Here is a 70,942-nt window from a genome sequence, read left to right as displayed (position 1 = left end):
GTGATCTCTTACAAGTGATAGCATGCATTTCTTTTCAAATGGTCTGTACTTAAGACTCCTAGCTCACTCTTTCCGGTTACATGTAATTATTGAAATTTGGCTGCTCCCGGGTTTCTCTGTGTCTTTTTGTTTTGGTTGTTGCAGGATTTGAATTTAATATTCCTGGGGGAGAGAGATCGATTCAGAGTCCTCTCCTAGCTCCTTCTCCTTTCCTTCCCCCCCTCCCAGTTTGGTTTCTTACAGTTCAATTTCAGTTAGTCCAAAATTGGGGCAATCATAGAGAGTGCGGAAGTTACTCATTTTTTAAATGTGTGTGTTTTTGGTTTTGCTTTTTTTCCAATCAGCCTGTTCCTCATGGGACTCCCTTTCTAGTCAGTATTCAGCCCATCTCACTTGTGGGCCTAGATGGGTTTCTTTCCTCCCTCGACTTACCTCAGCTACTCTTCTGCTGCCCCTTAGGCTGGCCGGAAGAACGTTCCCTTTCTGTTAGAAAGGATCAAAATGGAAATCTTTTATCTCTAGTGTAAAATGTTTTTTATTTTGTTTGTTTCTTTTGTTGTTTTGTTTTTTAAATCTTCCTCACACTCCTCTCTTTTTTTCTCCCTCCCTCACCCTCTCTCCCCCATCTCTGTTTTTTAAATAAACCTTCTGTGTTTAAGACCTTGGCCTGAAGACCTGTCCCATTCATACCATATACCAGCTGGGACTGTCCCTAGTCTGAGCTCTGATCAGAGGAGAGATTGGAACATTGATCTTTCTCTGGGGAAAGAGGCCTTATATTGTTTGTTTTCAATGGCTGACACTCTTTCCAGCTCTCCCCTTCCTCTCCATTCCTCCACTCCACTTCCGCAGACTAGGATGGTTGGCACTGATCCAAAACCTCAGAGGGAAAAGGAAATGTTTGCCCCTTTGGCTCTGGGGCCCTCCTGGCCGTAGCTGAGATCATTATTGCTCCTTTTGCGTTTTTTTCCCAGGAGTGGGGTTAGATTAGAGGTTGATTCTAATTCTATAGCAGCTAAATTCCATTCTTCCCATCCCAACCATCCTGCCCTTACCCCTAAGCCCCCCCCCCCCTTTTCCTACTGACCAAATCTCTTTACCTTGTTTGGAAGAAAAGTATTTTGTTTTAAAATCTATTTTCTAACTTAGAAGCAATTTAATATGTAAATCTGCACTTTTGTGTGAGCCTACAAATGTGTATGTGTTGGGGTTTTTCACTCTCTGGTATTTCTTAATAAAGAAATCTTTCTTTTGGGGGGAAGCCAATTAATGAAGGAGACTTGAATGGTTTTAGAAATACAGGGCTGTCTATTTCTTTGTGCTTCTGCCTCATTTCTTTACTTGTGTCTAGTATGAGTAATTGGGCCCCTCCCTCATCTTTGGAAAACACCCCCCCTTCCTTTGAGATTTGAGAGGGCCTTCAACTTAGTGCGCCAGAGAGAGAGACCTGTCCTGTTTCTGGTACCCCTCTGGGACCACTTAGATTGGTTTAAGTGGTAACCTAGCAACTTAGCCTCCTCCTTGCTCCCTGTAGTCTGGCCCTGTTAGTCCTTCCAATTTAGTTCATTTTATATTCCTGAGGCTGGAGCCAAGCTAGAGAAAAACACTAAGAGATCACAGTTAATAGGGTTTTTTTTCCCTAAAAATAATTTTTTTTCTTATGGCGCAACTAAAGAATCATGTTCCCAGTAATACAAAAGGCATTTGTATTACTGTTGAGAATACATTCTAGGAATCTCTTACTGCTCTCAAAGGCTCAAACTCTGAATATCATTAGTTTTAAAGGTTGCAGCCTACCACACAAGAAAGAGTAATGGTGAATTATATGTTTTGGGTAAATATAAAAGGGGAATAAGTATGTACATACATCTCAAGAACTTTCCGATATCCCGTTGAACATGAATGCAGGTGGGAAAATGGTATAATTGTCATTCTTAATGATTTCATAAGTGAATACAAAATGATTTTGTAATGTGAATATACACTAAGTTTCCAGGAATGCTGCCAGTATGTAGATTGTGGGAAGGTGGTGTTTTACTTTGTTTGGAAACTTGCTGGGAGCTATTCTTGTCACTCTCTAGAGTGCCATTCATGGGTATTGAAGTTGCCAACACAACCTACCTTTGTGAGTGTTTATATTGCATTCAACAGGGATTCTACAGATAGCAGGATATACCTTGTTCCTTATTATATGTCTTGGACTATTCATTCCCAAGTACTTATATTAAAATGTGTTATCTTATAAATTATTTTCTTTAAATTTTTCTCTTTAGAGTATAGCTAGTGCAGTAGTCTCTTTATTTCCTTGAGTTGCGTATTCAGATTCAACTAACCCCAGATTTAAGGTGTTCTTAGAAACTTCCTCTGTGCCTGGCACTGGTGGCACACGCCTTTACTCCCAGCACTCAGGAGGGAAAGGCAGGAAAATCTTTGTGAGTTTGAGGCCTGCCTGGTCTACACAGTGAGTTCCAGGCCAACCAGGGCTACACAGTGAGTGAGACACTGTCTCAAAGCAAAACAAAAGCAACCTGCATCTGTACTAAGCATGTACAGACTTTTATGTGTCAAGATTCCACAACTGGGTAGAACAACAGTGCACATACGATTTACATTGTATTAGTTATTATAAGTAATCTACAAATAGCCTTAAGTATACAAGGGCAGTGGTGCCTAAGGTCCTATGTAAGTACTATAAAGTTTTATGTGAGTACCTATGGATTGTGGTATCCCTAACAGTTAGGGTGGCATGGCCGATAATACATGGATACAGAGGAACAACGGTACACAGTATTGATGGGTTTGGAGCTTTAACTTGATTATGTTAAACTTTGCTGTTCATTCCAGGGTGGGAAAAGGTGCCATGCAGCATATTGCATATAGCGAGAGAACACTGGGGTTGGGAGCCAGTGGACCAGATGCTGTCAGGTTCCTTTCTAACTCAAATATTTAGGAAGCTTAGAGAGAAAAAAGGGCTTTTCTCCTCTCCTGCCCTTAATGTGCTTAAAAAAATGTTCCTAGTCACTGCTGAAAATAAGAGAACTTTAAACATTTCCAATAAACATCACCAAGATACTATAATCACTATTGATACCTTGGTATATTCTTTTCTAGGCTCCCCACCTCTGTAAATGATTCAACTAGAAGTGTACTTCTATTTATGATTGTTATTAATTTTTTTACAGAGCTTGGAATTAAACTTAGGGCCTCACACATGCAAAGCCAAGCTCTCTATCACTGAGCTATATTCCAAGTCCTAAATAACACTGTAAAGTCGGATTTTTAAACTTTCTTAATATAATATACTGGTGTAATGGTTTTCTTTCTCTTTTTATTAATAATTTTATTCCTTTATGTTTCAAATGATATCCCCCTTCCTGGTTACTCCTCCACAAAACCCCCATCCCATAAAGCTGGATTTTTTAAATTGCCATTTTCTATATCATTAGGAATTCTTAGAAAATACTTCTTTATGACTTTACGATATGTCTAAGAAAACCTCCAGAGTCACAAGTTTTGGAATTTCCAGTTTTTTATTATAAATAATGGTGCGATCAGTTTCTTTATATATGGACATATCTGATCACACCTTTATATGTTTCCAGAAGCAGAGCTATTGCATCACAAGCTCTTGGCCAAATTGCACAGAAAGACTGTCAACAAACCAAAAAGCTCGCTTCAAGCCATGCCACTCAAACATTGCATGCAGTAGTTTGATAGTCTAACTCTGAGTGTCTTGCATTTTATATTTGATTGGTTACTAGTGAAAGTAGGCAGTTTTGCACTTTTTATCTGTATTTATTGACATTTGTATTTCTTCTGTGAATTATTTGTCCAAATCCTTGGTCCGGTTTCTTGTGGTACCAAGTCACTTTCTGATAATTCAATCAGTTAGAGCTTAGGGCTTTCTCACATGGGTCTGGAAATGAGAGAGCCCTACATTTAGATGTGGCTTTACAATTCCAGAAGATGAGATAGAGTTACCTCCTTGGCTTTTAAATACTTATTTTTGTTGTTTTCATTATGTATATATGTGTAAGTTTACGTTTGTGATTGTGCCATGTGTGTGCAGTGCCCACAGGGGCCAGAATAGGGTGTCAGATCTATTTGATTTGGAGTTATAAAGAGTATGGGAACTGAACTTAGGTCCCGTACAAAAGCAGTCTGTGTTTTCAATTGCGGATCTATCTCCCTAGCCCCCACTGTTTGCTTTTTTGAAGCCCATCTTCCCACTGTCTTTTCTATGAGCTACTACCCATCTATTTGTCTATTGGTGGTTATTTGTCTATTCCCACATAGAGTTTGGTATTCAAATAAGATACATGGGGATTGCTTGACATGAAGTACAGGCTCTGTTGACTGACAGAGCTGGAAGGAGTGTACTGGTAACAGGGCCATGCTGCTTGCTTATGCTCTCATATTCATGAGCTTTCTCCAAATTAAATACAAAGACTTACGCAAAGTCACACGAAGAGTTACCAATAGAGCCAAGACCAAGATGAAGATGCACTGGTTTCAAAATCTAGCCGGTTTTCTAGTATAACCCACTCCCTTTGCATTAAATGGGTATGAATAGAAGGAATGTGGTACTGTAAATGGCGTTTGAATGAAATAAATCTTTGATTTGTTTCACATTCAGTAAATACTTTCTGAGTATTGAGCATGTGCTAGGGCAATGGTTCTTAACTGGTGGGTCGAGACCCATTTGGGAGTCAAATTGCTCATTCACAGGGATCACATATCAGATATCCTGAATGACAGAAAATTAATTTATCATTACCATAAGAGTAGCAAAATTACATTTATAAAGGAGCAATGATTTTATGGTTGCAAGGCACTATAACATTAAGAATTGTATTAAAAGGCAGTATTGGGAAGGTCGAGAACCTCTGTGCTAGGGTTAACTTAAGAGAAACGGCATTGTTAGCCCATTCTCTCTTAAGCATGTTGACACACAGCAGTGGCTTTTAGGATTATTTGCCATTTGGAATTTACAAGATTGACACCATCTCCATTTTAGGGACCTTGCTATTTATAGTCAGGTTGATGGGGGGGTAGTTACTGAGGTTTTGTTTCAAACTTAAATCTCTTAGATCTTTCTCCAGACCCCTGCACTTAGGTTGAACTGGTGGTGGGGTTTCTTTAGTATTGAAAGTCAGGAAGTTGCCTTGCCAGTTCCCACAATCAAATTGTCTGTGCCTTTGTGAGGGCCATTGCCTTAAGCTCGTTTTGGCTTTCTGATGCTGTCCCTAGCAGGTCCCAGAGGCAATGGTATACAAATACTATATTGGTCACTGTGAAGTTATAGGAAAAGGTGAAGCCAACATATCAAGTACTATAGAATTGCATGTATTTAAGTACTTCCTGGAGGAGGAGTCTTGGCTGAGTCCAGAGGGGAGGCAGTTCCTTCCCAGTTGATTGTGTTGCTGGCTGAATAATACTGTAATGAGGTTACTGTTGTGTGTGTGAGAAGTGAAGGTAGGTAGGTTCTATTGTGTGAGAGAGAGCTGGGAGAATCACTTTTTTTCCCAGCTTGGAAACCCCATACTTCATCCTGAATTTCCTGAATTAGGAGGGGGTGGAAGGTGTTGGGCCCTGTTGGGACTATGGTGGTCGGTGTGCCTTTTTCTTCCCTTGTGGGAAAAAAAAAAAAAAAAAAAAAAAAAAAAAACTCCTGTTGTCTTATATTTCAATAGCCTTGGGCCCTGTGGTCCAAATGCAGTCCCCACTCCTCTGAAAAGTCGGAGAGTGAGTAAGAAGCTGGGAGGTTACCAGCAGGGTTTGCTGCTTTTGCCATATGTTGACCCACACTGCCATAGGGGTTGGGGGCATGTGGGAGAGGGAATGGTGAGGGTCTGTGGGGAGCTGGTCAGAACTTGGAGTTTGTGAGAAGCGAGGCAGTCTAGTTTACATATGCCAATGCCAGGAGCTGCTTCCTCTGATGGGATGAAGGAAAATGTGCCCATCACTTTGACCTGGACAATAGCTGATTTGAACCCTTTCATCTTTAACCAGGCCCCTGGCTTCTCTCTAGGAGCACATGGGAGTCTGATGCCCAGGGCTGATCATCTATAAATAATTGGCAAGAGCTCAGGGCTGCTCCAGACTCCTTACAGGGACCATATCTCCATCAACAGCTTTCCTGGAGATCAGAGTTGACATGCTCAATGAACACTTGAAACCCGACATTTCTTGGGTATTTGAGGATCAGCTGGATTCCGGGCTATGGCAGGTGAGATGTGTTGACGTGGCCTCTGGGCCTATGCTTGGGCTTTGGAAATTAAGAAAGGTCAAATAACTGTAACTGATTAACACAGTATGCCCAAAATTAGTATGTGTGACTGTGTTTCACTCTCTAAATGTCATATGAGACCACCTTTATCCATAGCCCACTATCCCCATTTTATAGGAAAGCAGTGTGTTTGCAGTTTCCCTGATGTCATGGAACTAGTGAGTGGTGGTACCAGAGCTTGAACACTTGTTCCCTGGGGTTCTGAAAGGTGTGCCTTGAAAGAAAGAAGGAAAGAAAGATGAAATGGAGGTGGCAAGGTGGTGCAAAGTAGGGACATTCAGATGCATTATTCACTGTTAAGTGCATGCACTAGTATCACAAGGCTAATACTATTATCCCCACAAACCGTTTTTGTTTTCTAAGACAGGGTCTCACTACTACGTAGCTCTGACTGCACTGGAACTTGATTTGTAGCCCAGGCTGGCCTCACAATCTTTGTCTCTTGTGTGCTGGGATTAAAGGTGTCTGTTCTCAATCCAGGCCTTATTTCTATCCCCACTTTTTTGATGTAATGTGGAAATTAAGACTTAAGGAAGTTATGTGACTTGTTTAAAGTAACCCAGCTAGTAGAGGCATCTAAAGCTTGAACTTAGATTGACCTCCCGGTTTCCTCTGGCTCTGGTTGGGCTCCTAGGCAAAGATCTTCCTTCCCTCTTCCCACGCTTTTAAGGGAGATACTGGTTACAGTCTCCTAGGCCTCCAACATCCAGCCTGGGATGAGAGTATACAGTCTCCAGCTTGAGTTATGGACCACCAAAGGGTCATATCAGCCTTTTGGACCCCAGACTTCAGTTTGCTGAGCTCAGAGTAAGGGTACTACTGTATTAAATATGATGTATTAAATACACCATCTCCCAACAGTTCAGGCAGTTGGACAAGAGAGTTTGGCAACCCTGCCTGCAGAAGGACATTTGGCCTGTCATGTAGCCTTGCTGGACACTATTGTTCTTATCAGTCATGGTTTGGCCTATTGTCTGCATTCCCTCGATGCCCATTTCTTGTTCTTCCTGTGTTCACTGGGGCCATCCAGTATTTCTGAGATCTCCTCCTCCTCGGGGCAAGGACCCGTTTCAAAACCTCATTTTCTCATGCGCTTCTTTCCCAATGTTTCCCTTTCTTCATCTTAGCACTCATAAGAACCATTACCCAGAGTCATATTGTAAAAATCACACATTTTAATTTTATGGTGTTAAGGATAGTGCCCAATCCCTTGTGTGTACTAGCTGAGACAAGCTCTACTGCTGAGCTATAGTCCAGCTAGCGTTAGGGGTTTCCTCTGAGTGGAGCCTCTGGGGCAAATGATATTCTAAAAGCACTCTGGGCATTCGTTACTCATAGTCCTCATCTCCCCACTAACTATTTCTCTACTTGAAGCCAGAAGTTTAGGAACTACTGATTTGGGTAAATCTTACATGTATATGTAAATGATGTGTGTGTGTGTGTGTGTGTGTGTGTGTTTGAGACAGGTTCTTGTTCTACAGCACACCTTGGCCTGGGATTTGCTATGTAGTCTAGAATGACCTGCAATGACCTGGAAACTCAAGATCCTCCTGCTTAGCCTTCCAAGAGTTGTGCATCATCACGTCCAGAAATGTAACTTTTATTTTCGTCAGAATGTGACATACTACCCATCTTCTGCATACAGAAAGTTATTAAATACTTTCAAAGAGAACACATATGTGGAAAGTGAAGCTTTCCCTGGCTCAGTCCAGACTATGATCTTCACCCTTAGGGCTGACATTTCCAGTTTGTATTCTGCATGGTTTTCTTTTCCTAGACAAACATATAGTACTTGTCTTTCTTCTTGTTATAGCCAACTTTTAAAAGGAAGCTGAACATATAATTTAAAATGTTAAGATACAGAAAAATCAAAGATTTTTTGGGTCATTGTTTACTACAACATGGCGCCCCTAGATGCTACATAGTGTTTCATGAACACATGGTAGCATAATTGGCCATTTGTGTTGTTTCTGATTTCTTACAGACTTAATTATTGTGAATATCTTTATCAATATATCTTGTGTGGCTTATTTGGATGATAAATGATGGAAGAGAAAAGGCTGTGTCAAAGGGTAAGATTTCTTCTGAAGTGCTCACAGCTATTGCAAAGCTTGTTGGATATGGAGAAACAGAAAGTAGGGTCTAAGGACATGGGGTTGGCTGGTGAAAGGAGAAATGGCTCAGCAGTTAAAAGCACTTGTTCTTGCAGAGGACCTGGATTCAGGTGTCAGCACCAACATGATGGCTCACAAACATCTGTAATTTCTGTTCCAGATGATGCAGCACCCTCTCTGACCTCTCTGGGCACCGTGCACATACATGATTCATATTTTTATAATCACATATGAAGATAAAGCACTAATACATAGAAAATTAATGTAATTTTTGAGAGAATATGGGCTTGGATATCATGTAGACATTTTGCTCTGTGACTTTCTAGTCATCCTCTCTAACCTCACAGCTTGTTCCTTCCTTTGTAAATTGGATGATGATGATGACCATGGTGATGACTGCTATCTCAATATGTAAGTGCTCAGTAATGGTAGCAATGACACAGTAGTTCTCTGGACACTTATTTCTTGGGTGAAGCTAAGGCTCATAGCTTTCTGAGACCCAGAGTCCCTAGGAGCAGTATGCTTGAACAGTCTGGAATCAGAGTGGCCCCATTTACTCTGGTAGCATATATCACTCGCATTGGCCTTTCCTAGTTCGGGAAATATATAAAGGAAGCCCAGGTTTTCTATCACCATGCACTTCCAAGGAAACTGTAACACTTCAGTGTGTCCAGGGTGAGGCTCAGGAGGAAGGCTTCAGAAGACAAGTCCTGTATATCCTAGCTGTTCCAGTTTTGTTCCCCATAAACCCCTGTCCCCAGTGCAGACCCTTCTTGATGAGGATGAAGGATTTTAAAGGGCTCCTGTTTTAAGTGATTATGGGAAGAGGGAAATAATTCTTCCCCTGCCAGCTTTCAGACTCCAACAAGACCTGTGGCTATGGTCATATGAGCCCTGTTTTCAGTAAGGGTGTGTGGAAGGATGCATGGAGCCAGCTGTAGCTTTAGATGGAGAGTTCGGTTATCAGAGTTAAGGATACTTGCATCCTCAGGGAGGGAAAAGATGCCCCTGAAAGGACAATGAATGGGTATTTTGCTGAGATCAGCTTTGAATTGGGAGCTATCCCTGCCCCAACCCTCTCTCCCATAGGAAAGAAAACAGGCCACAGTAATTAAGTTCTATTTAAGTTTATTGCTACTAATTTGTCTCTCTGATTATCCTTATTTACATTCAACTCAATTTGCCCAAAGTAGAAGTTATGAAAGTTCCTGGTAGTAGATCAGAAGTGTGCTCACTTACTAAACAGGTAGTCCTACCTGTGATGGGTACAGCTGACCCTGCTTCAGGAAAGACTCCTCTTGCTATTGAGGTCAAGGGTACCCCAGTAATAGTTGTGATAATCTCCCGATCCTTTGGAGTTAGGACACTAAAACCTTTAGTGGGGCAATGTTGGGTAGAGTGGAGTGTCCAGTGTCAAGCAAAAGGCTCCCTTTGCTTCTGAAGATCCACCTAAATGACCAAGCCTGGGCCCATACCCGAATTTGGCTTGCAGGAGGCAATTGTATCATTGGAAGCCAGTTGTAATCTTCTTCAATCAGCCTCTGGGAAATCTCATTTAAAGGGGCCAAGAACCAAGTGGAGACACTTATCATATAAGCTATGGGCATTGTTTTAAGTTGGGAAAAGGTGGCACTCAGTTTGGGTCACATGGGAAGGCATGAGATGGCCAAGAAGGAAGAGCTATTGGAAACTTTAGGCCCTTCTCGCCTCTTCAAGAAGCCTACTCACTGATGTCCTGAATGGGAGGCAGCTGGAGAGCAAATATTTAAAGATATACAGTATCACCTGATGGGATCCTCAATAACTGCCCATTTGAACCCAGCCAGGCTGAAGGCAAAAGAAGCACTGGCATAGTTCAAGTCTCATGACTTAGTGGTCAGACCTCTAAAATGTTGAGTAGGATAGTGGTGACTGGGTGGGAAGCTTCTTTCAAACCTGATTTAAGGAATTCCAAACATGTATGTCCAACTGAACTCCTTTGAAAGAGCAAGCTTCCCCCAGGGCTTAAAGAGTGGTTTGAGACTGGCTTGGCATCCTTCTTAGAAGCAGTGTGACAGTGGTGTGAGGGTAAGAAGGTTTTGGGGGCCGTGATCACATGGCATGGCTAGGTCCTTTGGTGCCCCACTCGTATGGCCATAGTGGGAGAATGGGAGATGCCAGAAGGGGCCATATTGTCAGTCTCTGGTGAGGGAGAGGGTCCAAAGGGCAGCATATGCCTTTGGGCAGTCTTATCCACACTATCTGAGCCTGTAGCATCTTGGCAGGGCCCTCAGCCATAAGCCTCCATGGAAAAGCAGGGCCAGATTCTTCACCAGTCCTCTGGTCCTATGTCATTATGGGAGGCCACACCCATCCCTGCAGTCTCTGCAACTAGGGCTCAGCCTTGGCCTAAGCCATCTTCACTTCAAGGTGCCCCGGCCAGGGAGAGACCCTGCAGCTGCTCCTCTGTGCCTGCCAGCTCTGCCTCATCACGCCCACTCTCTGAGCCCTCAAAGCAGCCAGAGTCACGTGGGATGTCCACCTTGGGTTCTGACACTGTGTGCACCACAGGCTCCTGGCTGCTCTCAGCGCCCTCTTCAGCCTCTTCACTGCCGGCTGCTGGGAATAAAGATAAGATGAAGACACTGGGTCTTAAACGGGATGGAGGTGAAGCTAGGGGTGGGATAGCAGGGTGTTTTCTTGTGGCTGGGTTATGGGCTGGGAATCCTAGGCAAGTCTCTTGTAGGCAGTCAGCTTTTCTGACAGCTTCCACCACCTCTGCTTCTCTTCTCTCAATTTTGAGCATACAAGTTGGATAGAAGCTGTTCCCAGGCCCAAGAGCTCAAATATCTCCTCCAGCACTGAGCTGGTACCTAGCATCCTGGACTCTGGAGCTATTACGCAGCTTCATGCAAATGCCTTTCCTTCTCTTGCCTTAATCTCTCCTCTGATCCAAAAGGGAGTTAGACCTGGCTATCCCTATGACTGACAACCCCCCCGCCGCCCCCAGTTCTCCTGGAAACACCAATCCAAGTGTGGAAAAGCGCTGCAAAGGGAGCTCTGGGTCAGAGCGTGGTCAGAGTACAAACCTATGTCCACACCCCCCAAAGCCACTCACTATCATAGTCCAGTAGCAGCTCTGCAGCTGTGAGCAGCTTGGCCCTGTGCTGTGGGTCCATGATGTTCAGCTCATTGAGGTGTGTTTCCCGAAGCTCTTTGAAGTCTTCCAGGGTCTGGTAGCCGTTGAGCAACAGGGTGGATGTGTGTTCCTGGGGATAGAGGCAGGCCATCAGCAGTCTCCTTTCCAAGCCACCCCCTGCCGGAGCCTTTCCTCTGCACATAGCAGCTGTCCCCTGGTCCCCATCACAGTGGCAAGGTTGCCTCCTTTGCTCCCAGACATGAATGCAAGCCCAACTCAAACCTCCAGGCCAATGCGCTCCAACAGTTCATGCAGAGTCTTGGGCTTGGGTCTCTTGCTTTTGCTCTGTCGGCGACTGGGGCGGACAGGCCCCACAGCCTCCTCAGGTAGCACGTCCACGTAGATGAATTTGAAAGAGCCCAACCTGCCATTGAGCAGGCCCAGCCAAGTACCCACAGGTGGCTTTTCAATGATGTGGATCACATCTCCTTTCTGGGGGTATGGGTAAGGGGTCAGGGAGAGAAGAAAGCAGGCAAGGAAGAGGTCACTAAGCTTCTGCTGATACTTTCATACTTTGGCTTTGTTTTGCTTTTCTTTCTTTATGGCTGAAGCCTGCCAGGCTCTCTGGCAGCACCCAGATGCCAACTTTACCTGCAGTTTCAATGAATCGTGGTCATAAGGGCTGGGAGTGAAGTCAGTGTGGACTCGAGCACGCCCACAGAAAGGCCCCGTGTACTGGGGAGCAGGTGGCTCCTCCGTAAAGCTTCCGGAGCCCGGGCCAGGGCTACAGAGTTCACTGCCTGCAGGAGATGGACGGAGAGAGGAAGCACGTCTTTGTCTTAAGGCAGCTGGGCTAGGCAGTCCCTAGCAGGGCCACTCCAGGGAGCTCCCAAGGAAACACACTGGGGACACAAGCTGGATTCTAGCAGAAGTGATTTGGATCCATGGCTTGTAGCTACTCTGGTGAATCGGAACTTTTTACCTCTAGGGCTTTAGATAATGAAGAGCTGAAGAGTTGACTCAGAGACTAAAGAATTGGCAAAACCAGGAAGCCTTGGGAGCCCAGCAAGGGCAATGCCCTACTGAACAGGTGAGGACCACGTGACCTCCCCAAGGCCTCTCACTTAGATGTGGGACTGGCTCTACTACACTCCGGGTCTGCTACACTATACTGCTCCTTCCACACAGGATTCTTTTACTTTCTCTAGTTTATAAGACTCAACGTTTAGTAGCAAGGCCTGGTGAAGTTGCAGGCATACTCGCTCTCCCTGAGAAGGGCAGGATGGTGGGCATTTTAAGTGGATTTCAGTGGGAGGCAGAGAGATATGTCTGCAGAACCAGAGAAAGAGTATCAAAAGTGGGGGGAGGCCAAGGAACTTCTTCAGCCAAGATACCTCAGGCTAGCCCCTGAACTATGTTCAGTGGTGCCACAAGCTCAATACACAAAACTCTTGGGCCCACAGGAGGATGACCCTTAGGAACCAAATACTCTTATCTCTGGACTTCAAGGTGGGATGTTTCAGATACTCAGGGGGCTGTAGCATGTACGTCCCCTTGGACAGCTGAGGACAGGCTGGTTTAAGGTGACAATGAGGTTCTTCCTCTGCTTGTGGGCCTTTCCAGGCCTGAGATAACAAGTGGAAGCTCCTGTGAGGCAGATCTGAGTTCAATAGTGGGTCACCTGGCAAGTCACTTAACTTCCTTGAGCCTCAGTTTCCACATTTAACAAAGTGGGGCTAACTGTATAAGTCCTATCAGGTTGTGATGAAGATTTAATGTGCGGTGGGTTGAGAGGGTTCCCGTAAGTACAAGACAAATGCGCATTTCTCTCTCAACCCTTTCCCAGAAGAGCCCCTGGCACTGCCCCAGGCTAATTCTTTCCTCCAGATCTGACCGATGCCCACTTGCTTTCCCTACTCACCTGTTGATGTCTGGCGGCTGAGGGCTGGCAGCTCACGCTCCTCTTGCTCAGAAAAGGCCAGGGCCATCTTCTCAGGACCGGGGCTGTCCAGGCTGTAGTCTGGAGATGTTGGGGAAGCTGAGCCCTCCTCCAGTGTGTCTCCCTGGAGAAAGTTGGAAGCTCAGAGAAGCCTTGCTGTGGTCGCATAGGCCAAGTCCCCAGTGCGGTGAAACAGTATGAGCTTGGTGCAGATGACAGTTCTGTGACCTGCTCAGTGACCACATTCTGAACCTTAGTTTCCTCTTTTGTAAAAATGGGGTTGGCAGACCTGGTTTTCCTATGTTACAGAAAGAGCCCTCCCCCACCCCACCCCCACATGCTTTGTCAGCTTCCGGTGCTGATGGGCATGAAGAGGAGACCAGAGCAACTAAGACTGGACTTGGGGCTATTTTCATGACCCAGTCAGGCAGACAATTATGTGAGAGAGCAAATGTCCACACTCTTGTGTGCCAGGCTGACCTGCCATTTCATTTCCTCCTCGGAGGTAATACCCGAGGGCGAGTGGTACGGGTGGCCTGAGTTTTAAGATAGAGAACTTTTCAGCAACTAAGCTGCCTGACTCCAGAGCTCCTTGCATCTCCATTCAGTGAATCTGAGTGTTGCTGTCTATCAGCTGCTTCTCTTAAACTAAAACACTGGTTGATTCGCCACTTCCTATGTTGGGAATCTGCCTCATCAATGGTCAACACCCGGGTACAATTGCAGATGGGTTGTCAGAAGAGACATCTAGGTTATTTCCTTTACATAGATACTTATACACACACACATACACACACGTAAGAATAACAAGTTGTACTGAAATTAGGCGATTATGAATTTTGAAGATTTTTAGTATCACCTTTGTCCTAGCCATTTTTATGTCAACTTGACACAAGCTAAAGTCATCAGAGAGGAAGGAACCTCAGTTAAGGAAATGTCTCCATGAGATCTAGCTGTAAAGCATTTTCTCAATTAGTAATTGATGTGGGAGGGCCCAGCCCATTGTGGGTGGTGTCATCCCTAGGTTGGTGGGTTCTGTAGGAAAGGAGACTGAGCAAGCCATGGGGAGCAAGCCAGTAAGCAGCTCCCCTCCATAGCTTTTGCATGCTCCTGTCTCCAGATACTTGACCTGTGTGAGTTCCTGTCCTGATTTCCTCCAATGATGGACTATGATGTGGAGGTATAAGCCAAATAAATCTCTTCCTCCTAAAGTTACTTTGGTCATAATGTTACATCACAGTAATGGTGAGTCTAATTGGGATGACCTTTGTTTTTTTTAGTAGGATATATTTGATTTAAGGCTCTCTCTCTCTCTCTCTCTCTTTCTCTCTCTCTGTGTGTGTGTGTGTTAGTGTTGGTGATTTAAATCCATCTCTTAATACATGCTAGGCAAGTACATTACCACTGATTTCTGACAGTCTATAGAAGTTGATTTCTAATAATAGTTATATTTGACAACTGCCTTGCAAAATTCTTGACAATTAGCCAACTGCTCTCACAAACTAGTTGAGCTGGTGCCAGTATTCATGACTCCTATAGGAGCCACAAGTGCAGGCACTGTGTGCTCTAAGCTACCAGGGCTGTTCCTGCCCCATAGCTCTCTGTATAACCTTCCTTTATGGGCTGAAGTTAGTAACTTCCAGTCTTTGAGCTAATGATGGTTCAATCAACCTGTTTATCTTTCTTTTAAAAAATTATTTAAAAAAATATATATGATAAGTGCCTTGGGGAGTCCTAAGGAGAGAGGGCCTTGGATCCCTTTGGAGCTAAAATTACAGGTGGTTTTAAGTCACCCAACATGGTTGTTGGGAAGCAAGCTTCCGTTTTCTGAAGGAGCACTAGCTACTCTTAACTGCTGAGCCACCTCTTCAGCTCCACAATCTGTTCGACTTTCTGATGGTTCCGAAAGTGATGCCATTCAGTGGGAAGTGCACTGAATCTGGATCTTTTCCCAGGTTGGCACTATGGAGTGCGAACCTCTAAGCAAGTGATGCTCTGCGTGGTGCTACGGTGTTCAGCTTAGTCGTGTGTGGTAGCTTACAGGGCTGTGCCTTCTCAACTCACGACATGCTGAACTCATGGCTTATTGGGAATGCAACCACATGGTAGGCAGAACATCTGTATTTCCCTCTATATTTTCCTGGAATCAGTCCTCCTTAATCAATCCCAGGGACTGGCTTCTTCCAATCAAATTTTGAGTTGGATACATAAGGCTCAGGAAACTCGTCTTCCCTTCAGTTCCTTATCTTTACAGGAAGCTTCTGTTGCCCAGACTTTCATCTTTCCTCAAACCCAATCCTTTCCTAGCCAGCCTCCTGCTTTCCCAGGCTAGTGGTAGACCCCCTTCCCCAAACCATCCAAAATCACCTCCATGCGAACACTCTGTCTGCATTGAGACCCATTTTACTAGTGACTAGTCAGGTGATCATGCTCACTTTCCTGCCAGAATGTCCTCCTCAACCCTCCTTGGCCTCAGCCTACCCTTGGATTCCAGGCCTTACCATCTCCTCTGACAGGGCCTTCACCATCATCTTGCCCATCTTCCTGTTCATGGTTCTGGAAATGACTGCCCTCCACTTCTTTCCCAACTTTTTGCCACTCTTCCCAGAATCCTCTGGGGTAAGAACACCTGAGTCATCTTCTGGAATCTGTGACAACAAAAGAAGAGGTACAGGGACCATGGAAACCCTGGCTTGGATCCAGGTTTCAGTACACAAAGAAATCTCCAGGATCCTGAATTAGGTGGAGGTGACTGGAGAGAGAGTCACTTCATCCCAATTCTCATCAGGCCTAATCCTCTTCTCAGCCTTATTCATTTGTGATTTAATTTGCTCTCTACTATGTAATTAATACATGGAGGATGTTTGGGCACAGGAACTTGGTGCCCAGGAGAAGGGACACTGTGTTGAGAAAGCTTCGTCCCCTCCTATTTCTCCTTCACCCTGCCACCCCCTCCTCCCAGACTCAATAGACTCCCAAGAATCTTGGAAACTCACATTATCATCCAGGTTAAATTCTTTCTCGCTCACCACAGGGGAGCTGGGTTTCGATTTGGCAAAATCCTTGAAGCTGCTGGAGCGCTGAAGAGAAAGCTGGGAGAAGCAGATGCTCTAATCAGTAGTGCTAAAATGACGGCCCCAGGGGTGGATCGATTCTCCCTCTGGGCACACAGACCCATACCAGGGCTGGGCAGAACAACATAAACCCTGAGGAAAAAGGAACACGATGCTTTCTTCTATCCCTAGCCACAGTACTTCTGGCGTCAAGTGCTTCGTACCTCAGTGCAGCTCCGAACTAAACCCAAACGTCGACCGTCCGAGAACCCTGGCATGAAAGATTTAACGGGCCTGAGTCACTGTGTGCGTTAGCATATATGAAAACACCAGAAGGGAACTGGGTTGAAATCCCTTCCAAAAGTGCGCCTCTGGCTCCCACATGGCTTGTGCACTGAGCCAGGTTACTAACACAGCGTGGGGTAAACACATCCAGGCCTTAAGACTGATGAGCTCATGTCCTAGGAAGAGAAAGACGGCCCCACCAGATGCTTTCATGACACTTTCTAGAAAAAGCCACAGGCTTACTTATAGAAGGTGCCATATAGATTTGCCTCGTAAACGATTGCAGCTACTTCAGTTTAAGAAAAACCACCCTTTTCCCCCTCTTGATGCATCTCAGCTTTTACCCTCAGCCACAGATGTGAGGGTCTGGCAACTGCCCACTTCTGCTGGTGTTTGCTTTGGAGGTGTGGCCTGTTGTTTGGGTGGATGAGACTATCTACAGGAAGTGATCTTTAACTGTATGCACATGTACATGCTGAGAGATCAGCCAGGAAGCGGGACAGGTAACTGGGGTAGCTGCAGGCACAAAGAACTGAGGCTCAGTCTGTGATAAACAGACAAGACCAGAAGACTCACACAGGAACCAGGGTTCACAGATGGCCAGACAGATAGAGTGGGGATAGACTGCAGACACCCAAGATAAGGGCTTGAGGAACCAGAGCTCCAAACTTGGACTAAAGCTGAAGGTTTCACATCCTTCTTCCTACTAAATGGGGGTGTGTCCAGTGACAATCCCCTGGCCGAGCAGAGGGGCCATATCACCTGCCCCTCGGCAAGTGCAATTTGTCCTAACTCCTATGAGATACAGTGTCTGGTACTTTTTTCTGGGCCTTGACCAAAGCTGAATCAGCAACTGGGTTTCAGGGTCATGTATTCCTAGAGGTAGTTGACCAGAAACTAGGTCAGCAGTCAGGCCAAGCAGAAGCTAGCTTCATCCGGCCACGTAGGCGCCGTGCCTGGAGCCTCAGTCGGTAATCTCCCTTCGTGATCGAGACCTGGAAAGTGGGACTGTGAGTCGGCACATGGGGAAGAATGTCTGACCATGTGGTGATTCCCATGTTTCCCACGCACCTCCTCCACCCTTAGCACCGCCCACACCATTCTTTCCTTTTTTTTTTTCTTTCTTTCCCCTCTCTCTTCTACCTTGCATCTATTTCCTTTCCTTGTATGGTAGGATACAGCTGCCTGGGTGACTTCCCTCTCTTACTGCATGGAAAAGAGGGAACAGAGAGAGGGTGGGCACCAGGCTGGCTTGGGCCCAAGGAGAGCAAGCTAGGTTGCTATTTATAGTCTGATGGGGCCTATTGTGGCCTCCCCTCCATAACTGCTTAGCCTAGTCTCCAGACCAGGAGGCTTCGAGTCGCCCCTGAAGCCCCAGGGATTTGCAAGGCTGGAAAGCAAGCAGGAGGGTCGCTGTAGGGTAGGAAGTAGGCTTTGTTAGGGAGGAGTACGCTCATTGCTGGGCTGTTCTCTAAGCATTCCCCCCCTGTGCCGGGGGGGGGGGGCTTTCCTGTCATTAATCTGTAGTCTGGGAGGTTGGGAGAAGAGGCCTCTGACTCCCAGGCTCTTGTGATGGCTCCTTTGTTTGAGCTTAAGCCCAAAGCATGAGGACACAACCCAAAAGGGCCACGAAGATAATTCTGAGGCTTGGGCCCAGCTGGCCACTCCTTAGTCCAAATGAATGAATGAGTGAATGAATGAATGAATGAATGAATGATAAATATGTCAGGCACATATGTTATTTAGGCTATCAATGGCAAGAGTCAGCTAAGGTGGCTTTTTAACCAGCCTTCCTCCATTTTCGGGGCAGCCCCAACCATCCTGGTTGACTTTTGCTCACCTTGAGATAACCTAGCCAACAGAGGGGTTGAAATCTATGAACTCATCATCATCGTCATCATCATCAATGTTCCCTTTGGGGTGAGGCCTGGCTAGGAGTTGTTCAGGCAAGTGAGGAAGCATTACGTTTAAGGAGAACATGTGAGCCTCTTAAAAGCAGCTACACACTGGGCACTGGGCCTTGCTAAATTCAACTCTGATATGACTGGCACGTGTGGCCTCACATGACTTAACCTCTCAAACCTCAGTTTTTTCTTTTCTTTTCTTCCCTTGACCAGCTGTGTAAGTTACTATTTTCTCTGTGCTGTTGTTTCCTCATTAGCAAAACGCAGACAAGAACCTCTGCTGCACTGAGCTGTTTTCAAAGTGAACCAAGTACCCATCCAGTGCTGGGAACGTCATCTGACACATCTGTCCTTCCTGGAACACTGGTTCATGTTTAGCCTTTTGTATGACCCATTTACAAACTCTTACCCTGGACATTTCCCTGCCTGAAGCACCCTGTATAGTTCTAGCACTTGCCAGAGAAATCCCCTTTTGATTCAGTTTCCCTGGAGACAACACAGATGTCCATCAGCTGTTGAGTGGATTAACTGTATGAGAATCATACAGGAGGACAGAGACCAGCAATGCAATGAGCCCAACTATTTTCTTTATTCCAAACATATGACTAAACCTCACCATCACACAGTGGATGAACACGGCTTAGCTTCCCCCAAAAGTTTGTCCCTTAATTCTCCCTACACCAAGTTCAAAGCACAGAGGGACCCATTTAAGCTGTTGGAAGTCAAGAAAGGGGTTACCCTGGGGGAGGAGGGTATCTGGTGACTGGTAGGGTTGTGAGACAAGTTTCTGGAATTTCAGAAATGGGTTATTTCTTGAGCTGAGTGCTGCCTACCTGGGGATATCGATTTTAATGGAAACTTACCATGTGGATATCATACTCAAAAATTTAAAAAAGTTCCTTCTCCATCTTCAAAGGAAGCACCCTAAAGAAATTCTCTCTGATCAGCCCTCATAGCTCCCCAGTGTTCCAGGTGGCACACCTTTCTTACATATCCCCTAAATTGCCCCTAAGTTACTTTACTAGTCCATGCCCTAGCTTGTGTGTGTATGTGAAACCATCATAGAGAGGTTAACTACAACTCATATGCCCAATAGCCTGCCAGGTTCTTCACATGTGACAGCAGCCTATCCCAGCATCATCAATCCATACATACTATACCCCAAGCTCTCTGTGGAGGAAATGGAGATGCAGAGAAATTAAGTGTTCTAGGCACAATCCCATGGCTGGAAGTGGAGACATAAGAGCAGGACACTCCTAAACCCAGGTCTGGAACCCTGGAAGGCCATGTGATTACCATGTTTGTGTCAACTCACAGCTACTGAGGTTGCTCCCACACTAAGATAGAAAGAGACTGGGTATGATGCTCGCTACAGACACTGTTTGCCTGAATCGTCCAGGAGAACAGGTGGGGGCGACTGTGCAGGAAAAACATTGGCATGGGCTCAGACAGGAGATGGGATATTCCTCTGCTTGGAGCTAGGAAGCATTTGAATGACAGTGAGAGCTAGGGGTAGTCTGAGGTGATTAACAGTGGGTATGCCCAGGGCTGTTCTAGGAGTCAAAGCAGAAGAAGCCATGGAAGGTCCTTACTAGCCATGCCAAGGGATAGAGACGTTCTCCTGTGAATGATAGGGAGACCCGAGATGAATATTACTTACCTATAATGTGCAGGACCAAAAGTTCCAGATTTTGGTTTTTGAGACAGTGCCTCAAGTAGCCTAGGCTGGCCTCTAATTTTCTACGTAGTAGAGGATGACGAATACTAATTACATGTTATAAGTCTATGGATGCTGAGTTTACGTGGTGCTGGGTATGGAATGCAGAGCTCTGTGAATACTAGATAAGCATTTCACTACATGAGCTACATTAGCCCTTACAGTTTAAACAAAATCAAATACTTGCATATATATATAATGAGCTATTTTGGCAATGTGACATCAAAACATGAATTTCATATGCATTTCATATAGTCCTTATATATGTAGCTTGAAGGTAATTTTATAGAGCACTTACTTATAGTGTACCTGTGTTTTGACTGTGACCCTTCACATGAGGTCAGGTATGAAAATTTCTACTGTGGCATCAGGTTGATTCTCAAAATCCTTCAGAGTTTGGAGCATTTCAGATTTTTATAATAAGGCTTCTCAACCTGTAGTGAGACTACAGAGCATGCACTGTTGGGGTGTTACACGAGGACCCCCCCCATAAGGAGCAATGTGCTCGTATTGGGGAAGAGAGAAGAAAGAGACTGGAAGGAGGCAACAACCCAGCACTTGAGCGTGAGATAGGTTCCTTTGCATTTTCCTTGGAGGGAGGCTGGAAAATAAGGATTCATTGGAGGAGGACTGTCTTTAGGGAAGATAGATCTACAAGGACAAATCCCTCTCCATTTCTTAGACCTGGACATGAACATTTGATGGAAGTAAGAGCAAAAGGAAAGTAGTTTGAACTTGAAGATGATGCAAGTGTCACATCCCTCCCACCCTGGAGCATCCTTCATCCTTATGAACCACAGCAGGTACCATGTTCTGAACCTACTATAGCTAGGGCCTACTACTGCCTCTTCTGTTCTGTTGGCTTGTCTCATCTCTCACTCCACAACTCACTGGGTGTTCCTTGAAGTGTTCTTCTACTGGAGGACTGACTCTTGTGTGTGTGTTACTGTCTCCCAGTTCTTCTGAGATCAATTAGGGGACAAGGGGATGCAGAGAGAAGGAGGGAAGATTCTGAAATTAAGCACCCTGGCTTGGAATTCTACGACTTACTCTCTGTGATAGCTCCAGCAAATGCCACCAGTCATAGTGTCCAGTGTGAAATCAGGATATGTCTGTCGCTACTCTGAGGTTGCAGTGAAAACTCAAGGTGTGACTCAAGTACAGAGTGCAGCACATGGCTGCTGGCATGCCTTTCCTCAGTGCGGCTCTCCATGCTGTTAGGTCTTGCTTCCTGTACTTCAAGACTGGAACCTTGGTTTATTCTTTGCTGTGCCTTCTCCATCTGGGCTCATGCCAAAGCAAGCACCCCCTTGTAGGCAGAAGCCCACACTTGAGAGAGTGCTCTCACGACTATTATTCCAGTGAGCCCTACCTCCAGAGATCACCCCCCCAGGAGGTGAAGAAACTGAGGCCCACAGGAAGTCAATGAACTGCCCATGGCGGAATGGCAGGATTCTAATTCCACTTTCTTGTCCCTCTCACCAGTATGTTTTCAGTGCTGGAGGAGATGAGGCAGGAAAAGGAGGGAGGAGTTTCCTTTGTCTGTGTGTATTCCCTTCTACATCACCTCAGTTTCCAAAGGGACTGGACTTCAGTCATCTGGCAATCAAAGGTGGAGCTGGCTACTGTCTCTGAGCCTTGGGAGAATGCCACATCTTCTAGAAGTTTGGTTGTGCTAAGGGCATTTTTATAGCATGGAACTTGGGTATATAAAGGCGAGCTCATCTTTCCTCCGGGAGGCTGCCAATGGCTCTGGCAGGGGTGAGGTGCAGTTTGTATAGACTATTTTTTTCTAAGGGATGTGGACCACAGACCTTTCTAGAAGAACCCTGGAGGAATTCCCAGGGGCCCGTCTGCCAAACGCAGAATCTGGCTAACTGGAGCCAAGAGAGAGGAAAGGGATTTCTTGTTCTGTGTGCCTTGGGGCACCTTGGCCTGAGGTAGCATAGGACCTTGGTGTCAGCTCTTTCTCAGACTCTGCCCTCCAGCTTCATTCTCCTGTGGTTTGGGGCCTACCAGGGTCTATAGAGTAGTCTCTGTTTTTCTCATGAGCTTGAGAGCAAGGGGAAGTGGCTTTTCTCTTGAGGAGTAGCAGCCAATGACAAGCCTTTGGGGCCTAGTTTTGGCGGGGTGGGGGGTGGGGGTGGGGTGACAAGGCCCTGTGTGAATATTCACAAATCTCCCCCTCTTCCACCTACCACCACTGCAACCTCAGAGAAGTAACTGAAGTGGAGAGATCACAGCCAAACGTGGCAGCCACCCAGATTCTGAGAGATGGGACAGGATGTATACCTCAGTGCTCTGAGCCTGTCTCTTAGTTGTCACCCATTACCTGGGAACTGTTCTGACAATGGGGGCGTCCCCCACAGTGTACCTGAGTTGAATTCCATGGGAAACTGGCTATGGCATGGTGAGAGTCCTAGAGTCCCCTGAACATGGTGCTTAGATCTAGTCAGGCCTGCTTTGAAATGTTCCTGTGGTCCACTTAGACATGCAGAGCAGACAGGCTGATTGTCTGGGAGACTCCTACCATAAAAGGAACTGTCTATATACAGCCAGAGAAACCTGCATATAACAGAGTCTTCAAGAATCATTCAGTCTAGCTGCTGTCTCAGGAAGATGAACACTTCAGCCATTTTTGACAGCTACCTTCCTTCCTGGACTTTGAAAATCTCCCTCCCTCCCCCAACGAACTTTTCCTCCTTAGCTCTCACACCTACTCACCATGTATATCATCAGCTTCATTTCTTATTTTTCATAAGCTCTTCTCCTGCCCAGAAAGAACCTGTTTAACTCCCCCCACACCCCGAATTTTACTGAGCCCTTTTCCTGAGTCTGAAAATTGCCTACCGCTTCATCACTAGTAGCCTGGGGAGCTGTAGAAGATCTGAGCCCAGTTGACAGTGGCTATGACTCCTGCCAAAGAGTAGGAAGTCTGTGGTCACCTTGGCCGGGTAGGCTAGTAGGGCCCTTTGAATGACATGGCTCCCAGAGAACACACTTGAGCAGAAGCGATACAGAACCAGAGCGAGAGGAGACAATATTAATTATGCTCTTCGGATTCAACTCGAACACTATAATTTGTAATTTTCAAACTGAAGTCTGTGGATTTAACCCTTAAGTTCTTCAGTCTATAACTCTAGACTTCCTAAGACCAAACTCATGGCTCTATATTCCAGAGTTTAGAAAGTACTTCAAAGTGCCATACTTTTACTACTCTAGCCGATGTTGACCCTCATCCCCTTGCTTTCTGGAAGAACCCTCACCTATAAGCTCAACATATAGCCTTGGTTCAACTTCCATCTTCAAACAGTCCAGAAAGGCATTGGTAGAGAGTGTAGAAGAGAGTGGGAAGAAATGAGTGCTCCAAGATGCTCCTCACCTTTTTTTTCTGAGTGGGCTCCTTGTCACTGGCGTTGGAGGGTTTGCGACGCAACATGGTCCTCTACAGAGATGGCACTCCTGCTTTGTTCTCTAAGGTGCTAAGATGCAAAAGTCTCTTGCTAAAGCCTCCCCAGCACCAGCCAGGTGGCACAGCACAGACTGAACCTTGGGCTGCTACTTTTACTGCTGCAGTAGCAGCTTGGGGGTGCGGGCCATGGACACCCAGCAGCATACAGGAAACTTTGCCACGTGACCTGCTCTTACAGCAATCATGGCCCCTGCCGGCCTCTAGGGAGGAAGGAAGTCCCAGCTTCAGTCTCCAGAGATTCTGATGCAGACAGAACTTGAGTTGAACGGTCAGAGAAAAGCCCCAATCCTGCCGTCTCTCTGGTCATCCACTACAGTCCCTTTCCGTTCTGGCTTCTTTAGGCTCTCTACTCACTGACTAAACTTCAGAAATCAGGAAGTGAACAATCTCTCTGCCTGTTGAGTAAATGCCCCCAGTTAATTTACGTCTTCCAAGTCATCACTGCAATCACGATTACTATTACTGTCACCCTCGTGGCCATCATCTTGGTGGACACCACTACTGCTACCATTACCAGATAGAAACTACTCTTACAACTGTGATGCCCCACAGCCATCATCCTTTCTACCATCCCTGCTGCCATCCGCACACCTTAGCTATGATTGGTAAAGCTCTTATTTCTTCAGATACTTCTACGGCATTCATCAACTATCTGGACACTGCACCCATCTTGTGGATTATGTTTGGCAGGTGGCGGTGGTGGTGGTGGTGGTGGTGACAATGGCTATGTTGATTTGCAGTACTTAGGAGTCTCGCACACATGCTGGGTGATAGGTCATCTGTAACTCCAGCACTAGATGGGGAAGGCAGAGACTGGTGGATCCCAGAAGTTCACTAGCTAAACAGTCCAGTTGAAAACCATGAGCTCCATAGGTGATGAAATTCAATTATGGAGACTTTTTTTGAAGTTTCATTTTATGGCTCATCTGTATTTGATAACATGTATATGATACCTACCAGTTGCTTTGGGGTAAAAGGGAATCACTGAAAGTCCTTACATATCTACCACAATTGCTCAGCGGTGGCTGGGTTATAAATGTGTCCCACCATGACTGGCTGAACTATTCTGGAACTAGCGCTGGAGTTGCAGATGTCACGTCACACCGCTTTTATGTAGGTGCTGGGGATGCGGACTCAAGTATTGATGCTTTTACAACAAGTACTTTCCTAAAAGAGCCATCTTCCTAGCTGAATGATACAATTTTTTACATGACTGATTAGCATTCACTTGTATGAACTCACAATAATTATTTTTGCCTTGATTGATTTTTAAAAAATGCACAAGTACTTATTGAATGTCCTTGAGGTGTAACCACTCAGTCATATCTGTAAGTTTATTATTAGGTTAAATGTCTAGAAAGTTTGGAATTGCTGGGGTAAGGGATGTGTGCCTTATTTTTTCTTAATTCAAGATAGCTTTGTTCTTTGAATAAAATAATTCTTCAAAGAATATAGATGAGAATAAGTAAGAAATAAACCCTTGAAGTGACTTGAAACTGAATATTTATTTTCAGTGAGGAGTATGTCTTACTTGGTCCATTACCTGCCTACAACCTTCATTTCCTAACCTCACACATCATTATAAATAAAGACTCGAATGATGCACCTTTGCAAGGCTTTAATTTCTGTGACACTTGTGAAATCTTAAGCAAGCCTGTCCCAGCTCCTAAGATGTTCTTATGACTTCCTCCCTGGACCCTAAGGCCTTCAGATCATCTTCCTGTAAGCTAAGGAAAGAAGGGTCAAAGTTCATGTCTCTCAAGATAAAACCGTATTTCCTCTGGCTATAGTTCAGCCAAACTACCAGGCTGATTCATGAAAAGATGCTGTGTTCTACAGCCCTTCCTTATTGGCTTGAGTTTTTCAGTCTGAAAGTCTTTCCTTGACTGCCTAGGGGTACGAGCTAAGGCTTTGAAGGATGTTTAGAAGCCTAAAAGCTAGGAGGTGGATGAGCCATCTAGCCTGTGGGAGTTCAAGTGTGATCCCAGGTAGGAGGTCATCCTCTCCAGAGTCTAGATTGAGTGTTGCTGGCGTTTGTCCAAGGACACCTGAGGCTACCAAGCCAGGGGATATACTTGAGGCTTAGGAGACCAGGAGCCTTGGAAGGTGGCAGCAGCTCACAGAACCTTCCGGGCCTGCTCAGAGTCCCTGGCCAGGACTCAGGATGTTCCCCCGCTTCCTGTTTGCCCAGCCCCCAGCAGTGAGCACAACTCACACACTAACCGCAGAACCTTCAAATGCTGCCAGCAAACCAGGGTGGGCATCGGGCTGCTGAGGCCTGGGAAAGAGGTGGGTAAATTGGGAGGTGAGGGCATTCTGGACAGAATACAGAGAGGTGACCGATCCCCTTAGACGGGGGGGGGGGGGTGTTCTCAGCCCCTCCCCTTCTCTTCTTTTAGATTTGCATAAGGCCCAGTCCACAGCCTATGTTCTGAGTATCCACAGTCTCTCTCCCTCAAGCATACTCGCCTTCCTCCTCCAGCCTTTCTTTCAGCAGATGACCCTGGATAGAGTCCCAGTGGGTTAAGCTCCAGGAAGCTAATGGGTCCTAAATACTTGTTTAATAGGCTTCTGCACCACATTTGCATTTTATAGATTCCATTCCAGGTACACAGAGAGCTCAGTTAAAGTAGTGACCCAAGGCAGAATAGTTCAATGAACAAGGCCACCTTATACTTGATAGTGGGCTAACAGGCAGGACTCAGGAGCTTGCTGTGGCCGTATCCTCATGTTAGGCCATCAAAGTCCCTTGTACCCGAGAGCTGCCATCCTAGGTAGAGTGGCAGACTCTCATTTATCCCATGCTTGTTCTTTGCCAACAACTGTGTTAGATACTTCACAATTTTTTAATTTCACTACAACACTGCAGAGAAGCAACAGAGGTAGTTGAGGCTGGGATAAGTTATTGCAAAGATGTGGCCTATAAGTTCTCTTGGTCTGAGGCCACACTATTAAGTGTTTTGGTTAAGGTGCCTCTAATACAGAGCTTTTTAAATGGGAGATGAAAGCACTGTGGAACATTTTGTCATAGCCTTTTCTCTATGTTGGGATTATGTTGGGCTGGGTACAGGACTAGATGTCACAGGGCCACCTCAAAGCAGGCCCAGAGAGGGGTGAACAGGATGAAGAAGGCATCTGAAGTCACCGTGATTTGCACTACAGCTGCAGTACGTGGGACTGATTAAGTGGGGATGACGTTTAGGAAGGCCCTTGTTATCATGTCAAGGAGTAAACACACTTTGCCTAGAGAGTTGTGGGAGGGATTTGAGGCATGTTGGTTTCTAACACCTGTCATGTAGAGGAACACACAAATGTGGCTAGGAACGATGGGGAATAGGAAAATGGATGATTTGGATTCATTTGAAAGAAGAGGTTTGGGATACTTAGCTGATACTAATTCAGTCTTCATTAAGTAGAGGTCTTGTCTCTAGAAATATCTTAGCAAGGATTATGTAGTCTCTTGAAATACATGGGGATTTCCAGGTGAAGCTCACCACCTTAGCAGCCTGGCCTATAATCATTTTGTGTGATTGTTTCAGGCAGAGAGAGGGCAGACAGGGTAACTGCAAGCAAGGGCAGAGGAGGCCAAGAGACAAGGCGAAGGAAAGTCTTGCATCTGTGCCTAACATATATATCATGTGCAAGATGCACACAGGGTTTCAGCCCAGAAACACTGACTGGGGAGCTCCTGCCAAAAAAACAGTCATATCTGGAGTTCTGAACTCATGATAAGGTCTTGGTTTAAAAACAAAAACCACCTGCCAGCAGCTGTGGCAGTTACCCTCCGAAGAGGAGGCAGGGCTTTGGTGCTCAGAACAAAACATGCTGTGACTCATTGGATGGCCTTACTGTGGAGGACTAGGTGTGGCTGGGTTGCTTCAGTCCCAAGGTTACCAGGACAAAAGTCTGGGATCAGTGAGTTTCAGAGGACACAGGAAAAGTTTTTGAGGGCTCTGTGGATGAGGAAGAGAATACTTCCCAGTAAAGGTGGCAGGTTGATTTAAATTCAAATGTTCTTAAGGGATACACAACCTTGCGCAAATGACATCATAAGTTATGAGCTTTTGCCATGTGAGACATGGGTCTCGTGTTTGGGAGTGTGTGTGTGTGTGAGAGAGAGAGAGAGAGAGAGAGAGAGAGAGAGAGAGAGAGAGAGAGAGAGAAAGAGAGACAGACAGACAGACAGACAGAGAAAGAGAAAGACAGGGACCAGGCTTATTACAGATCACCTACAAGGAGTACTTATGAAACATTCTTGATACCTACTGGATGACCCTACATCAGTTCCCTCTGGGAGACATTTACTTTTTAAACCTTGCCAAAGCCAAGACAAATTTGTTGACAACTATTTTGGAGCCCCTGGCTCCTCCAACTCCCAATGGGAGTGGGCACCTCCTATTTTCTTGTACCTTCTCTAAACCTCTGCCCTATGATCCCACAGACCCAAATCTTGTGTGTCTTTATAGCTTCTGCATTTCTACCTTGTCAAGTCAAGGTCCCTCTGCCCTAACAAGAACTCATGTAGCATGGCAAGTAAAAAGGCCTGAAGCTGCTTGGGACCAGTTACGAGGGAAACCAGTTTTTCAGCTTCAGGGTTTTGCCACAGCCCACTGGGGTTTTCTCAACCATCCATCTTACCCCGACCTAAGCTGCTTGCTAAGTTCCTGTTTCATAGGGAAACACAGAAGTTAAGAGATGGAACAGCCTCAGAGGAAGGGCTGGCTGGGTGGGGGTTTGGGAAGGGCCGCCCACTCCCAGCTGTGATGAGACATGGGGGGTGGGGCAGGGATGGACAGAGAGGAAACAGTGCCTACTATATGTTCATATTCCATTTTTCTGAGACCAAGAGTGCCCAGCTATTGATTTGAGGAAGTGCCCGGTGAGGTGGTAAGATTCACTGCTGACGTGGGTTAAGTAGTAAAGAATGGATAGCCCAACCCCCTCTGAAGTCCCAGCCCATGACCAGCTAGAGCCGGTTGACATGCAGACTGAGAGTGGACTTTGTGATCACTTACAGATGAACTATTTATACTCCCCACAGCCATATTTGTGTATCTGCCAATTTTCACGCATCCCTTTGAAGTCTAAGAGCGATTTAAAGCATAAAGAATTTTAATATCAATACTTGAAGGCTGAGGTAGGAGGGTTGCAGACGTCAAGGTCAACCTGGTGAATTATAGGCCATCTGAATTATATAGTAAGTCCTTGCCTCAACACCAACCAACAAACAAAAAACGTGGCTGAGAGCAGAGCTTGGTGGTGGTCTACCTGGGAGAGAAGGGCAGAAGGGTAGAGAGTCTGAGGCCAGCCTTGGGGAGATAGGGATCCTATGTCTGAAAAACCTATCTCTACCTAGCTTACCACTTCCAAGGAGACCTCAAACAGGTCTCCTTGGGCTTCAGTTTGTTCACTAGAGGTCATATGGGAAGGACAGAAGAACACATTTAAAGTAGAAGATAAAAGCCACGTACCCATGTCTGTCTGTCTGTCCCCCTCCTTCCATTTCTCCCTCCCCCCTTGCTTTCCCCTCCCCCCTTGCTTTCCCCTCCCCTTGCCCATCCTCCTCTGCTTGCAGAGCAGGATACAGCTCTCAGTTACTTCTCCAGCACCACACTGGCCTGCTGTCATGTTCCCTGCCAGGACAATAATGAACCAAGCCTTTGAAACCATAAGCAAGCCCCCAATTAAATGCTTTCCTTTATAAAACGAAAAAGAAAGGAAGAAAGTGGGAGAGGGGTCAGCACAGAGCTGAAGCAGATTGTCTGGGATTGAATCCTGGCTCTGGTCCTGCCTGGCTGGATGACCTTGGGTGTGTCCTTTTTTTCTGTCTGGTCTTGATGCTCCTATTCAGGACTGAATATGAAACTTGCAGGGTTGGGTACAGAATGGAAGTGAGGGACTCTTTAAAAAAAAAGCATTAAGAATTATGAAACGAGCCAGAGGATACAAGCAAAGGCAGCTTCCACTACATAGTGACCTTGAGGCCATCCTGGATGACAAGAGGCTCTGTCTCAAAAAACAAAAACCAATGAACAGATAAACAAAAACAAAAAAGGAAGGAAGAAAAGAATTGTAAGACAGGCAGCTGAAAAGAGACCATAAAACCCAACTTGAGGCCCCTCTGAGCACAAGTCCCTGGGGAAAAAAATGCCCAGGTTACCCATCCACAAAGTTAACCCTTCAACTACCTCAAGCACAGTTGTGTGGAAAGCCCAGGGGACCAGCTTGCTGCTAGAGCCCTGCTTTCTATGACAGGCCCTGCAGCGTTTCTAAGGAAACTCGGGCTCTAGGGAGCATAGTTAGAAAAAGCCAAATTAGAAGCTAGCCTCAACAGCCTTTTCAGAGGGAGAAGGTGAGGGGAGGGAGAGCGAGAGAGTGAGAGAGGGGGAGGGGAAGGGAACCGCTAGGGAGAAAGGTAATATGGGCCCCCAATAAATTGTTTTCCCATCTGTTGCTGAAGGTAGCTGGTGCTAGGTTAAAAAAAAAAAAAAACAGCATTATTATCTTTTGTCTGTGCAGCTTCCTGATTTACAGAATAATGCCACATCCGGGTCTTACAGGCCAGTTCTCTACAACCTCATCAGGAAGTCTGCTTGGGTAGTTTACAGAACTGATAACCAAAGACTAGAGAGGTGACATGACTTTCCCAAGGCCACACAGCTGCTACAGCTGAGGCTAGGACTTTTCCATATAGCCTGCTGAACAGCAGAAATAAGGTAAAGAAGGACTGGAGCCCAAGGAGCTATCTGTCTCCAATTCCTAATGATGTCCTAGAAGCTCCTTCGGGTGCCCATCTTAATTGTATACACACTCAGTGTCTCCGTGACCCTATAGTGAGGCTCTTAAACAGGAATAGTTGGGGTCAACCCTCCAGGTCTCAAGGTACGGAGGAGCTGGTCTAGCTGGAGTGCCTTCTACATCTGAGGCAGGACCTACTCTCAAGGCCTTAGGTGGTGGCACAGAGGAGCTAGATCACAAAGGGAAGATCGGGCGGAGTTTCTAGATTTGGCTTGAATGAGCTGCAAATAAGACTTGATTAGTACTCGTGACTGGAAGAATGGAGCAAATGTCAGGGCACACCAGACAGGCTTGGGCAGGCCAGCCTGGGAAGCAGGGCTGTATAGAATTTGCTTCTCCTCAGCCGTGTGAGCCCAGTGGAGCTAGCTCTCTCATCTGAAACGTGGCCCTCCTCATCTTCTTTTCAGAGAGCAGGTCCTTGAGCCATTTGATTGTTTGAATTCTGATTCATTTGGCAACTTGATTTAAAAGCCAGTTTGAGCAAGTTGGTTGCCCTCCAGCCTCTTTGAAAAAGAGAAGGATGCCAATGCCTTGGGAGGATGAAATGAGAAAGCACACAAAAAGCCTTCAGAACGGTGGGACAGAAGGCAGTGATGGTGGCGAAGATGGTTTGACTTTTTAGGAGCAGTAGTGACAGGCGTCTCAGTAAGGGCAAAACAGTAAACAGTGCTGTAGCCCTTTGGAAACAGATTTGGGTGGCTGTATTGTGTGTGTGTGTACCCATGTTGAGGCAGAAGGTTGATATTAGAATCGTCTTCTACAGCTCTTCTGTCTGATTCATCAAGGTAGGGCAGGTAGGGTTTCTCAGTTAAACCAAAAGTTTGCTTGCTTGCTCTGGGAATGCTCTGTCTCCACCTTGAGAAACTAGATTTATAGGTAGGCCTCCACACCCACCTAGCACTTATACGAGTTTCTGGGGATAGGAACACTGGTCCTCACCCTTGTGTAGCAAGTGCTTTAACCATTGAGACATCTCTGTAGCTTCTATATATCATTTTCACATTTTGAAAATTAGGTCTTGTTGGCCCAGGCCAGGCAAACTCTCAGCCTGTTGCCTTTGTCCAACACTGGGCCCCTAGAACCTTGGTTCTCACCTTCAGTGTGCTCCCTTGAGACAAAGGCGCTGGGTGCAACTTTTATGGAGCACAATTAACAAGTTTCCAAAGCTTCTCTGTCTGCTTCATACTAGCTGGGGTAGCTAGCTGGAGAGGCATGGAATACATACATATGAGCACCAGCACTCACACACGGACACACACACACACACACACTAACACGCATGCCCATTAGCACATTCTCAAGCCCACGTGTTTCTCTACTGAGATTCTGGGAGCCTCACATCCCTGCCCCCACCTCAGCCTCTTCTCTTCCTCCCCCACCACAAAAGCCACAGGTACCAGCAGCCTCCTTCCTCCAGTACAGCAACAGCAGACACAATGCAAAACCAGGGGCCGGCATCTTTGCAAAGTTGTTTTAAGCATCTAGCAGGATGTGAGCGCAGGTGGCTAACGACTAGTCAGGGCCAGACCAGAGAAAACACTGATGACAATGGGATCAATAAATGAGGCAGGGGCTGAGATGGGCAAAGGAACTAGAATGCCAGCCCATCTGCTCCCACCATCTCCCAACCCCATCTCCTAACCAAGTGCCGAGTCTCCTCAGGCAGGCCACACCTTTTTTCTGAACAGTCAGTTTTCCCATCTATAAAATGGGGGGAAATCAGAGTCTGCCCATACAAGGTTAAGATCTGAGAGGCTCTAATAGCACTGTTCCGAGTGCCAGGGGAGTCTGGGATAGCCCACACTTTGTCATTCATTCCCTCTTCTACTTCACAGTCTAAGTCCTGTGCCTTAACTCCCTATGTGTTCATTTGTTAAGGGGTGCATTGGTAGATAAGGAGTTGTGGGTTCACAGAGGACTGATACATGCTACCCACTGAGCTCTTCAGTTCCTGGCCACAGCTGACTCCTACTTTTCTGTTTTTTTTTTTTTTTTTTTTTTTTTTTTTTTTGGTAACACTACAGTGGTAGTTTGAGACCAGAATACTCAGTCACTTCCTTCACCAAACACAGCAAACAGGCTACTTGCCTGCGGGTAAGGGTGGTGGCCAGAGGCAGCTTTAGAAAGTCTGAGGTCAGTGTGTGGCCTTCTCCAGCAAGTGGGGATAGGATGAAGCCCTATAGATAGGTTTATTACCCTACAGGGTCCTTTATTTTGGGAGACAGGAACTCACGGTAGCAGGCTATATCACTTTGGTATCCCAGGGCCCAGGGGTGGAAGTCCATGAGGAGGTATGCACATCTGGGAGAATGTAGACCATGCTGCCTGGGATCTGGCTCTGGAAGAAGCTTAGGGCAGTGGCTTCAAGGTGGTGAGCCATCAGGGGCCCTTGGGACATGTAGGGCAACAGGGAGAAGACAGCTGAGCAGAAGTAAATGAATCCCCAAACCCAAGTGAACAGTCAACAGGAGACTTGGAGCCTCTAGCTGCACCAGCTGAGGATGGCAAGGGCAGAGGCTACCCACACAGAGGTCAAGGAGGTGGTAGGAGGGGCCCCGGCTGACAGGGGCTCCGTGTGCCGCTCCAGCCACGCCAGCTCTTCCAGCAGCTGGCGGCGCTGCAGCTCTGGGCCTACATTCTCACGAATGGTCTGGTAGTAGCGGTTCAGGTACTGGAGCTGCAAAAGGAAGAGGCTTTAAGCTAAGGTGCCAAAAGATGAGGTCTTGGTACCATCTAGTCCCCATGACTGTAGCTTTACTGTGGACTAGGGACCCAGCCACTTTCAGACCTCTGCTACCTTCTGGGGCTTGCCAGAGACAACGTTTCTTGGTGGTCACTTAATAATATAGTGATGCTCATGGAGAGGAGGCACAGTAATAAGAAGGAAATGGTAGTCATCTCCATTCTACAAATGAGGAGACGGGGGCCCAGAATGGGGAAGGAACTGCATCTTCCTATGCCTTTTGGTAGCAGAGCTCAGAAACCCAGTCTCAGATACCCTAGGGCTTTACTAACTTGAGTTGGGGCTTGTCGGTCTGACTAGAAAGTTCTAGAAGCTTTGAGATTTCTGACAAGCTGGGAGAATATGCTCCCAAGGAGTACCCAGGGTGTCATAATGTGGATCTTCCTGGTGAAGGGCAGAAGTCCTTAGGCTACAGGGAAGAGAGGTGAGAGAGGACTAATGTGATTGGAAGTCACCTCTTCATAGGCTGAAGAGTAGGCAGTACTAAGGACACTTACCTGCTCTGGGGACATCAGGCTGACATCGATGAGGTTTCGGTCATAGGGCACAAAGGACACCAATTCAAAAGTCAGGTAGGACCCTGGGTACTGAAATTTCATAGGGAAGGTAAGAAAGCAAGAAAAGTGAGGGAGGTTGAGACACTGACTGGAAGGAGTCAGGAGCACAGGGGACTGGTTCTTGCCAGATCTGGATACTGCAGCTAGCCCTGAGCCTTGCAGAGTCCCTTCTCTTGGCCAGTTCTTTTGTCTACTGCTCAGCATCCTACTTCCTGCTTCTTTCCTGCTTCCTAAAACCTAGAATAGACTCTTGTTTGATTCTCAAAGTGTGAGCATCAACAGTTTGTAGGGAGCACATTAAATATTTGGATTGCAGAGAGTACTTCCAACTGAACCCCACTGGAGGAAGAGTCTCTATGGCAGGACCTTAGGACCTATGTTTAAATAATCTAGAAATATTATTTCATCTCATCCCTGTCTGTCTGTCTGTCTGTCTATCTATCTATCTATCTATCTATCTATCTATCTATCTATCTATCTACCTGTCTATCCATCTATCGATCTATCTATAGATATGGTATCCTGTTGCCTAAGCTGTTTTCAGATTCACTGTGTATCAGAGTGAACTTTTGATCCTTCTTCCTTTTACTTTTGAGTGTAGAATGACAGGAATGTGCCACCAGGTCTAGTTCATTTGGTCCTAAGGATCAAGCCTAGGCTATAGCTGAGCCACATGTCAGTGCCCACAGGTGCCAAAAGATCCCCAAGAACTCAAGTTCCAGATGGTTATCAGCTTAAGGGATGCCAGGAACTGATCCTGGTTACTCTATAGGAGCAGCAAATTCTCTTAACTGCTAAGCCATCTCCCCGGCTCCAGGATCATTTTTAAAAGGGATGTGTAAGAGTCTAAAGTATGGGGATATACCCTGATTTACGAAGCAGCCATGGGTTTGGGGACTATTTACGTTTTTTTTTTTTTTTTTTTTTTTTTTTTTTTTTTTTTTTTTTTTTTTTTTACTATTACAATCAGTGCTACAAGCTGTTGACTATGTAAACATCTTGAACTTTTGGGACTATATCTGGATCTTATAAACATCTGGTGGAGAGATAGCTGAGACAAAAGGCATAGAAACTTTAATGAATATTTTGCAAGATATTGTTAAACTGCCCTCCACAAAGTTTGTCCCAATGGATACTTTTCTCAATAGTGAATGAGAATGCACTATACCACATATTCACCAGCACAGAGTATTATCAAAGTCTCTTAAGTTTTACTAATCTGGTAACTGTATATACATATAAACATACATATACATATATATATATAAGTTTCAAAAAGTTACACAAAGTGGATCCTACCATACACACTTCTCTGAATCTTCTTCTAGTACTTTTACTTAATACTAAACCTAGGGAAATGATATGCTAGTCTATTCATGTTTTAATTTCTATATGTTGAAGAATGCCATTGAACATTTTTTCACATGTATTGAATTATTGTTCATTTTATTGAACCGTCTCTTCACATCCTTTGCCCATTTCTCCCAGTTTTGATCTTATAGGAGTCCACAGTAAAATGATGACTATTCATTCTTTCTTTGTTGCACTTAACTTTTGAAACATCCTTTTGTTTTGTTGCTGTTATTGTTTTGCTTTTAAAGATTTATTTATTATAAATAAGTACACTGTCATTGTCTTCAGACACTCCAGAAGAGAGCCTCAGATCCCATTACAGATGGCTGTGAACCACCATGTGGTTGCTGGGAACTGAACTCAGGACCTCTGGAAGAGCAGTCAGTGCTCTTAACCACTGAGCCATCTCTCCAGCCCTTGAAATATCTTTTGACTATGATATGATTTTCATGTAGACATTTTCTATTCAATTTAGTTTTGAGCCCTTTTCCTCATTGCTTCTGGATCTTTTCTTGAAAGGTCCTTTCCCATTTGGGATTGATTATATATAGTCTATACAGGTTTTCTTGTAGGCCTTAGTGGTTCTATTGTTCACCATGAAACTTCATTTCATCTGTCAGCAGGAGAAGGGAGCCAAGAACGGGTAAGGGGCATGTGGAGATGATCAATGTACATGGTCCCTCTGATTTCATGCAATGACTATGTGATAACAAACCCTCTTTGGCCCATCTGGGGGTTTGCTTTGCTATAACAACAACACCATTTTGTTTACTCCCCGAAATGATTAATCATTCATTCCCTTGCCTATTTGTGGAGTGATTTCTCTCTTCCCTCCTGTGGTGAAGCACCAGCTAACTCCCCATGTTTATGTGAATTAGAGGTTTATTTCTGGACTGCCTGTTCTGTTTCATTATTCCCGCTGTCTGTTTCCTCTCCAGTGCCGCCTTCCTTTTGCCAGGATAGTTTCTGCTAGGCTGGGATAGGTCTAGTTTTCCCTCTCGCTCCTCAAGCTTTGAGTATTTTTTTCCTAGCCACTTTGCATGTTTATTTTCACAAATAAACTTTACTATCATCAGTGAAGTCACAAAACTATCCACTTAACATTGAAATTGAGGCTGTCTTGAATTTATAGATCAATTTACAGAGAATGGCATGTTCATAATATTAAGGCTTCCTCCCAGAGAGCACCATTTACTTAAATCTTTTTTTTATGTCCCTTAGCCGAGTTTCTCTGTGTAAGTCTTTTAAAGTTTATATCCAGGTATTTCATCTGGTTGGTTGCTAGAATATCAAATCTTTATTTCTAACAAGCTCCCCTGGGGATTATTATGTGCACGAGGAACAACTGATTTAAGGCAGGGATGCTGATTCACTTGGTCTGGAGCGGGGCCTGGCACTGATATTAAAAATCAAAGCAAAACAAAAACCCCAGCTTCCCAGATGATCCCAGTGTGCAGCTTGAGAAACGGATTTATAGAACTCTTAAGGGTCCGAGTAAGACTTCAGGTAAATGTATACTTGTACATCAAATGCCCCTCTTTTTTGGCCTTCCTTACTCCCATTCATCCCAAAGTGAGAGAGAGTCATGCTGAACATGTGTCTAGCCCATGGCATATTACCTTGGTCTTTGCTTCTACCACGAGTGCGACATCTTCAAGACGGATTCCAAACTCCCCATCATGGTAGTATCCAGGTTCTGAGAGATATGTATAGAGATGCTAGTGATACTAAGCCACGGGAAGGACAGACCTATGCCCAGGCTGCCTATACCCACCCACAAGTAACTGCAGGGCCTGGCAGCCTAGCGTCTGTGGCTTTGGCTCTGTCGGCCCCACAACTTGTTAGATGCCAGGCCTCAAATCCTCTCAGGTAAAACTTGGCCTCACTTTCTCTCCTTTGTAGTCCAGTAAGGAGGACTGGAGTCTCCTTAGGGCTCTAATCTCTGTGTGCCGTTGCTCTATTACCCCGGTATTTGATAGACAACTCCATAGTCTGGGTATACATTTGGAAACCATTTCCCAAGGATAAAAGGAGAGTTGTGAAAGCCCAGGGGGTACTGGCACATGCTTGCCATCCCAGTACTGAAGGGGTGGAGGCAGGAGACTGGGAACTTCAGGCCAGCTTCAGATATAGAATGAGTTTAATGACAGCTTGTGCTACATACCATGGTCTAAAACAAAACAGCAAAAAGGAGGGAATGGGCAGAGGGACTCGGAGTAAAGGTGTGATAACCATTTGGGTCTAGATTTGGGGGGGAAAGCAGTGGTAGAGCCCACTGCTCAGCATGCTCCATAAGATGGGTGCATACGACTGCCCTCCCCAGATAACTCTACTCTGGGGTTGGGTAGTGGGGTGGAAGGACTCTAGAATCTTACCAATGGAAGTGAACATGCCCTTGGCCATGGCCATGTTGTTATACTGGAATCCTACTGGCCCTGGGAAGGAAGATATAAGCATGGTTTTAGCTCTCTGTTTCACCATCTTGGAAGTGAGCAGGTTCTGGGGGGAGAACAGGTAGCTAGAGGGGAGGTCCCTCGGTATCGCTAGAAAAACTTGTCATATCTGGAACTGAAACATACCATGCAGGCTTTGCTTTTTCCTTCTCGGGGTGTATACCATTTAGTCAACAGGCCTTAGTTCTCTCACTGGCAGAATTTTTCATTTAGCCCTTGGAGCATCCTTCCCCATCTGGTGACCTTGGGTGGGTCATACATTTTTGGGGTGGTGGTGGTGGTAATTGTATGGGTATGGAAGGCTCTATTTTATAGGAGAGGGTCAAACATAGATGGATGGCTGCGAATATACTTACACTCATGTACACAGAGGAAGTTGCCAATGCCATGGCCTGTCCCATGACCATAATTGAGCCCAACTTCCCATAAGGCTCTTCGAGCGAAGGCTTCCACCACTCTCCCTGAAAGGGAAAAGAGGTTGTTTCTGATCCATGGATGGACCTAGACTGTCTACCTTAGCCTTTCCTACTCAACTTCTAGGGTGGTACCTGAAGATGACAGCTCTTTTTTAAATTGCTTTAATTGGATATTCTCTGTATTTACATTTCAGATATTATCTTCCTCCCCATCTCATCCCCCCTCCCAGATAACAGCTCTTAGGAGGATACTGGGGTGGGATGGAGAAAGGCTGGTAGATGAAACTAGAAAGTCTCTCTCTGATGAACCCAGCACAAACCCTCACTATCTCTAGCACTTTATACATTAGACTCATTATCTGGACTGATGACTCACAATATAGGCCTTAGCACTTTGACAATGACTTTAACAGTGACTTCCTCCCAGAATTGTATATGACTTCTGAAGCCCACACTGACCTTCCCTGCCTCTGAGCAACAGCACTGGATTAAAAGGCAGAGGACTTGGGTTCAAAGCCCAGTACTCCCCCTAACCCTATGTAGAACCTTGAGCAAGTCATCTTTCTTGGCTAAACTTCCTTCTTTATGTGAGAGAGATGGCCTATCCCACTAGCCTCCCAGGATAGCAATCCAAGTCCCATAAAAATCAGAGCCTAAGGTGCCTGGGTCCAGTCTGGTTTCTGAAATCTACCTGATGTAGCAGCAGGAAAGACGAGTCTGGACAGATCAATGTTTCCCATTAGCACACGCGTATAGGCCTCCTGGTAAAGAGAGGGGAGGAAGAGGTAATATGGAGCACAAGAGGAGGGGGGAGGGAATTCCAGCTGCTTTGTCTTAGAGCAGACAGGAATGGAGGCCCAGGACCAGGGGTAGGAGACACATTCTCATGTGTAGTAACTCAGGTGCTGGAAGATGGAGGAAGAAAGGTGTTCCCAAAGCTGGGGCCAACACCTCGAGCTTCTCTTAGGCTCATATACAGGGGTCATTGTCATATGTGGAGCAAATGTAGAGGGTAGTGACTGAGTTGGTGGCAGGCAGGTCTTTTTGTCTCAAGTCCAGAATCCTGGCCTGGCCACTCCCTGACTCTCTCCCCTATCTATACCGTAGTTTCCTCATATTTAATAGGGTGCTAATGGTACCTGGTTGCTAAAGTCATAAGATAATGTGGGCTGACAACAAAGTAGAAGGCAGTGAGCAAATGCTCAAGCAAAGTTAGCCTGGTTACTCCTATATTCCTTACAGGTAGGCTTATAATTTGCTATGTAGCCAAGGTTGGCTTTGAACAGTAAAGCTTTCTGTCCTTACCTCCCAGTACGAACTACCATGCCTTAGCAACTACTTTTAGTTTGTCTTAAGGCCTGAAGTTTGGGTTGGACCTGGTCATGTGGCAGTGCAGGTTTCTTGTTGGGGGAAAGAGATGGGTAATGGTGACCTGTTCTGGTCACTGCTAGTGGCCATGTGGTCACTTCCTTTTCCTTATACTCCTGCACTGGTTTGCCATTTGGGGCTCAGAGGAAACAGACTCCTCGACAGCTAAACTATGAATTCCTGGAGGTCCACAGAACAGGGCATCTCCTCCTGTGTTCCCGGCCGGCTGGTTGCATGCAAGCAGCTCCCTGGCCCACCCACTCCAGCCAGTGTCCCAGGTTCCACTCCAGCTGAGTAGTCATCCCTATTTACCGACCAGCTCTAGCTCCTTCAGATCTGTGCAATATCATGTGCTATATTTCTCCACTAGAGATAGATTTTTGTCCTTTTTGCAGAGTGCAGGCTGAGCACACAGATGGCCAATATCTGCACATCCAGAGACTGACATGCCAAGAGGAGACACATGGCCTGAGGTCTTGGTGGTGGTTTGCATTGGCTTTCCTGGTACTTGTGTGACCTTGGACAAACTACATAACATGTCTGGGCCTCAGTTCTACTCCATTAATTTGAAAGGGTTCTTGATGAGGTGATCACTCAGAGTAAACTGAAAGAAAAAAATTGGGGTCCAGTGCTTACCTTTTGAAAGGCAGTAGGAGTACCCCAATGTACTGTTCTGGTGATATCTGTGGTCCCATCCCTGTGGAGAGAGGAAACTAACACATCTAATTCTGATGAGTACTTGGGAGGAGGGTCCAGGGCCATGTGCTTTCTGTTGTATTTTGTTTCTACTGAGGTTTGAGAGACTGGGCTGGAATAGGACATGGGAAAGGGCAAAAGGAAGATAGAGAACCAGGCATGCCTGAAAGCCTAGGATGCAGGAGGCTGAGTTAAGAAGATTGTGATGGCAGTGCCAGTCTGGGTTACACAGTGAGATCATTTCAGAAAGAAAGAAAGACTGATGGATGGGAGGGAAGGAAGGGAGGGTAGGTACCACCATCAGTATCTCAGCATCGATGTAACAAAGAGACTTAGTAGAGTTCTTAATGTAAAAGTCACTATGGAAGACTGAGGATCAGGAAGCCGACACTACCCTAAAATCCCCACAATCACAGCCATTTACCATTTATAGGATAATTCTGGGTCTCCTCACAAAAGACAACAGAGCAGGCCTCCTTATTAAAGATAAGGCCACTGAGGCCGTTAGGCAGTGAGGTCATCTCCCTTCCCAGGATTTGGTTAAAGCCAGGCTGGAGAAAATGCTGACTCCTCATAAGATGCTCTTTGTTATGAACATGGCTCAGAATTCCATGAAATTGAAGCCAGACACAGCAGGTCCAACTCACAATCATTAGCTGTAGTGGTTCCCCCAGGTAGGCACTAAGCATACCCATTCCATGGGGGTAGGCATGAAGACAGGGTCCTAGGACTCTGCAGCTTTTTGAGAGTAGGTCATGGGGCATGGGGAACTTCTTCCTCAGGAGAGAAGAGGAAGTGAGGTGACTATTTCCTTACCTCACCCTCTTCTGAGCATGCCCCAACCCAACACGCCCCCACAAACTTACTTCCTCTTTGCGGCCATCTCAAGTTCACACAGCATCAAACTAGTGATAAGTATGGGCTGCTAAAGTGAGCACATGGCAAACTGACCCCTCAAGAGGTGTGCTATGAACAAGAGCCTCCGTTTTTTCCCCAGGACAGAAGGTGGGAAATCCAATGAAACTGTGAATGATTAGCCACACATTTCAAAGGAATATGGTTAGCTCATTAGGCATGATTGTCACACTAGACTGTGTGGGTTGACACTGTACAAAAGGATCACATCTAAAGGGCTCCGTCTTTTATCTGCCTCCATCGCCAACCTAACATGGGCCCTCATTTTTGCCACAGGGAAGGAGCTGGGTTTAATGACTCTGATGTGGGCTATGTTTAGGGCTTGCATGAGTGGGTGAGAACATAGGTGTTCATGTTTGTGCAGTCAGGCAGATCTGTGTAAATCATTTGCAGAATTGAAAAAAAATTCCTTAAGCAAGTAGAGTCCTTTTCTAATTCGCACCCAGGTGCTGCATGAGTGCCCTCATTATTCTAATCTCTGTGTGTTTTCTACTGTTCAGATGCCTGCCATGAGAACACGAGAAGGCTGCTCGGGGCTTATTTAATGCAGTTCTCTGCTTTAATCAAATGAAGACCCATGACCCGGGAAAGCCAGCTTCAGCCAGCCTCTAGAAGCCCACAATGTGTGAGCTGAGAACTAGACCAAGGCAAGATGGGGTGTACATACCAGTATTGACCCCCAGAATCCACCAGGTACATCTCATCTAAGGACAGCTTACGGTGCAGCTCTTTTGTCGGGCTAGGAATGAAAACAGATACTGAGAAGAGACACTCTGAACCCTGCACTAGGTAGAGCTGAGGATGGGCTGAGGAGAAACAGAAGAACTGCCTTTACTTGAGGGCTAGCCTTCCAGGCTCTCTTCTCTGGGGAAATAACTATCTCCACCCCCAAAAAAATCCCCTGGGAAGCACTTGGCTCTAACTGCAGCTGCAGATGTTGTCTTCAGCATACTTCTATTTATCCTGCATATGGCCAAGCAAGACCTTGGTCCTTGGGAAGAGGAGCTAAGAGTTTAAGAGACTACTTGGTTTGGCCATCTCTCCTTGCATAAGAACAAGCCCACAGAGGCAAGAGGCTTGCAAGAGGTCCACAGCAAAGCAAAGAGGTTTTGGGCTTGAACTCTCTTTCTCTGTAAGTTCTTGATGCATCCAAGAGGGCCCCAAGGAGGGGACAGGAAGAGAGAGAACTTTAAGAATAGGGCTGGACAACAATATTTCAGGGGACTGAGGTATAAGGCTTGAGAGGCATCGGGGAAGGGAAGGCTTAGACATGCCAGGTCTTTCTCTGTAGGGCCTGATTCCTTTTCTGTCAAGTTCAGGCCAACCTGATGCGTCTGGTTAGTTTGTTCCCAATTTTATCAGGCAGGTCTACTGTGTTTTGCTTTCTGTGAGACCAAGTATTTGTCTAACTTATATTTTTCAGTAACTATAGTTGATGGAGGCTGAGTAGACAGGTCTTTTCTCTGTGGGTGTTTATGTGATTGTTCATGCCTGAAATCACAAGTTGCTAGCCAGACCGAGTTACTAAGAAAAACCCTGTTTCAGGCCAGCTGTGGTGGTGTACACCTCTAATCCCAGCCCTTAAGAAACAGAGTCAGGAGGATCAGAAAGCCTAATCTTGACTACATAATGAATTTGAGTCTAGCCTGGGCTAAATGAAACATTGTCTCAAAAAAAAAAAATTTAAACCACCACCACCATAAAACAAAACAAAACACTCCAAAATCCCCCAACCCAACCCAACCAACCAAACAACCAGCAAAACAAAACTCTAAGCAAACAAAACTATTTCAGAAACATCGATAACAAAAAATTCACAGAAAGAGCTTTTCACAGCATTCATGCTTTCCTTGACCCCTGAAGACCCCAGAAGCACCCAAACACTCCCCAAATCCCTGAATTTTTTTTGGGGGGGGGGGCAAAAGCCACATTCAAGCCCTTTAATTTCAAGGAGATTCCAAATGGCAAAGGAGTTCCTCCCTTAGCCACCCACAGTCCTGAAGGCCCCAAACCTTGTATGTTGACCCCTGTTCACAAGCACTGCAGACAGTTCTTTGTTCTGAAGTACCTGTAATGGGCCAGGGCAGCATTCAGGCCACTAGCAGAGATGGTTTCAAAACTGGGTCCAGAGGAGAAGTTTTCATTCCTAGGCAAGGCAAGGTAAGGACTGGTCAGATAATGAATGGCTCAGGGACTAAGCTGTGACTGGGATATGTCACACAGCAAATGTCCAGCTGCCTTCACCCCAACCTGACTCTATTTTCCTCTGCCAGCCCCACCTTCCCCGGCTTTGTCCAATCACATATGGAGTGGAAGGACACTCAAACACAGAGAAAGATAATGTAGACACCAATTCTTGCCCTTCTGCCTCTATTTTACTTTGGGGATCTGAAAAACATCCCACCCGTGTATTATGTCTTGCACCTCAAACCTGGACACTATTCAAGCTGCCCTAAGAAGCCTTCTTTCTACTGAGAGCTCCCAAGTGTCCCAGAGCCCCCCTGGCCCAAACAGGTTTTTTTCCAGGGAGAGCAAGTCGTGTCTGAGGCATTCGCTAGGGGGTGCTGTTGGGTTGTCCCGCTTTCAACAGGGCTGGAGAATGTCTTCCAACACCCCAAGCACAGCTCCCAGACCACCCACGAACCTGTCAATCTCACTTCCAAATACAAGCAGGATCTTTCTTCTTCCTAAGGGGACTAATTACTCCTCACTTCCCCACCCCTGCGCCAAGAGATAATAAGTCCAGTACCGTCGTAACTCATCAATGTGTTCTGCCCCAGAAAACTCATCCACCGTGCCTTTGGGCACGTTCTTCTCCAACCAGACCAAGTACTGGATCACAGCCACAGCGTCCCGCACCTGAAGCCGGAACAGTGACTAAGGCAGGCCAGAGTGGCAGCCTCCTCCCTTAGGGAAGACGATCAGATAGCTGCCCTGGGACTGAGTGGTTTAAAAACATGACATTTTTACTGGCTACCGGATAGCAAAAGGATTCTCGTTAATGTTTATATCTAATCAGAGTGTGCTCATGTTTTTAAAAGCCTTCTTATCTTTAGAAATACTCACTGAAGCAGTGACAGTTGAGATGATAGGATATGTGGGATTTGCTTTTAAAATAATCCGGCAGCAAGGGTTGGAGGGGAGGGTCATGCATGGGGGGAGGGCAGATGAAACAGCTTTGGGCATAACTGGATTATTGGAACTGGGTAATGGGAACATGGAGAATCTTAGGCTATTTTCTGCTCTGTAGTATACATTAAATCTTTTTCTTAAGGAAAAAAAAATCTTCCATAATAAGGTCTTTTATCCTAATGTTAAGAATCTTCTAAAAACTGAGCCATTCTCATGCCAGGCAGGAAATTGTTAAGGTAACACATATTTAATACAGGCAGTGTTCAAAGCAACGCGGTGAGCACGTGCAATATCTACATAGCCACATAGAGAGAAATAGATGTTTGCTGTTTCTTTCTTTTAGAGTCTTCCCCAGGCTTCTGTCTGGAAGACTAATCCATCAGACAGCTCTCCCCAAGGGCCACATGGAACTTACGTGGCTGGCTTTCAAGAGGGCCTGCTCCTTGTTGTTCTTCACAGCCTTGATTAACATCACTGGCGAGTAGGTGTCTGTCACGAGTTTCTCCTGTTGAGAACATGGACCAAAAGATGAGCTGGATGCACCATCCAAGATGAGCAGTGCTTACAAAGGACAGAGAAGTCCCAGCTGGCGTGAGACGAAGACTTGCTGACCTTTTTCATGACCAGGCCCTCTCCTTCGGCTACTTTCCTCCAACGAGGTCTTTCCTAGCTTCCTGCATATAGGTTTCCTTGATGAGCATTGTCCTAGTACCAACAGTTAGGCCTGGCATGCTGGAATCCACAGGCTGTTCAAGCAGTGAAAGTTTTTTATACACACCAGAGTGGTTACCGCCCCCAAGCATATACCATGTCAGCCAATGGACTTCACAAGCAGTATATCCTTGAAGTCACACAACTCTTGTAAGGCTCAACATCATTACCATTTTAAAGAAACAGAAATCTAGATGGAGTGAGCTACTTGTTCAAGGTCCCTGCATGGCCATTTAGGAAAAGAACTCAAATCAGAATCAGGCCCATCTGATTCTAAAGCTTCTTGACCAGGCTAAAGTTTGTCTAGTCTCCTCAAAAAAGTTGTCCATGGGCTCTGTGGACAGACACTCCTGCTGCCTCCTGCCTGTTCCTCATCCTCTTCTTCTTCCTCCTCCTCAGTCTTTCATCAATGAGTTCAACACAGCTACACAGTGCACATTAGCTGACCAACAAACTGGCTCGGCCCAATGGCAGAGGGGTCCCACTTTGTCAGTTGTTATTGCCCGGAGCAGAAGAAGGCAAGTGGCTGGCAAACCTACCTTGGGTATCACTTCATAGACCCCATAGGTAGTATAGCTGATCCCAATCAAGATTTTCACATTGCCTGAGGCATAGGCCTTCACACTGTCACGAATTTTACTGTAGTCCTCAAGTTGCACACACATTGGTAATGTGCAGTTTGTATTCAGGTACTGCAGGGTCTCGAGGCTAAAGCGACTCTTGTTGACAAACAACCTATATGGAGAGGGAAGACCAGGAGGGTCCTGAGTTCCTGTCTACTAAGGAGAACACATGGAATCAGAGGCATATACCAGTCTTTTGATTCCAAAGGGTCACGGGGAGCCAACTTAGAGAACCAGGGGATTAGACTTGGGTTCACTGGGACCAGAAGTCAAGGGGTCAGGAACAGCTAGTGGGAGGTTTCCTAGAGAAGTCTGCTGTGGAAGGTACCCAAATGTATGAGTACTGTGAAGACCATGACATCAGTGGTACAGGATAAGGTGGCATTTGGAGGAAGTCACAACAGTAAGCCAAGAAAAAGCTGTACCTGATGGAAGAGCTTGTGAGCAGTGTATAGGAGTAGAAGAAGGGGTTGTAGGGGATGTCGCTGCTACGAAGGTTGAAGAGCCCTGGAAAAGAATTGATGGACATTCTGAATAGGGGACAGCATTTATGACACCTGTGTTCCACTATTCATTTTGGCTTCAAGTTACTACTGACAAGAGCTTGTGGCATCTGCCTCTGAATGGTTCTCAACTTTCTTAGAGATCACTGAGATGTTGAAGAGAGCTATAGGTGTCTCTTCCATAAAATGGAGATAGGTGGGTGACATGCGGCACTAAGCATTGGCGAATCCTCCAAATGTCTGAAGTTCAGCCATAGGAATTGGGCAGAAAGTCTTTAGCCATGTGGGGACAGAATAGGTTTACTCTGAGTATCAAAGCTGGGACTTTGAGTGGCCTGGATGACAGCCAGGGCTGCTGGCTTTGTGGGCCTTCTTCCTCCTAAGAAGACATAATTACACAGTTGCCCTGGCCAATACAGTTCTCAGGTGGCCTGTAGGCTTACCCACTTGCTTGGCACTCCCTGGCTTCCTTGTTCAGTAGCCCTGAGCAGCTGTCCTGTTCCCCTCTAAGTTTCCACAGGCTATGAGCATGGAGATCATAGGAGCTGGTGAATATGTTGTTATTTTAGGAAAAGTTGTATGTTGCTAGACCCAGGAGACTTGGGACTGCCGGACCCACTCGTGTTCATAAATCCCCACTCACAGGCTGTCTCATCAAGTGCAGATAGAAGGACCGCAGTTGGAGCCATGGTGTGGTTCTGCATATAGCTTCGGATGCTGGATACTTTTTCCTGCCAAGTACTTCCTAGAAGCAAAGGAACCCAAAGAAAGTATGAATGACATACCTCATTTTTGGCACAGGGATCCTGGGACACTCCCCAAGAGTAGAAGTGTTCCCTAATTTCTGGTGGAAGATAAGGAGCCAATGACCTTGAACACTGGGCAAGTTCTCTATGACTGAATTACTCCAGCCCTCCATATTTCCAAAAGTGGTAGAATTCTATCATCAAACGAGATCTGACTTGCATTATTAATGATTTGCCCCCTAACCCAGATGGGGCTTCAACCACAGCCCCGTTATTAGTAATTGGGTGTGGTGGTGAGCAAATTACTCGACAGCTCCATGTCTCATTTTACACACCTGTTAGATGAGGTTGGGTTGGAACAGTAGTATCTAACTCAATAGGTTTGCTACAAAGATCAAATGAATGGACATTTGTAAAGATGTAGAAAGGCATTTGCTGAGTCTCATGTTGCCTTTTTTTTTTTTTTTTTTTTTGTGACCTGTCAATAAACACACAGAAAGAACAGAAAAGCTGCTCTAGAAGGATTGCATTTAACTTGGCTCAGCAGTAACTCCAGCACTCAACCAGCCATGGATATTGGACTAAGCACATCTTGTGTGTTGGTTTAATTGTTGCATCTGCCATTTTACAGATTCAGAAAGTGAGACTTTAGACAGAGTGAGTTGCCCGGAGTTTCATAGCTGAAGAGATACAGCTGGGATTTGAACCCATATCTGTGTGATGCGCCTGACCCAAACTCCTAATATGTACTAATACTGAGCTTTCTTGTTAACATGTCTGGTATTTTAAATGGTCTTTCAACTTTGTCTAGTATTTTTCTTCCTAGAGTATATGTATCTAGGTTCTAGGAGTTTAGTTTTTATCTCCTTTCTGCCTCTTGCAAGGCACTGAAAGTCTTTCTCTAGACAGCACTAGGGAAAAAAAATTGGCAGAATGTCATAAGCATTAAGACTCCTACTTGGGCCCAGATACAGAAATGATAACTTAATGCTATTAAAAAACTTTATGCAAATGGGTAAAACTGTTCAACCAGAACCAAAAGCTTTGGGTATGGTATATTTTTAAAGTTTATTTTATTCTGATAAAACAAGACATTTTAGCTTCCATAAAGTACACAATTCAGCTGCCTTTCAGTATACTCACGTTGTTGCACAACCACTGCCAGTATCTAATTCTGAAACATTTTCAACATCCCCAAAGGAAACCTTGTACCCATTAAGGAGTTCCTACTCATTTCTCCTCCTTCCAACCCAGGAATTACTAATCTACTTTCTGTCTCTATGGATTTGCCAATGCTGGGTGTTTCATAGAAATGGAATCATACAAGTTGTGGCTTCTTCCACTTAAAACTGATTAAGATTCATAAGTAATTTGCTTTACATGTACTTTATGCTCATTGTAACTAGTAAGATTTCAATGCATACTATCAAACCTTTAAAAAAAATCAAGTACTGACAAAAATGTATTCATATACTTTTATGCAAAAATGCTTAAAATTTATCTTTGTTTTTTAAAATAAAGTTATTCAATTTATAAAAAAGATTCATAAGTATTACTGTGTATGTTGGCCCATACCTCTATGGGAGGCTGAAACAAGCCAATCACTGTGTGTTTGAGGCCAGTTTGGGCAATAGAGTAAGTTTAACGTCAGCCTGGACTATAAAGTGAGATCCTGTCCCAGAAACAAAACAAAACAAAACAAAATACCCAAAAACTTATAACCCACATAAGAAAGATGTGTGACTATGATCTATTCTGAGAAAATAAAATTACAAACAAATGGTCTGAGTGAGGAGCAGCTCACTTTTCATATGATAGCCACCCCATCCATGCCTTTGCCTTTCCACACCACCTTTAGCACCTAGACATGGCTGGAGAGGAAAATTCATTTTTGTCTAGGCATCTTGAAGCTGAACTCTGTTCTCTGGCTTCTGGGCTAAGCTCTGATTTCAAATGGCTTTTCCTTGAAATCTAATGATGTCTCAGTATCTCCTAGCTTATGGGAAGTGACAAAATCCACATGAATTTTGTCTCAATCCTTTGTAGTCTTTTTTCACCTTTTTCTGGCACAATGGAAGCCTTTATATCTGAGTAAGATGAGTGGTATTTATGATCAAACACTCATAGCACGTTTCTTAGAAACTAAGTCAAGGTGCACAAAGAATGATTCTGCAAGTTACACTGGAACAGATAAAAAATTGGACACTGTTTCTACTTGTTTCATCATAGCCACAATTTTGAAATTTCTCTTTCTCGACTCCTGTCTAAATCAGAAATAATATGTGGATTTGTGTGTGGAAAGGGGGTTTTCAGATTGCTCAATGTGACAAGAAATGCAACTCCATTGGCCCATTCAGAATTTCCAGGGAGGTCAGTGTCCAAGACCCTGATTCATAATAGCTCCCCTAGCCCTGGCCAGCATTCAGTTATTGCTTACAAGAACTATAAGGCAAACTGATCTTTTCTATCAGATTAAGATAATGCCAGTGAGGTCTTGGTTACAGATATTAGACTTTTCTGGGTCAATTAACCTTCTTTTATGGTCCAGCCAAAACCCTCTGCTGTGCCACAGACCGACACTGAGCTTAGTCATTTACTTCTTCTGTTCAAGTCAGTTCTGTCCAAAATCTAAATCCCTCATTAGAGTAGAATCAGAGGTAAAAGGCTGAACGAGTCAGTCAGTTTCCACTAGCAGATAAATGCCTACAATCATGGGGCCTCTCTTCTCTCTTAAGAGAGGTTTTGTTTGAGCAGTGGGAGACAGAGTCAGGTGATAGCTGAAGAGATGGCTCAACCTGTCAACAGCACTGGTTGCTATTCCAAAGGATGCAGGTTCGATTCCTAGCACCCATATGACAACTCGGACCCATCTGCAACTCCAGATCCCAGGGGGATCTGAAGCCCTTTTCTGGCCTTTTCAAGCACCGTATACACCTGATTGCACAGACAACATGCAGGCCAAACATCATACACAAAAAAGTATAATGGAAACTTAAAAATAAAAAAGAAAAGGGTTTTTGTTGTTGTTGTTCCAACTTTCTTTGATTCTCCCGCTCTCTCTCTCTCTCTCTCTCTCTCTCTCTCTCTCTCTCTCTCTCTGCTGTATCTTTCTTCGAATCCAAATAATGCTTATTTCAGTATTATCTAAATATAGTTTGAGCACCTTCGGACTCTGTGAGGAGAGAGAGACAAAAAAACTCTACATTTTAACCAAGCATCTTGGGTAGTTTGTCAAACATTACTTTGTTGCCTTGGTTAATGATATTTTTAAGGAAAAAAATCAGCTGCTGGGGATTACGCTGGTAGGGACCTTTGTTCATACAAAATTGGAAGGAGGATAGGCCTATGGAATCACCTGTAAATTCTTTTGGTAGGGCATAAATGGGTTGGCTTGGCACTGGGGGCCTCTCTGACCCCCATGACAGGTCGACAAGGTTGGTTGTAACAGATACCAGGAGTCTGTTGGAGTCTTGGAGTTCTTGATCATAGTATTTCCAGGAATCTGCAGAGATAGGAAGGAGTCACATTCCCCTTGTCCATTACAACTCAGGAAAATCCGGTCTAGGCAAAGTTAGTATCACAGCCTTGCCTTTGCTTAGCTCCTATGGCTCCAAAGCCTGATTCAGGTTCCAGCCCTCTGAAATGCATACCTCTCCTTCCCAATACATCCTCCATCTGTCTTTTCCTGTTTTTATAAACCTGATTGTCCTACTCCCACATTGATGTTGCCCACTGTCAGTTAGGTAATTTTGCCCTTCTCTGCCTCATTCCCTGCTGAAGTACTAGGGCTTGACCCCAAGAGCTTGTGGATGTGAGGCAAACACTCTACTATCAAATTATATGCCCTTGACCCTAATTTGGTCTTTTAAAAGCATCAGTGATTGGGGACAGTCCTTTTGAGGTACAAGGCCATTGTTATTAGGATATAATGTCACCAGTCAGAGGAAGGGTGATGATGTTCAAGTCATTGGATAGGCCAACAAAGAGGTTAGTTTGGAAGTAAGAGACTTTGAATGCATATTCATGAAGTCTTTGATGGTATGGGCTATCTATCTGTCTGAGGCCCCAGAGATTGGGGAGCTGTATTCCCTGAAAGGTCCTCTTCACAAAGATACCTTCCAGAAAATGTTTTCTAAGAGACTCCAAATAACATGATTGGTAGACTTCGGAACTCAGAGGATGGTTCTGGCATCAAGAACATCCCAGATCTGTTTATCCACTAGATCTTAGTTATTCCAAGTCTTCTAGGTTGGCTTTCTGCATTCATGTTTTTTACAAAAATCTGGATCCATTCTTTTAACATATTTTTATTACACAATTCACGACTATCTCTTTGTTACAAAATATTTCTACACCCGCAACTTCAAGATCCCCTCTCCCTAAGCAAACATGTGTGCCTCCCAGGAGGCTGAGCCACCCTCCTTAGCAGCTCATGCAAACCCAGGGACTAAGAGAAGAACATACCAACAGAAAAGAGGAAGGGGTCAAAGCCCACATTCTCTCCATCAGGGACTTCAGCTAAGATCCAGGTGACAATCAAAGAAATGCTAACTGGGAAGATGGGAGAGAAACAAAAGTCATTTCCCAGACTAGTGAATATCAGATGCCATGGGCAGACTTTGTCTGCCACATGCTTTTCTTTTTTTATGTCTACCTCAAAGATCAGAGATGCTCTCCTATTTCCTGAACTTCCCATGGAGGCCACGCACCATCGCATACCCACTCACCTGTATGTAGTTCCCCAAACCTAGTCTAGGGTCCAGGGCTGGGGACACAAATTCACATGAGCCTTCTACCTTCTTTATGGAGCTCCCAGTTGCAGTCCATCTGCCTCTCAGCCTGAGTCCAGTAGCGACTGTCGGTCCAGACAGCTGCTTTCCCCATGGTCACCACAGCAGTACCTGCAGCAGAGTGGAGAAGTCTAGAGGTGAGAATAACGATGAAAGTGAAGAACACAACTTTGTGGAATGTGTACTGTAGTATTGGCTCTGCAGCAAGGGTCTCTAGAGTGAGCTTCTCTCCCTCACTGGAGGGAAGAGAGATAGATGTTAAAGGCATCCTCAGGGGAAACTACAAAGAGAGTTCATTGGGCAAACTGTCTCTGATTTGTGCTGTTGGTGCTTATAGAGGGAGGGCCTTTAGAAGTTTAAGTAGGAAAAGAATCTGGTTGGCTCCTGCCAGTCCAAAGGAACTAATGCTGCACATGGGTGTTCTCAGAAAAAAAAATGAGGGCTGATAAGACATCAAACTAGGTGCCTCCCTGAGGGCTGACGGGGAATACAAATACAGCAAATGTGGTAGAGAGAGTAAGGGCTCACAGTGGGGGAGGCAGAGCACCTTGAGGCTCAGGAAGAAATCTGTGAGGGTCAACAAAGGGAGCTGCCTATCATTTAAGGGAACAGGGTCAGGCTCTTCAAAAACCTGAGGGGAGACCTCAAATGAGACAGGTTTATGTCTCATTCAGCCATGTAGAGTGATTTCTGTAAAAACATCCTAAAAGTGAAATTTCATCCCTAAGTGAACTATTATGTGAAAGGAAGAGCAGGCTCTTTGTTAATAGATGTTGCAATAGTAATTCCTTCAGAAATCAGCACTAAGGAGTGCTGTGCTAGGCTGGCTATGGCAGAGGTCGCAAAGCATGGGAAAGAAGCCCAGAGGGCCAGCTCCTGCGCAGAAGTGTGGCCAGTGGGGTATGACATATCTGACCCGGAGAACATGCTACGTTTGTGGGAGTGAGGAGAATGGGAATGAATACTAGCCTGTGGTCTTGGATGCTGGGGAACTGGCCAACCCAGGTCCTCTATAACCAGTTCAGGTCTACCAACAGAACCAATGAGGGCAGATAATGGCTCTTACCTGCACTCCCTGTGAAGCCTGAAATCCATGCTCGTCTCTGATCATGTTTGCCAACATACTCACTCTAGGAAATCAACAATACTGTCATTAACTTTCTTTACGCATTTGGGTACCAAGTGGAAGGCCACAACTACATCTTGGTGTTTTCCTGTCTTGCCATACCAGGGATTTTTTTTTTTCTAGGAAGTCTCTATAGCTCCTTCAGCATGCTGTCTTCTTTACCTTTCAAAAACTGTGTCTCTTGGGGATATAGAGCCCAAAGTCTATCACTGAACTTGATTACACCAGACTGTTCTGCAAAATTTACCACCACGATAATAATGCAGACTCAGTATGGTCTTGGGTCATGACTTTTGGCATTCCCCTTAAAATATCATGTCTTGCGGCCCCGCCGACTTAGCCGCCATGTCTGCCGGGGCCAGCGTGAGCGCCCTGCAGCGCCTGGTGGAGCAGCTGAAGCTGGAGGCCCAGCGTGGAGAGGATCAAGGTCTCTCAGGCAGCTGCGGAGCTTTAGCAGTACTGCATACAGAATGCATGCAGAGACACCCTGCTCCTGGGTGGTGTCCCAGCTGGAAGCAACCCCTTCCGGGAGCCCAGGTCCTGTGCTTTACTTTGAAGACTGGGAGGAAGCTCTCTGAGGAACCTGTGTGCACGTGGTGATGGATTACTACCGCCAAGTCCCTAGAAAGCAGATCTCAAGAGCCAAATCATCTTTGTGGCCTGGTCCTAGGTCAAAATTCTACAGAAAGCAACGTTTTGTTTTGTTTTAACCTCACTACCAAACTTATTGGAAGCATCTGTTCCGTCATGGAGCCTGTGCAGGCCCTGCCTGGGATAGAGGCGTGTTTTGTTTACTGGGTATTTGCTTTTCAGGATGGAAATGTTGTATTTCAAAAGAAAAAAAAAAACCCGAGTATTTGTAATTTTCCTAACATTTTATACTCTAATAAATGTTTTTGATAAAAATTTAGTTACTAAATTAAACAAAGTATAAAATTGGGGGAATAATTGGGACCCTGATTTTGTAAAGGAGAGCTGTTTCATTTCCCAATGAGCAAATGGTCTTACGTGGACAGTAAGACTGGGAGAAGGAAAGAGTGATGTATTGTTAGGTTGTCCCTCCCGTGTGAAGCCTGTTAGATCTTCCTTTATTCCTAAACTTTACAATTTAAAATTGTGTTTGTAGCTTTTAAAAGTGTGCTCATGCCTGTAAAGATGTTTAAATGTGACCTACACTTACAACACTGCAATTGGTTAAAAACAAAATATGAAGAGATTATGACCTAAAAGAATTCATGTCACGTGTATTTTATTGGGGGTGATGTGCCCTTGATTTAATTGGGGGACATTTTTAGAAGGAAGGTTTGTGTTTGTAATAATCTTTGAAGAGCTTGGAAATAAAACTTTTGCCTAATTCAAAAAAAAAATATCATGTCTTTTTTTCCAGTCTAGCACACTATATTGGATACTGCATAAATAACTTTTGCACAGGGCTTCGTACATTGGCCAGTTAGACAACCATATCCATGGACTCTATATTTGCAGCTTCCATCAACCTTGGCCTTGGTCAAAAATAATGGGAGGAAATGACACTGTATTTAGTGTATACCAATGTCTCATCATTATTCCATAAGCAAAACAGTATTGTGACATTTATATAGCATTTGTATTGTGTTAGGTGTTATAAGCCTTCTAGAGATGATTTAAAGCATATAGAAAGGCCTGTATATATTATATGCAAACACAATGCCATTTTATATACTGGCACTGAAACATCCTTCTTTTGGACTGTCGGTACAAGATGACTTTATGTTAGTTCTCATCATCCTTGAAGGCACATCATGGTTAGTTTCGCTGAAAGAAGCTTGGATATTTAGTCAAAGTTTTTAAGCATCCCCAGCAGGTCAGAAATTAACTGAAGCAGTTACAGTGACTTTGAAAAGTCACTGTATGAGGTAGAGACACAGCTACTGGTGGGAAAAGGTAGGCTGAGTAGGCAAGGCTGCTATTTTGGAAAAATGATTCTTATAGAGACCATCACCTTATTCTCTGTCTGCTTTCTCTCCTCAGTCTACTGCCCATGTCTATATCATCTAGTACCCTGGATCATTACACTAGTCCAACCAACAGGGCCTGCGACAAGCTGGACCAGGATGGAGCTTAGAATTCTTCCAGGCCCATTTCCAGTGACAGCCTAAACATTCTTTCTGGAGTTGTCATCTGAGGATTGGTCAAAATCACTTCCAGAGTTGTCTTAAGTTTTTACATTTTGTGTGTACATACATGTCCATGAGCATGTGTGTGTGTGTGTGTAGACATGTGCATGTGGAGGTTAGAGAAAAACTTGTGAGAGCTGGATATTCTACATTATGGGTTCTAAGGATTGCACTTAGGTTATTGGGCTTGGTGGCAAATGCCATTACCAACTGAGCCATATCCCTGGTACCAATGTTGTTTTTATAATGGTGTCAAGAAAATTTGGCCTTGTTTTTCCTCCAGTGTAAACAGGTATGTTCTTTCAGTTGACCTTAAATTAATGTATGACAAGCTTTCCATTTTTTATCCTCTTTGCTATGAAATGCTTTCTGTCTTCAGCTTCCATGTCTTACCAGGCTCTTATATGTGGCTCGTGTTTAGGGCTCAACAACCCCAAGTCCTTGAGAGGGAGGAGATGAGAGAGAGCAGAGCTGGTCCTTACCATGTGGGCATCTGTGTCTGGGATGATATAGGCAGAGAGATTCCAGGTCTTCATCTGCTGGCGGAGAGCTGCAAGCCGCATTGTTGTATTGACTGCAGTAACTGGTAGGTTCTGACAGATAACATATGCATTGTTTAAATAAAATGATGCCTGGGACTTTGCCTCTAGGAAAGCTCCCAGCTTTTCATGGGGGTGAGTTTAGGGGGTATTTAGGGGTACTTAATAGTGATGGGATGGCTGCTGATAGCATGTGTTTTGTTTGTTTGCTTGTTTTTTATTTAATGTATGAGTAACACCATACACACCAGAAGAGGGCATCAGATCCCATCACAGATGGTTGTGAGCCACCATGTGGTTGCTGGGAATTGAACTCAGGACCTCTGGAAGAGTAGTCAGTGTTCTTAACTACTGAGCCATCTCACCCTAATAAGCATTTGTTAGTCTAAATTAAGAGGTCTAAGCTAACTACAGATGGAGATATTATAGAGCTGGAAGACCCTGTGGAAGAATTAAGGGACCTGAATGTCCACTGGATATGTAGATGAAAAACTACAGGGGTTTCATTCTTGGTCCCAGGCCAGACTATGGGCAGACCCTTTGGGGATATCTTGAGAGTACAGTTGATAGATTTAGTGAACAAAATTACAGGCCACCTATCTGGTTAGATTTGACTTTCCACTAAACAAGGGATCGTATTTTAATTTACATATGTCCCATGCACTATTTGAGGCACACTTTAGTACCAAAATATTAACATCTGAAACTGAAGCATGATCAACTAACTGCCCTATTTTCCATCCAGCAACCCTACTCTCCCAGGAGTGACCCATTGGCCCCAAATAGTACTGGAAAGTAAATGAGTACCCTAGCATATGTGACATCTCTCAGAAAGTTCCTCCTTAAGCCAACTATTTCTTTAGAGGGCCTTTTATCTTCCAAATGAAAACCATGTTGTTGTTTTTTTTTTCCTTGATTGCTTTGTTTTCTCTTCAACAAGAAATTCAGATTTGGTCACATCTGAGAATGCTGTGGCTTACTAATCCATTTGACAGCTCTAGTGGTCCTATAAATCTGCCATTGTATGCAGATGTTCTATGTTTATCCTGAGGCTCAGCTACTACTGGAGCTTGTCTGCCACTCTGGGGCCCACTCTTGCTCAGCGACCTTTACCCTCTGTAGCCGTGGAAAGAATGATTCTAGAGGCAAGCTGGGAAGCTGGCCACCTTCTCTTTGGTTCTCATTTGCCAACATCAACCCTCCTTTGCCATTTAGCTAGATCCTCTAGATCTCTGGCCTCCGTCCACACAGGTTCCCTCTAAAACAGTGGTTCTCAACCTGTAGGCTGTGACCATCAAGGAAAATAAAACATATTTCTAGTGGTCTTAGGAACCCTCCAACCATAGGTTTATTTTTATTACTTAATAACTGTGATTTTGCTACCAAGTGGTAGCATTTTTTGAAATGATTTATTTATTTATTTATTTATCTATCTATCTATCTATCTATCTATCTATCTATTTATTTATTTATTTATTTTATACGAGTAAACAGTAACTGTCTTCAGACACACCAGAAGAGGGCATCAGACCCCATTACAGATGGTTGTGAGCCACCATGTGGTTGCTGGGAATTGAACTCAGGACCTCTGGAAGAGCAGCAGTCAGTGTTCTTAACCACTGAGACATCTCTCCAGCTACCTCCCACCCTCCCACCCACCCCATCACCCTTGGTATTCTTAAGATCATCAGAAATAAGTGTTTTCCCATGATCACAAACGACAGCTTGAGAAGTGCTGCTCTAGAATTTCTGTTTTTATTCCTCCCATTTGCTTCCTCACATCTGCCTAGCCTCGGCCAAGAGCCTGCTAGTGGTCTGTCTCTCTTACCACCCAGTCTCTTTGCCTCCCTTCTGGTGGAAGCTTCTCAGTCCTAGGCCAGGAGAGAAGCCAACAAGCTGTGGAAATGTGAGGGGCTGAGGAGTGGAACACCCATGGTGAGTATATTGCATACCCGAGCTGCTGCTGCTAGATTTTAGTAAGAAACAGGGACCCCAGGGGACAGAAATCAGAAGAAAGGATGCAGGAAAGGCTAGCTAGGAAATGGAAAGAATGACTGGGTAAAGGCAGGCATGTGGGGCCAAAGCCTTACCGGAGGGTTGGTTGAACAGTCTCTTATGTCTTCTCTTCCAAGGTACTTAGGCTCTGGGTAACTCCATGCACATGCTAGGAAATGAGAGAGAAATCTGGGGTTATTTGGGGGACCAGAGAGCTCTCACAGAGTGAAGGGACATCTTCCCCAAGCCTGCAGGACCTGTGTCCTTTATAACACACCAGGCTGGCCAACTCTATTTAAGACTAAAAATAATCACATTTCATGGGAAATCCGGCTGATTTGAAACTGAATGGCACCCTGGGTCACACTCATTGACAAGTGATTGCCACTTCTGGATAAGTTTCAGTGTTCATCACATTATGTTTCCATTTCTAACCTAATTGTGTCTTTTTAGGGTCTAGTAAAGTGAAAAAAATTGTATAGATTAAATTTTAAAATCAAATTTTCTTAGAAATGCCCTAGAGGGCGTGTGTGTGTTGTGTGTGTTCGCGCGCGTGATTTATTTAAACTCGAGGGTCACTTGTACCCTTTTCTTACAGTCAAAGTATCTGCTTATTATTCTAGGCTTCGATTAACTATAAAACAGAAATTCTTGTCCAACACCATCACTGGGTGGAAAAAGTGAATAAACATTTAAAGAGCTCCTACTATGTGCCAGATATGAACTCGGTCATTTACAGGTGAGCATAGCACTGTATGCATGTATTACCAATGCTAGGGAGGGAGGGGCAGAAATGCAAGATTAGCTTTGGCTGTGTTGCAAGTTTGGAGCCACCCTGGTATACATGAGGCTCTGTCTCAAAAGATAATATAGAACAAAATAGAAATGAGCTCCACAATGTAACTAACTGCCTGCATAGTCATAACACTATTGAGATCAATTAAGGGCTGCATATATAACAATGACTCTATATAAAACTATATAGTCTAATAATCTTATAGTCACCCAAAGTTTTTATAAATACATTCCATGTTATTGTGTAACAAAAAAATGCCTAATGGTATATTTCCCAGAATGCAGTCCCACTGTCAATTGGCTTCAATTATCTCTCCTCTGATATTTGTGACAGCGCTGTGAGAAATTCACTTTCTGTAATGGAAGAGGTCAAGATCTATGTAGGTTTGATAGGTTTTGCCACAGTGAATCCATGGTTAGATGAGATTTGAACCTAGGCGATCTAAGGAGGGTGAAGATGATGGTGCTGGCTGTGTGGCTCAGTGGTAATGCATTTCCATACTTCAAAAAAATATAAAAATGCTCAGTTCTAGTTCTCAGGACCATGAAAGAAACAGGGGTTCCCTTTTCATCTTTGACCAGTTCAAGCATAGGAAGTGGTCTTGGAAATGGGGGTGGGTGCTACCAATGATACAGAGTGTACAGAGATCTGTTTTCCGGTTTGGGCTCTGTACCCAATTTGGTATGAACCTAAGAAAGCTACCCAATATTCACTGAACAATTTTTTTAAAGTGCCTACTGTGTGTCAGGCACTGGAGCTGGGTAAAAGAGATCCTTCCTGAGCTGAAATTCCAGTGATCTCTTACAGTTCTTCTTTCTACCTCTTGACACTTAGGGGGCTTACTTCCCTGGGGCCATGAAAGACTGAGTTGCCATACTTCTACCTTAAAAATAGTTTGAGAAACAGAAGGAAAGCAGCTGGGTTGTAACATCATGAGAGCTCTGCTTCAATGGCTTGGCCTCTTAAATTCAAAGGAGCAATGGTACCCATATTGTTAATCTAAGGAAATGAACCCCCAGTTCTGTAGAGGCAGCTCTCCAATACAGGGATGGTGCCTATGGGGTAACTGGATGCTGAATGAGCAGGTCCTGCTGTCAGAGAACAAAGAGACATTTTCCCAGGACCAGGGATAGTGGTGTGAAGCTGAACTGGGTATCTTGATAACAAACAGGACACCCTGGAGGTGATGTCACATCTCCCCTTATCTCTTTTCTTGGCAAAACCTCAACATTGACCTTTGTACCTGCCCTGTCCTGCCAGGGCTTTATTGTCCTATCAAGAATTCTCCTAAGCCAGTTTAGAGAAAACTTCCCCCTTTCAATAGCTGATCACCTTTAAGATCAGATTAGATCAGATTCTTTATCCCCCTCCCCCTTGATACCTCACCACCCTGGCCTGCCTCCAGTAAGAATCCTGTTAAGTTAGTTTATCAAAAAGTCTCCATCCTTGAACCTCAAGGATTCTTCTTAGTAACTTTCTGGGCAGCAAGTCCTCTAGTCCTCACTGGTTCATCATCCCTAAAAGACTGCGTTGTGGTGTGTGCGCCACCTGGCTCCCTTCTGCAAGGCCTTTCCTGCAGTCATCTTAAAACAGTCATCAACCTCACAAGCGATGCAATCATTTTGTCCGGGAATGGAAAGGGGCCAAACTAGATTTGATCCAAGTCCTGAAGGACCCACCAGGAACCTCTTCTGCAAGATAGGGTGACAAAGAGACGAAAAATCGATAACCTGAGAGTAGCCCTTACTTCAAGCTGTTCTGAGCCTGGCGAGAAAGGTCAGAGCTGCCTGCCAGGAGAGGCTGGGGTGCACGTACCACAGAGGAGAACAAGCCAGGGGCAGCACTGCCAGCAGGCTTGAGCCATTGGGTCTCCAGATGCTGGCGATGAGTAGATCAAGGGACTGGAGAGAGGGTTGAGTTGCTTGGTGGCCTCTTCTTTCAGGGCTTTTCTGGGCAGAAGCAAACAAGGTTGATGGCTGTGTCTTGACGCTTGAAGAGGCTCCTTCTCTAAGCTTTTGTTTCAAGAGTCTGGGGAGCCACAGTGGACTGAAGAGCCTCAGGCTGCCCAAGCAACCTGTGCTGGCTTCTTGTGGCTTGGAGTAGGGTGTGAGCCTGCCCCAGGGCAGAGTCCAAAGAGCTCTGAGATTGACGAGCAACAGCTGGTCTCAATCAGTCAGTTTCTCCCAGCCCCCTTCTTTAGCAGCTTACCCTAGCAGTTACTGAATTCTGCTCCCCACCCTCCAGCAAGCTGTTTCCTATTAGCTCACATCAGGCACTGGGTGCAGCCCTGCTTTTGATTTGGGATAGATATTTGCTCCTACTTCTGTTCCTCCTCTAAGCCCTCCTGTGTCCAAAAAAAAAAAAAAAAAAAAAAAAAAAAAAGGAAAAAATGGCAATGGCAGTGAATAAGTGTATGAGCATTTTCCAGCTCCTGCACCCCTATCAGGGAGGTTGATTGCAACTGGGGGAGGGGTTACTGTCTTACAGCTGGTAACTGGCATGAGTTTCCCTACTAGTTCATCCTAAAATATACCAGCAGACCTTCCCTTGGGATCTCCCAGGCCCATTCGGCTGCATGTTCTGGGCTTTGTAAAGCCTAGGCTGCTTAGGGACCTTGATATCCGGAATGTCTTTGAAGACCCAAAGGTCTGCAGGGACCAGGGAATGCGACTGAAGTGAGAAGACCCCAAAGGAGGAATCTGGTGGCTCTGAGAAGACAATTAGAGAACTGGAAATCCTCTTGACACAGCATCCAGAACAGAGATCTGGCCACTCTGTAGTGTGGCTTATTCCCAGACAACAGAACTCACTGGGACAGAAGCAGAAAGCTGAAGGCAGAGACTGTGTGTGTGTGTGTCTGTATGTGTGTGTGTGTGTGTGTGTGTGTGTGTGTGTGTGTGTGTAGGCACAGGCACACTCACACCCTGAACTCTGCCCCATCAGGGAGCTTCATGTCACACCAATTCTAAGACACCTCCAAGGAAAGGCTCTCTAGAACCTTTGGGTCCTTGTGAGCCCAGAAAGAAATTCTTCCAAATGACAATTTATTATTAGTTTCAATATGGGATATTGTATCAAAATACCAGCCCAGCCTAGCCTTAAATTTACAATCTTCCTGCCTCTGCCTCAGCCTCCTCACTACTAGGATTACAGGCATTGACCATGTCCAGCTTTGACTTTATTTCTAATATGTTTACCTCTTCTTTGTAACCATAATAATTTAAGGTGGCATTCAACAATCCATTTAAGAATGATGAAACATCCTAGCCTGGATGGGGGAGGCATGAAATCCCAGCTCTTGATAACTGATTGCTGTTAAGGGAGGGAGAGTTTATGTTTTCAGACATGTGCCCCTAAGAGGCTATTCGTGTGTTCCAGTGGATAGTCCCACACCCACTAACTGGACTCAGGATATGAAAAAGAAAGTGCAGTTAGTTGGGAGGGCAAAGAGGTGGGGTGAGAAAGTAAAGGAGTTGGGGGTAGATAATGGGGGTGGAGTTGATCAAAACACATCATATGCATGAATGGAATGATCAAACCATAGAAAAGAACGATGAAGTGGGGCCTTTTGTAGAGGGAAGGGGGTCTTTCTGGGAGTCAAACTAAGTGAAGATACTGTGACCTCTGTCTTCAGGGAGGGGGAGAGCAAAGGGCAGAAGTCCCCAGCCTCAGGGCCAAGAACTAGGAGAACTCTATGTCATTCCATGACTGCCAAAGCTCTAGTCTCCCCCAACATCCTGCCGCCATTTCCTACCCTTTCCATGACTGGTGAGGATGTAATTCCCAGAAACCAGAGGATACGGGAAATGTCCACTCAAAGGCACTCACCTCTTGTTTGTGCTGTAGCAGACACCTCATAGGGCAAGAGATAGCCTTCGGGGACAGTTATTGTCTACACTCATCCGTGTGGCCTTTGTCTACACTCATCCTAGCGGCCTCGGGCATTGGCTTCATCTCTCTGAGCCCCCAGTTTCTTTACCTACAGTATGCTGTTACAAAAATGTAACAGTCTTCTGGTGTGATGAGAAACAGAGCACGTCACTGGGACAATTCGTCCTCACGAAGCTGCTGCCCGCAGAGCAAAGCCCAAACGCTTTATGCTTCTTCCTGGACATGCATGACCAGCGGCAAAGCGAATCTCAACTACACTTTGTCCTTTCTGTCCTTGGCACCAACGTTGCTGAAATGGCAGTTATTGCTACAAAAGTAAACCTCAGTGAGACCTAGGTTTCAAAAGCAATTCAACAACCCAGGGATCTTGACTTCGCCTTCTGAACTCTGTCCTGGGATGTCTCTGCTTAGTACTTAGCTTTCCACTTCCATCCTCTGGGACCTTGACTTGGCCTTTGTGGTGACAATGACCTCACATGCCTGTACCCTCAGTTCCTTCTTTATCTCCTTATCGATAAACTACTGTCTTTGCTCTCATCCTTTTGGGGACTTGACCTCAAATGTTGGCAACAGTCCTGAAGTGAAAAACACTGAGGATAAGCAGAGTGACTGGCCAAGGGTCCTTTGTATCAAAGTTGTTTGGAAACCCATGAGTCACACTCTGCAGTACCCCTGTGGCCTGTGCAGACGGTTCACTTCTGCTTTTGCATCTTTGGACCTAAGGCCTCAACACTAAAGGCCAAGTCCTGAACTTGGAGAAGTTGCTTTGCAGAGTCTCTCTCCTTTGCTTTTTTCCTTACCATCCCGACTTCTGATCTGAATCTGTCCTTTCTGTTTCAGAGCAAATAAATGACTAAAAAGGAACTCAAACAAACAACACTTTATTTGGGCATTAAAAAGAAAACCACAACTTTGCCTTACTACCTTTACTTTCTTCATTTTTCCTTTCCATACCACCTATCCCTGAGGACAGGAGCTTGCTGTTACAGAATGTCGGCCTCATCAAAGCCTAGCAGTTTGCCTAGCACTGTAGGCGTACCATAAATTTGTTGACACTAAACGCCAGCAATGCATGGACCAGCCTCCCCATCTCTCTCCCACAAAAAATGTTACGTTCAGATCATATGTGAGACTTTGTCAAAATGGTAAAAAAAAAAAAAAAAGTGTGTGTGTGTGTGTGTGTGTGTGTGTGTGTGTGTGTGTGTGTGTGTGTGTGTGTGATGTGTAATACAGCTCAGTGATAGGATACTTGCCCAGCATGTGAAACATCCCAGTTTTGTCTTCCACACTATGTAGGGAAAAGCAAGCCCAGAAAAATGCTTCCTTGTGGCCTTTGTCTTCTCTCAAGCCTACCTGAAAATGTCCTACTTTTGTCAGGAGACTTCTAACAAGAACCAATCTGAGGAAGACTTGGATGAAGAAAGTGTGGTTTTAATACTGGTCCCATTTACTGAGGAGGTCCCATTTACTACAGAATATCCTATGAATCAAATGTTTCCTCAACTGTAGACCACAAACTACCAGTCTGTTCTCTGGTGAGGTATGAGGGAATCAAACACCCAACAAGAACCATACCGAGCAGCTGTCCTCTGGCCACCCTGCCTCCTATCAATGATGAGTCCCAGAACACTCACTGGAGTGGTGTCACTATCATAACTTGAATACGGATGGCAAGAAAGTTGAGATCTATTTGAGACTCTGGAGACACTCAGATTCCAAACAAGAATGTTATATTTCCAACACATCTCATGAGGCCAGAATGAAGTTGGATCCCAAGAAACCCAAGATAGTCTTCAGAGGAATGAGGCCTTCAGACACCTGCCAAAGTAGCAATCAGGAGAGTGGTGTACTGGAAATTCTAACTTCACTTCAGGGGTCCACATTTGCAGCCTGGGGAAGAATTGCTGTGAGAGCTGGTCAGCCCATGTCTGTGAATCGTTGTCCTCTTCTCTCTTCAGTAGAGGTCTTTCTGCCACAAGCCACTGGATTCCAATGGTGTGTTGTCCATGGCAGGCAGCGCCCTGCAGATAGGGAAGGCTGGCTTCGCCTGCAATTTCATTCTGGTCTGACCTGGGTTCCAGACACTCTCCAAAGGATTAATTTTCTCTTCCTGCTACTAGCCTGTATTATCCCAGGACCATCGGTGGAAGATAATTTGCTATGTCCTGAATGTGTTCACAGCAACAAGAAGATCACGGGAAACTTTAAAATTAGAAGCCGTGCAAAGAAAAATGCCCAACCCTCAAATATGCCATGGCATCGAGGTCTTACTCTGATCTGAAGGGAATGAAAGCAAAGAAAAACATCCTGTGACCCCTATAATGGCTAAAACAAAGAACAAAAAGCAAAAAACCCTGTACATCAATCTTTAGAACCCCCTCCCCCGTCTCTTCCAGCAGAACGGAGAATCTGCGACAAATCAGCATCCATCAGTCTAAAAGCCCTCTGCTGAATCTTAACATCTGTGGCATCGTCTCGTGGCCTTGTGCTGGATTTGCTAAATGCTCAGCTATTGGAGAAATGATATTGTTTTAGTGGGTTAAAAAAAAAAAGAAGAAGAAAATGCTCTCTTGTACATAAGTGCGTAAGTTGGTGCTGGTAAGCATGTGTAGGGTGTGGTCAAAGGGAAGGACAGTTTATTGTGTAGAACTTGGTCTTTAGAGTTATATAGCCCATGGTCTCCTCATCTGCTCTCAGCAGGACAGCAGGGATTTTTTTTTTATCCTTTCCAGGGAGCATGTTGGCTGGCCCCATGTGACTGGTAGATTTGGTGAGCAACTGTTTAGCAGCTCCTAACTGCTTGTGGTTTTTCCAAGCTGCCTGCCAAAGCTGTTGCCTCTTCCTCCACTTCTGCTCTTTCTCCTCCCTGCCTTCCATTCCTCCACCCCTCTTCATCCTCTTCTCCTCTTCTGCCCCGTGCACTAAATTGGTGGTTGTGGGCTAGAAACTCATGCTCTGTTTAGCGGGGAGTTTAGCTTCATTCTGTACATACAGTCAGATCTGGAGGCCCAGCTGCATTCTGTGACAAGCCAGGCTTCTCCCAAACCTGTGCTGCCATCTCAAGGACCTTGCATTGCGTAAGGATCCTCGGCTGCTCTGCTGGGACTTGGCAAGTCTCTTTTGGAACTTTCCTCCCCATCTGTCTTCTTTGGTAGCCAGATCTTTTTACTTCTCAGCCATCTTGTGCCACCTTTACCCCATCTCCACTCTAGCCACACCATCTTTGTCCTTTTCTCGGGTTTCTTTTCCTTGGCCTTGCCAGGTCCTCCTAATCTTTCCTAGGCTGATTGCTCTGGAAGGTAGGTTGCTCCTTCCTGCTGGGCCTCTAATCAATCATCTTTGGCACATCTTCCAGTCCATGGTCCCTCAGTTCCTAGCCCTTTCTTTGCCATGCATCGGTAACCTTTCACCCACAGCAGCATTTGGGACCTTGGTATTGCCTAGAAGTTTTGTCCCCTGACACCCCTGTCTCTTATTCTCTGAATACATCTTCCCCCACACAGTTGACTTTTATTCCTTATTCTTCTCACACCTGACTTGCCACCATGCCAAATGTTCCTGTTTTTCTTGTCTGCTTATCAGCATTCCCTAGTCCCAATTACCTTCTTAATTGATCCAAACTACATTTCCCTCAGTTCAACCCATCCCACCACATATAACTCTCCTGCTCCTTTACCATTTACCTTCTCAATGCTTATGCCCCCAAGACCTTTGCACATGCCATCCCAAATAAGATGCTCCTGTGTGTGTGTGCACACATGCATTAGTATGGAGGATACAGGTAAACATCAGATGTCCTCTTTGATCATTTTCACACTCTTATCCTATTGTACAGTATGTGTGTGAGAGTATAGTTCTGTGTTCCCTGGTTCACATGTAGAGGTCAGAAAACAACTTTCCAGGATTGGTTCTGTCCCCCCACCATGTCAGTTCTGGGGCTCAAACTCAGCCTGTTAGGCATGTGCATCAAGTGCTTTAGTCCCCTGGATCTTGCCAATCCCCCAGTTTAATTTTTTAAAGATTTATTTATTTATTTATTTATTTATTTATTTATTTATTTATTGATTGATTGTGTATAAGTACACTGTAGCTGTCTTCAGACACACCAGAAGAGGGCAGCAGATCCCATTACAGATGGCTGTGAGCCACCATGTGGTTGCTGGGAATGAACTCAGAACTCTGGAAGAGCAGTCAGTGCTCTTAACCGCTGAGCCATCTCTCCAGCCCCCCAGTTTAATTTTTTAAGGTAGGCTCTCTCACTGACTCTTCAGCTAATCTATTTGGCTAGACTAGCTAGCCAATGCATTTCAGGAATCTGTCTGTCTCACTACCTCCCTGCACTGAGGTTATAGAGGTATGCTGCTGTACAGGATTTTCATATGGATGTTGGGGATCTGAACACAGGTCCTCATGCTTGTATGTGACTTCACTAAATGAGACATCTCCTTTCCATGAATACACCTTTTCCAGAAAGTTCTCTTTGATTTCATATGGACTTCTGTTCACATGTCACCTCTACAGAGAGGCCTTCCTTGGCCTCCATGCTTCGACACTACTTATCATCATTTATCCTGCCTTAATTGCTCTTCAGAGCATTTACTTGGCGTTATGTTCTGTATGATTTGTTTGCTTCTGTTCAGTCCTATATCCCAAGGCCTAGACCACTGTTGTCATGTAATAGGCAATGAAATAATAAATATGAATTGAATGAGTGTGTGAATCCCAAGGCATTTGAACCATCTGTCTTCTCCATGGGAGAATTCATTTTAGCTCTGGGATTGAGGTCACTTCAGACTCCCAGTGCCCAACCTTGGCGGGCCTCTTGATTTTCTTTTTCTTACTTAATTTTGGGTCAGCTTCATTTCCTGTGGTCTTCATTAGCAATTCCTAACACTTACCCCCATCCTCCAAGCTCTAATCGGCTTGCAATCCATGATTAAAGGCCATGTGGACTGCCTGTGACTTTGAATTGTTAGAAACAGGTACAGTGAAAATCTATGGACATGTAGAAGGATTTATCTGGAAATAGAAAAAGTACATTTTCACTTTAATGGATTCTGCTAAATTGTCTGGGCCAGTTCACGTCTGACCAACATAGTATGAAAATAACTTTTTCCACAAACTCATCAGTGCTGAATCTTATGTTTAAAATTATCAATATTTGTGTGCATGTGCATACACACAGTTATCTAAAAATATGCATTTGTAATTTCTATGGTCTGTGACTTACTTTCAAGTGAAATGGTATACTAAATTTTCTTACAGAATTTTAGGGGTGTATGTGTGTGTGTGCGTGTGTGTGTGCGTGTATGTGGTGTGTGTGTGTGTGTGTGAGTGTGTGTGTGTGTGCTAGTGTGCATACACATGCTTAGATCATTAATCCAAGTGAACTTTAGCTTGAGATTTGATAAGAAATAGAGATCCAACAATATTTTGGGCTTTTTCTCAATTTTGACAACTGTTCCCAAACCATTTATTGATCGGTACATCTTTTGCCTTGTGATTTGCTTTGCCCTGCTCAGCATGTATTATAACTTAGCGTACACATGAAACTACACTAAATTCTGGCTTGTTCCATTGATCCATATCCTGTGCCAGTATCCCGCAGGTTTATTGACTGCAGCTTGTGTTGTGTTTTCAGAGCTGATAGTACAAGCTTTGCTCTGTTTTTCAAATACTTTTGGTCATGTTGCATATTTTATTATCAAATAATCAGCTCATCAAGTCCTATAAAAACCCCCATTATTGTTGGAGGCAAGATGGCTTTAGATGTTAATCTCAGAAGACAAAAGAGCCTCTTTGGAACATGACTAGTTTTTTTTTTTTTTTTTTTTTTTTTTATGACTAGTTTTTTTTTTTTCCCTAGTTTAAGACTTTCTGTGTGAAGTTTCCCATCCCCACCCTCTATTGTTTGGGGCCACTCTCTACAGATACTCCTGTAGTAAAAAGGTACCAGTGGCTTTCATGGTGCTCTGATCAATAAGCAGGACTCACCTTGAGATGAAAAAGAGCAGATGGCGAAGTGATTTTCCACTTTTCCCACGCCTGTGAGAGACCTTTAGATTAGGTTAATTGATGTGGGGAAACATGCTCTAAATGTCAACAGTGTCATTCCATTGAGTCCTGGACTGAGCACCAGCATCCATCTATCCCCGTCAGAGTTACAGATGCAATGTGATCAGCTGCCTCACGTTCCTGCCAACGGGCTTTCCGGGCCAGCACGGTCTGTACCTTCAAAACTGAGGGCCCAAACAAACTTTTCTTCCTTAAGTTCCTTTAGTTAGATATTCTGTCACCGCCCTGAGGAAAGTCACTAATACAAGCACGACCTCCCCCCCCCCCCAGAGTAGCTTCAGTCTCTTCAGAACGTCTTCATCTGACTAATTACTTCCTAAAGATTCCTTCTCTAACCTCCCTCCAACACTGGAGACTAGAATCTCTGCCTAAGAGTTTTAAGGGACACACCATTGAGTGCTTAGCACACAGAATCAATCTTCATGAGGCTACACAGGTGCTTCGGCTACCGCAGGAACTTCTAAACTTCCAGGGAGCTCAAAGCAGCTGATAGAGAGGTGGCTGGGAGATTTGGTGAGACCACCACAGGAGAGGCAAAGATGCTCAACCAGCACCTAGCTGCATTAACTATCCTCCACTCCTCCCCTCACCCCAGTTCTCAGGTTCTGGTCCCTTTCTGGACCACATGAGACACCCCAAGTTAGATGACTCCCATGCCACAGACACCTTGAGAGACATCAGGGTAATGTCTGCTGCTTAAAGTCATTATGTTTCCTTACGATAGTTAAAGGACCACTTTTAGAGTATTGCTTTCGCTGTGGCAGCTCACCTAAGTGAAATTTCCCCTCCTTTTGCATCCTTAATAGCTATTCTTAGTTTTTTCCTCGTGGCCAAGACTGATTCTGGCCAGGCATGGTGACAAAAGCCCATAATGCCAGCACTCTGGAGGTGGAGGTAGGAAGAATGTGAGCTTAAAGCTTTCTTGGACTGCAATTGTAACACCCTGTCTCAAAACAAAGCAAAATGAATTCCATCCATGGTTACTTCTTCTCTGCCCTCTTTCTACACTGTTTGCACCTTCACTGATCATGACTGAGCCTCAATGTTCTTCTCTCCTGATGACTCACACTTGCTTCGAGATAACCTATAAGCCAGCACCAAGCCAGACCTCTTTCATGAGCTCTGAACTCAGGGAACAAATTACTTACATATGTCATCGTCAGCATAGCCAGGATGCATTCTTGCATTGCCCTCACACTACCAGCATGTCCCTGTTGATCCAGATGCCCAAGCCATAATCCTAAGGGCCATTTCAGGTCCCTTTCTCTCCTCCATCTCTATAACAGCGTCCGCACTGTTAATCTACCCCGAATAGTTCCCAACACATTTCTACATTTAGTGAAGTACCGTGTCTAACCAAGTCCATCTCCTAAGTGCATCTAAAGGTTGTCCTGTGTTACTCTCTTCTCCTCTGAGCTGCCCTCCACAGCGCAGTCTGTAGTTAATATAGAGCTTTGGAACTAAATAGATCTGCATTTATGGCTCATCTCTGCCCTTCACTGTGACTTTAGGCATGACATTTAATTTTCCAAGTCTTAGTTTCTTCAATGGTAAAATGAGAACAATGATCTTCCCTATTTGCAAAATTGGTGTCATCATTCATTTAAGATAACGTGTGTGTGTGTGTGTGTGTGTGTGTGTGTGTGTGTGTGTTACAGAACTAGGCACAGGACAAGTGTTCAATAAATGATAAAGGAATGTTTAAAACTGGAGTTTAGATGAGAATATGTATGTCCACATAACTCACCTTCTTTGCCGAAGACAATTCTGGTCTCATGGACCCCATCAGCTATGGAGGGCTATGTATGTCTAGTCCAGATACGAAAGGTTTCATGTGGTTAGATCAGGGGAAGGCTCTCTCACATTGGTGGAGAGGTCTGAGTGCAGCAAGGGCTGGAAGAAACGGACAGCTTGTTCTCCAGAAGCGGCTTTTACTGGCCCAACTGGGGCCAGCACATCTGGAGCCACACAGCAGAGGGCAGCAGAGTTTGCTGTGATTGCAGATCTCTGGCTTGGAGTAGAACGTGGGATGAGAACCCTAAAGGAAGAATTTGGGGAATCTTAATCCCAACTTGGAGTTTGGCTAAAGCTGTCCAGGGATACCAATGTGTTTGGTTTCAGACCCCAGGACAAGGGACTGATATTTTACATACCAAAGCAGACCTGCCCTCCAGGTCCTCTCAGCATCCCTCAGTCCCTATCTGGCACAGCTGCCCTCAATCCTGAACTCTCCAGCCCAGAGGTTGGGCTGCCCTTCCCCCAGAGGCTCTTCCCTATATAATACATGCATTTTTGTCTCCACAAACTCACTCTCCTTCTTTTTTGCCTCTTCTCCTTCTCTCCCTCTCCATTTCTCTCTGTGCATGAACACTCTTCCTCTTCCTCTTCTCCTCTCTCCCCATGACACCTTCCCTGTCCTTGGTCCTTGGGGCCAGTGAGCTCACCCAAAAACAGCTTCCCAATAACCCTGCCTTTACAATAATCTAATCTGTCTTGAATTGACTCAGTTCACCGCTAGACCAGTAACTTATCTCAGTGCTTTTGGGCTCATGTTCCTTTAGGGTTTGCGATGATGATGTCTAAATAAGACTAGAGGAGGAGACTAGAATTTAACAGTGGAAGCTGAGTGAATTGGGATGTTTACAAACTGTAGTCATGGCTCTCACTCT

The 70,942-nt window shown here is 45.0% G+C and overlaps 2 protein-coding genes and 2 pseudogenes across 5 annotated transcripts; 2 read left to right on the top strand and 2 right to left on the bottom strand.

Annotated features, from left to right (window-relative positions):
- Positions 1-10,807: 10,807 nt before the first annotated feature.
- On the bottom strand, positions 10,808-23,927 carry SASH3 (SAM and SH3 domain containing 3; the record flags this gene model as incomplete). Of its 2 annotated transcripts, none has more annotated exons than XM_080910381.1 (8): positions 23,802-23,927; positions 16,457-16,552; positions 15,962-16,108; positions 13,439-13,584; positions 12,173-12,317; positions 11,804-12,013; positions 11,501-11,651; positions 10,808-11,001 (listed from the first exon to the last, which is right to left on the bottom strand). In XM_080910381.1, exons 1-8 carry the CDS (start codon positions 23,856-23,858, stop codon positions 10,808-10,810), a joined length of 1,146 nt encoding a protein of 381 aa, XP_080766507.1. In that variant the 5' UTR covers positions 23,859-23,927. The 2 variants fall into 2 exon arrangements, with proteins under 2 accessions (XP_080766507.1, XP_080766508.1); XM_080910382.1 differs by having other exon boundaries at positions 10,808-10,998.
- A 9,014-nt stretch (positions 23,928-32,941) lies between these two features.
- On the bottom strand, positions 32,942-60,171 carry XPNPEP2 (X-prolyl aminopeptidase 2; the record flags this gene model as incomplete). Its single annotated transcript, XM_080910490.1, has 21 exons — positions 32,942-33,366; positions 33,930-34,019; positions 36,962-37,038; positions 37,718-37,777; positions 38,152-38,256; positions 38,903-38,972; positions 40,216-40,276; positions 41,858-41,929; positions 43,259-43,336; positions 43,940-44,049; positions 44,738-44,827; positions 45,573-45,768; positions 46,082-46,163; positions 46,803-46,904; positions 50,261-50,407; positions 51,370-51,456; positions 51,702-51,806; positions 52,762-52,825; positions 55,460-55,570; positions 57,607-57,680; positions 60,123-60,171. 21 exons carry the CDS (start codon positions 60,169-60,171, stop codon positions 33,172-33,174), a joined length of 2,025 nt encoding a protein of 674 aa, XP_080766616.1. The 3' UTR covers positions 32,942-33,171.
- Positions 53,167-53,377, top strand: LOC308415506 (guanine nucleotide-binding protein G(I)/G(S)/G(O) subunit gamma-10-like; annotated as a pseudogene). Its single transcript has one exon. The product of its transcript is annotated as a guanine nucleotide-binding protein G(I)/G(S)/G(O) subunit gamma-10-like (transcript).
- Positions 60,172-63,557: 3,386 nt separating the features above from the next.
- LOC308415157 (developmental pluripotency-associated protein 2-like) lies at positions 63,558-64,479 on the top strand (annotated as a pseudogene). The gene has a single exon. The product of its transcript is annotated as a developmental pluripotency-associated protein 2-like (transcript).
- The last annotated feature ends 6,463 nt before the right edge of the window (positions 64,480-70,942 follow it).

The sequence above is a fragment of the Micromys minutus genome (genome assembly GCF_963924665.1).
Source record: "Micromys minutus genome assembly, chromosome: X".
In the NCBI taxonomy this organism is placed as follows: domain Eukaryota; kingdom Metazoa; phylum Chordata; class Mammalia; order Rodentia; family Muridae; genus Micromys; species Micromys minutus.
This window is presented reverse-complemented; position numbering and strand designations above follow the sequence as displayed.